At 46.3% G+C, this 60,948-nt stretch overlaps 1 protein-coding gene and 1 non-coding gene across 2 annotated transcripts; both read left to right on the top strand.

Moving 5' to 3' along the window:
* Window positions 1-9,540: 9,540 nt before the first annotated feature.
* Window positions 9,541-36,382, top strand: Ankrd26 (ankyrin repeat domain containing 26). Its single transcript, XM_060378807.1, has 10 exons — window positions 9,541-9,684; window positions 10,361-10,444; window positions 13,651-13,881; window positions 17,287-17,345; window positions 17,767-17,866; window positions 18,902-19,107; window positions 27,131-27,335; window positions 27,686-27,798; window positions 29,012-29,141; window positions 33,139-36,382. Exons 1-10 carry the CDS (start codon window positions 9,541-9,543, stop codon window positions 33,493-33,495), a joined length of 1,629 nt encoding a protein of 542 aa, XP_060234790.1. The 3' UTR covers window positions 33,496-36,382.
* An 8,918-nt stretch (window positions 36,383-45,300) lies between these two features.
* On the top strand, window positions 45,301-45,430 carry LOC132653351 (small nucleolar RNA SNORA17). Its single transcript, XR_009591117.1, has one exon. It is a non-coding gene; the product is annotated as a small nucleolar RNA SNORA17 (small nucleolar RNA).
* Window positions 45,431-60,948: the final 15,518 nt, after the last annotated feature.

Below are 60,948 nucleotides of genomic sequence, written 5' to 3'. Positions count from 1 at the left end.
GCGATCTCCTTCCTTGCAATCCTCCTGTGGGGAGCCATGTGAGGGTCGGAGGAGAGGCCTGGCCGGTGACTGCCTTGTCCACCCTCTTTCCCCAGCGCCCGCTGTACCTTCCTGGACACATGGACAGGCAGGAACCTGGAGGAGTCTTAGCAGGCCTCAGACCTGTCCACCGGGGGAGTGGAAGGCTTGATTGTGAAGGCACCTATTCAGACTCAGGGTTTGTGTCCCTATGCTCCTGATGGAGTTTCAGCAAGAAGAGGCCAGGAGGATGAGAAGGACTCAGGTAGGAGCATGAGACTGTGTGTGAGGGGGTTCAGTAGCTGGTGTTCTGGGGGAGGGGAGCTTAAGGGGCTCCCGTTTGCGGGAGCTGTCACGGACCCTGGTCTGGGCACATGTCCTTTCGTAGGTCGGGGTCTGGACCCATGGCAGATGCGGCTCTCTGTCTCTGGGAAGGTTGGGAAGAGGTCTCACCCTGGGATCTTGTCTCCTCCTGCACCCCGCTGCCACTTCCCCCTCTCCAGATGCCTGCCTCCGCAGCACATCTGTCTCCATCCTTAGGTCTGTAGAGCCACACACTGAAGATGCAGAGCTTGGAGTGTGGTAACGGCAGCGAAACCGGGCGCTCTGGGGCCAGAGCCAGCTTGTGCACCAGAGCCAGAGAGCAGAGAGCCACCAGAAAGAAGGCTCTGTGACCCTCTGCTGCAGCCCGCTGCGGCAGCAGGCTCCAGGCAGTGCACCGCTAGCAGCTGAGGCACCTGGGTCTCACCACGTCAGCAGACACAGCCCGCCTCTCACACATCCGACCTTGGTGCAGCGCGCCCACCTCTTCAGAGAATGGCCCCGCCACACCCTTTCAGCCCCCCTTCCCCTGGGAGATTACCTTTTCACTCTCTTGGTTCTTTTCACTGTTCTGGTTAGTTTTTAGCATTGGTTTTAGTAAACTGAGAGCATTTGTTTTTCACTCCCGTCGTTGTGATTATGATGTCCACTCAGCACGCCTTGTACAGGGCATTGCAGAGTCCCTGGGGAGAGCACACTATGTGGAGATGACCGTCCTGGAGGAAGGGAGCTGAAAGCCCCGGCTCTAACAGAGACTGAGCGAACGCCTGAGGCTTGCGTCGCTGAAGCTCAGGTCCTAATGGCTAAGGTCACGTGAGCACAAGGCCAAGCACACAACCACCATTGCTGCATTCAGGTCACAGCTGGAGGGGAGGAGTGGCCAGAGCTGTAGAGCTGTCCATGCTACCACAGTGTCTAAACCACTCTGATTTTCCTGAAGGAGTGCTTACTTCCGTGTTGGGGACAGTCTGTGAACTGCAATGCAAGATTTTATTTATGTGTCCTCCTCTGTCCGTGGATATGACCTGGGCACAACCCACATGCACTCACTATGTGCTTGTGGCTTTCCTTAAGGCAACTGCACTGGTGAGTACCAGCCGTTGGGGTCCAGCATATGTGACCTCGGGCAGCTGAGGTGAGTGTGTCCCCAGTGAGGACAGTCAGCTAGTGCAGGGCCTTTAGTCCTCACAAATGCACTCATTATAGTGTCCCAGGAATGAGTGGAACTCCACCCATCTGTCACATGACATTTTGCAACTCAGTTCTCTGAAGCAGTGCCCATATTTCAGAGTCCACATCAGAGCGTGGGAGTTTAGCTTAAGTAGGGAAAGTATAGGGTGGGATGGGGTTGCATGGGTGAGGTGGGGTGGGCAGGCCCGGGTTGGCTCTAAGTCAGCTGGGAGAGCCTTATCCGATGTGGGTAGCATCAGGCTTCCTGGTCAAACAGAGTGTGCCTGTCCCTCACAGTGGGGGCCAGGACCAGGAGCAGCCACGGACAGGCTGTGACAAGATCCCAGAGGAAGTGCATGGTGGTGAAGACAGTTTTATGCACATGTGTGAACACACTGGAAGCCGCTCTGGCTGGTCCTGCGTTAATTAGCTATGAAAACAGTGAGTCTCACATGGTCTCATTAGAGGTAGCGAGGCATGAGAAGTCATAAGCGAATTATGGAGAAACGCTGTCTCAGATTTTACACATAAACAAACCGAAAGTGAAATTAACCAAAACTGATGCCACCTAAATGTACAAAAGATTATACTTAAAATGTACACAGTGAAAATCAGAACATTTCCAAAATAAATTTAGGAGTATGTAAGCTATAGTAAAGAGATACGCTATTACTCTGTTTGCGGACTGAAAGGCTCAGCAGTCTCCCCAAACGGTCACTGTCCCTTCGGCTGACATCGTCATTGCCAGGTACTTGTCAGCAGCAATGGGTGAAAACTGGTCTTGGCTCTCAGCCTCAGAGGCCTCACTCCAACCGAGCAAAGAGGGCAAGGTGAAGCTGAGCAGGTCACGCCGCCCTGAGCCAGGGAGCAGGGGAGAATCAGGGCGCCTGGCCGGCTTTCTTCTGGGATTCTGTGGAGACGGCAGATAAAAAGGGGGCGGTGTACACCCAGTGTGTGCTTCCTCTTCAATGACTCCTCCTCAGAAATGCCACCGAAGGACTCAGGTGCTCTCACCAACCTCCCAGGCTCGCTCCTTCCTTCCTTCCTTCCTTCCTTCCTTCCTTCCTTCCTTCCTTCCCTCCCTTTCATTTTTTCTTTTTTTGTTTTTGTTTTTGGCGACAGGGTTTCTCTGTGTAGCCCTGGCTGTCCTGGACACACTCTGTAGACCAGGATGGCCTCGAACTCACAGAGCTCCACCTGCCTCCCTGAGCGCTGGGACTACAGGGGTGCTCCACTGAGCCCGACTTCCTCCAGTTTCCCAAATGCGCTCAAGTCTACAGTAAATACTGAACATGAAGCTTACAGAACAGTGAGTGTATTAGAAGAAAGCAACACAGGACAGAATGGTGTGTGTGTGTGTGGGGGGGGGGGTGTTTTTCCACATGCTTGTTTGCTATTTATTTGCTGCTTGATGTAAGTCAGCATGGAAAACGTTCCCCAGGGGGGATGAGACATGGAAATACACCTCTGGCAGCAAACACAGGCTTGCTGTGTTTTAGCAACAAAGTTGTCAGACTGAGGTTTCTACATATAGCAACTGTAAATGCAGTGACCCACTGAATGGAAGCAGAGGGTAGGGCCTACCTCAAAAGTCTGGAGTAGAAGTGGATCTTCTTACTTCAGATTGAAGGAAAGTACCTTACAGATGTGCCCTCCATTTTTAATTTCTAGTTGATTCCAGACGTAGTCCAGTTGACAGGCAGGAATAGTCACCAGAGCAAGCAAGCTTTTCTCAAAGAGGAGACTGCTGTTGTTGGCCCTTTTGGTACTTGGATGAAGGGGAATCCTGGGAAGGGTGATGGTGGGACAGTGTCCCAAGGGAGGGGCATCCCGACACAGCGGAGCTCAGGAGCCACACAGCTCTGAGGGGAGACAGTGTCACAAGGATATCCTGATACAGGAGCCCAGGAATCTTACAGCTCGGAGAGGAGGCTTCCTCAGCACAGATGTTGCAGCTCCCGGAGTCGGGGGTTTACCCCAACTCCTGATGAGCTGAGGAGCCTTGGAGCCTGAGCCCCCTTCCTGCTGTGCAGCCCTTAAGGAAGAGTTACCCTAACCCCTGAGATGCTGAGGAGCTGTGGAGCCTAAGTTCCCTCTTTCTTCACTTCTTCTTTCTTCCCTTCTTCATTGCTTCTTCCAGTGAGGGAGTCACACCAGGTGGTAAATGTATTAAAAGAGATTTACTGGCGGGAGGAATCCAGGAGAGGCGGAACGAATCCAGGAACGGCTGCCTCTACTCGCAGGAGAAAGCAGCAGGGAACGGCAGACACAGACTTTATATAGCAGTTCTTAGGGGGCGGAGCTTTCTAGGGCAGGGATTTCCAGAGTGGGGATTGGTGGGATATCAAGTCCTGTGCTTGGGAAGCTGAGGGATTGGTGGACTTTCCTGTGTGGGGATTGGTTGATTCTGCTGCTCAGGGATTGGTGGGCTTTAGTGGGAAGCAAAGGGACTGGTTGGTTCTCCTGCGCAGGGATTGGTGGGGTTTTGTCCGGATTTTTCACCTCAGATTAGCGTAGTCTGGGCTGAGGGCCACTGAGGGGCTGGAGATGGCAGTTACAGAGGTCTGGGCTGCCGGAGCACACGCAGGCGGGGGTCTGGCCGCTTCTCCCCCTTGAGGGGTTACACAGTTTACAAAGATTACAGAATTTACAAGGACTTCACGGCGGGGGAGCCCTTCCCTGCAGCACGAACGGAATAGCAGGCAGAGACTGAGGAGGACCGCGGTGGGCCGCTCCTGCGAGGGCCGGAGGCCGAGGCGGGAAAGGTTGTCAGCGCGGACAGCTCCCAAGGCGCCGGTGGGCATCCTGAGCACGGCAGCAGGCTGAGGCAGGGGGACCACCGCGGACAGCTCCCACTGAGCGGCTCTCCCTGCCTCCGCCCCGGGGCGGGGAGGAGGGCTGACCCACTGCTCAAGGGCTGGACACCGCTCATGGGGTGGGAGTGCCCTGGGCCGCTTGGCTCGTTGCTGCTGTGGCAGCAGATTCTGAATTTTTTTTATTTTTATTTTTAAATTGAAGTTGAGTCTGTCACATTGGTGGTACCATCCGCCTGGCATCTTTAGACACCAGAAACAGCAGAGAAAGCGGATACAGAACAGAGAAAGAGTTCCATTTACTAGTGTAAGACCTGGGGTCTCACAGCTCAGGAGTTCAAGATCACGCCCTTCCCAGAAACTCCCCCAGACCAAGACTCATTGCAAAAGCAAGAGGTTTATTAACCATTGCACAATGGGGTCACCCCTGCCGGTCAGCAAAGAGTGGCACTGGGAGACAAAGGCCTTTAGGTTTTTAAAAGAAAAATTGCGGGAGATTTGAAGTTGCAGTTTTGGCAACTTAGGATTGGATGAGGAAGTTATAAAGTAAGATAATTGGTTAGTCTTAGGTGCTCAAGCTTGGCCAGTCCTGCCAAGTGTGGATGCAGCTGCAATTGAAGGTGGGGGTGGTTAGCTCATCCTTGAAGATTAGGGGCTACAGACTTTTGGCTGGAGGTCAAAAGCTACTCAGAAGAAGTCTAGGTTCGTTGCTAAGAAACGCTATCTCAAGGACAAGGGTCTGGTCCTTCTTTTGCTGAGTGAAGGTCATTGCTTGCTTGCCCTTTTTTTTTTTTTTTTATATCTGTCCTCACAGATAGGGTCACATTCCTTCACTCTCTGGAAAGGTACTAAGAGGCTTTAGCTTAACCTGGACCTAAAACTCAAAACTATAGGCTTTAGAAGACATATAGGTTACAAAGTTAGCCTAACCCTTTCACTAGCTTAGTTTCAACGATTAGTGTCCACTGATTGTCCACTCCCTTAACATCGTGGGAAAATTCAAAGTAAATAAAAGGTAAATGAATCCTGGGGCGGGGGGAGGGTAGGCAAGGAAGACATTATGGCACTCTGACTCTTTCTGTTCCGTCCCAGAACCAGAGTTTTTGGTAAAGCATGATATTAAGGAAAGAAATGATTCCACATGCAAAGATTGTGACTTTGTACCTCGTCATCTGAAAAGATGATCACAGCAAAGAGTCACCCATGCGCACCGAGCTTCCTCCACGATTCGATTTTCCAAAATTTTAAAGCATTTTCTTTAATGTGGCTAACTATTCCTACTCCAGTTCGAATGCCTAGAGGCCTGCTGGGGCTAAGTGGAGTTTTATTGAGAGAGTTACGTTTCTAGCAAACAAAATTACATATTTCCCTTCAGCATTGTCTCTTAACAATGCAGGTGATTTAGTGGCTTCATTATGCTCAAATTAACATGTAAAAGTGTGTACTGGAACTTTTTGATGGTTCATTGTGCATTTGTTTCTTATATACTTCAGCTATAGTGAAAGATAACTTGGTGGTAACAGAAACAGAATGAACATTAGTTTGAAGCAGCGCATGTATGCTGGAGCCGTATGTTAGCATTCTGTGTGCAAATACAATTCTGATTGCAGCTTCTACAGAACTGCAATGTAAACTTTTCGTCTTTTGCAGGGGAAACTGGATGTGTCATTTAGTGAGAAGCTATCCTCTATAGGCCCTTAAGTTCATGGCCCATTCTCCTGGGGTCCCAGTCTGAACAGGAGTGGCTACCATTGGTATCCGGGCTCCTGATATCATCAATAGAAGAGACTCTCTTCAGAATCTGGAGGAGGCGCCCACATTCTTGGAACGTGCTCCATGTTGTATCCCTACAATGCTGCTGCTTTAAATGTGTTTGCCAACCCCTGCTCTGTTGGATAGGAACTGAACGAAGTTAAAATGATTCCTTCACACTGGGCCCTTTGCATCTGGTTTCCTCAAATTTATCAGACGTGCTCATGAAATCTTTCTGCTGCGGTGAGGTTTCTTTGGAAAAGTCAGCAGTGTTGCACAGGCGGAGAGACCTGCTAGGGAGATGAAGATAGCTAGGTCAGTCATGGGATGAAAAACTAAAAGCCTCTAGCACTGTGGTTAACTCTGAGGCAGGGAATGGAGGACACAGCTCAGGAAGGGCTGGGTGACTCCAGACGCACACGGAGAGAAGCGACGGCTCATGAGGCTAGTGCCCACCTGATGTGAGCTTGCAGAGGGCTAGGGTTCTGGGCAGCTCTAGGCTGGGAGTCTCACAAGGAAGGAACAGTGTGTGTGAAGCCACGGGGCTTCTGTTTTAAGGACTTTGCTGGAAGATGGTCTGTTTCAGTCTCAGAGGAAACTACTGTGCTGCTTATTTAAGTGGGCAGTCTCTGTGGCCTTTCTTTGCCTGAGTCTTTCTCTACAAAATGTGCACCAAATTATCTACCTCAGAACTGCTGCCAGCATCCAAATGAACTTCACACATAGCCTTAGAATAATGAAAAAGAGTCACACAGACAGTATTGAGAAAACTGAATCCCATTGTCCTCATATAAAAGGGTCTCCCTCACAAGAGGATTTTAGGATACATTTTTATTGTTTTATTGAAAATTATAAGTATAAATAACCAGTACATTTCATTCTACATTCTGTCAGAATCTTTGATGTAATCCAATTTTTGATATATTGTTATTAATAGACTGTTTCTTAATGTTACTTCTGTTTATAATTGAAAGCTGCTTGTATAAGAACATACTACTTAAAATAGAATGTAACTTATGGAAAGGAAAAAAAAGTCCAAATGAAGAGATTGCATATAAGGACTAATGTTCATGTGATTTTTGCATTTTAAATATTTAATGTTTGCCTGAAAACCTGTAATTTTTTGCAGGCTCAGAAAAAGAACAGCTAAGGGAAATATAAGGTATTGGAAAAAAGGAAAAATCAGTACTTTCCTAGGGAGATGGGTCAGTGAATAAAATGCTGTGTAAACATGACGACGTGAGTTTGACCCCAGAACTCATGTGAAAGTTGGGTGCATTGGTGTGCTCTTCCTATGTCAGTTGGAGGAGGCAGAGACAGGAGGGTTCTGGAGGCCTCCTGGCCAGCCAAATTATCGCAAACGAAGGAGGCTCCAGGTTCAGTGAGAGACGGTCTCCAAAAGGAAGATGAACAGCAACAGAGGAAAGTACCCATGGTGGACTTCTGGCCTCTGCATGTGCACACACGCACACACACTAATGGGGCACCCTCACAAAACATGCATGAACATGCGTACACCAGCCATGCATGAATGCACACATGATAATATTTTACCCAATGGTAATCTTAAGAGCCAAAATGTACATGTAAAAAGATAAATTTATTCTATTTAGATTAAAGTATAAAATGAAGACTTTTTTGCAGGAAAAAAAAATTAAAAATTGTTAAGAAAGGCTAGACTCTTTTGGGGGGGAATAAATTATAATAAATTATAAATTATAATAAATTATTTCCAGAAGTACTGTGCTTCTGCTTGCACAAAAGACAGGTTATAACGACTTCCACAGTACATTTTGAATATTAAATATCAGGAGGCATTGTAAACAGTGCTCATTTTATAGGTCACAGAGCAAGAACACACCAGGGTTGATCTTACTCAAGTCTCTTGGTCATCCAGCTCATATTCAGAGGGCTGTGAGTTCCTAATTCTGGAATCTTTTACTTCCAGTTGAACAACTTACAATGGAGGGTAGTCAGACGACAGCATGAGAATCAGGCTTTCGAACATGTACCGTGGCACATATATGTATTGCATATGAACTCCACATAGTTTATGCACAGTATATACGCGCACACACATTCAGCACTGCATCACAGGACGCTGAGGGTAGATGCTGCTCATGTTACTAACATGCTAAACATTATCACAGACAAGAACTTGTGTGCCTCAGCGTGGACCTGTGACATTGTACTGTGATGGTGTGTGTGAGCCTCTCCCAGACTTTTCGTTGATTTCTTCCTCTCTGAGGCTTCTGTCTAGGCCGTTAGCAGGTCAGGTTACGTATGCCTGGAGTACTGCTGTTGTGACCTCGGAACAGTTTTTCCTGCCACCCTCATTCTGAACCATAATACACTTCCTGTGCTACTTAATTATATAGTCTGGAACCCTCTTCTTCAATGCAGTTCCAATGAAAGCATCACTCCCTTTGTGAGGCCCTGAGTGCCCAGCCTCTGCCCGGGATGTTGGTTCTTACAGTTCTTTGATTTGCTGTGTGATAAACTGCCCATACATACAGCAAATAACCAATTTGATTTGTCCTGACAGGCAGTGCTGCCTAGTTTTAGGTCAACTTGACACATGCTGTAGTCATCTGAGAGGCGAGAACTTCAACTGAGAAAACGCCTCTGTGAGATCCGGCTGTAGGATCCTAATTAATGATTGATGTGGGAGGCCGCAGCCCACTGTAGATGGTGGGGTCTGGGCTGGGGTTCCTGGGTTCTGTAAGAAAGCAGACTAAGAATGCCGCAAAGAGCAGCCCAGCAAGCAGCGCTCCTTCACGGCCCATGTGTCAGCTCCTGCTTCCAGGTCCCCGCCCTGTTTGAGTTCCTGTCCTGACTTCCTTCAGTGATGGACTTCGATGTGGAAGTGTGAGCTGAATAAACCCTTTCCTCCAGGAACAGAACGTACATATATATACACAAGCGTGTGTGTATATATTTGATTTTTTAGAATGACTTAGAGCCTGTGGTCCAGCTAGTCCAGCAATGACATTTACCAATGGGAAGTCCAAGAATCCAGTAGTGGATCAGTCCCTGAGGCTGGATGGCTCCTGCCGGAATCCTGAAGAAGTGGGCTCTAACAGTGAAGGAATGGACTTGCCAGCCAAGCATATACCTACTGCCATCTGGAGAACCCTGCCACAGCCATAAGGCTGCTGCCACCTAGTTGGCGCTGTAACTGTGTCTTCCAAAGGTCATTCCATCTCTCTATCAGGCCAGCTGCTTCAGGATGGTGGGGAACACGGTAAGAGCAGTGGATTCCATGATCATGGTCCCACTGTCTCTCTTCTCCTGCTGTGACTTCCTTGGTCAGAAGCACTCCTGTGTGGACCACCATGACAGTGGATGAGGCATTATGCTGTAAGCCCACAGAGGGTGGTTTTGGCACAAGGATCAAGGGCAGGAAAGGCAAATCCATAACCAGAATAAGTATCTACTACAGTAAGGTCAAGGCCTTGTTCTTCCCATGGAGGATGTGAGCCACTGTAGTCAGCCTGCCACCAGGTCGCTGGCTGTCACCCTGGGGAATGGTGTCATATCTGAGGTTCAGCGCTCGTCTCTGCTGTTGGCAGATCTGGCACTCTGCAGCAGCTGTGGCCAGCTCAGCCTGGTGAGTGGCAGTCCATGTTGTTGACCCTGTGAATAACTTCTGCCTCTGCCATCATGGCCACTTTGTCCATCAGGACATCGGGCAATGACAGGGATGGCTGGGGAAAGAGGCCGAGTGTCCACAGAGCAGGCCATCTGTCCACTTGATTACTGAACCCCTCCTCTGCTGAAGTCGCCTTTTGATGAGCATTTACACGGGACACAAGAACCTTCGCATCCTTCGCCCCTTTGGAGAGCTCTGTCCACAGGCTTCTGGGCTGTCTTTCTCACCAGTTTTCCACCCTGTTCTTCCCAAGTCTGTCCAGCCAACCATCCAGCCAGTCCATTGGCTACAGCCCACGAGTCAGTGCACAACTGCATACCTGGCCATTTCTTCTTCTAAACAAAATGTGTGATCATATCCTGTCCCAAGATCTGCTCACTGACAAGATTTCCCTGCACCAGTGTCTTTCAGGGTTGTTCCAGAAAATGGTTGTGATTCTGCAGCTGTCTACTTGTGGGCCGTGCCTACTTAACACTCAGACACATGAGTGACACAGGCGCTAGTCATTTCTTCCTCAGCCAGTTGTGGGGGGCACTCCCTGAGGGGCATGCTTGGCGGCAGTCAGCATGTAACAGGAGGAGAAGCTGTAGGCATTTGGGCAGACTTCTCAGTGTGGCTCTCCTGCAACCTTCAGGGCCGCTCAGGCATGGCGCTATTCTTGCCGTTTCCATCAGACGATAGATTGCTGCTGGACATGTGCTGTTTAAGGGCCGCACAGGTCAGAAAACATCAGGTCGTGACTGGAAGCTCAGCTTGCGTGTTAACTTGATAGCCCACTGTCAGTTTCCGCTAATGCCCAGTAAACAGGTTGCTTCTTTCTTGGTGGTGGGAGGAGCCAGGAGCAGCAATGTATCCTTCAGCTTACAAGGAATGTCTGCGTGTCCCCACCCCACTGGACTCCTAAGAATTTCACTGAGGTAGAAGGCAACTCTAAAGGCTTCTATTTGCCCTCAGTAACCATTATAGCCCTCACTCCACAAGTCAGGCAAGTAATGTACGATTTCTGTCAACGCCTAAGTATTAATGGGGCTGGTGAAGCGAGCAAAGGATGAGCTTAGGGTCCTTGTGGACCTACTTTGAGTCAGATTTCAGTCCGGAGTTTATCAATGACGTGGCCTCCATAAGCCCCTACCTTAACTGGAACCCACAGTATTTCCTGGGGTCTCCCGGAAACAGTGTCAATTCAGAACCAGTATCCAGCAGACCCCGGAAAGTCTGTTTTCTTCGCCCAGTGTACAGGTACCCCTTTGAAAGGGTACAGCTCCCTCTGGGGGAGGGTTGGAGAAAGGTTCTGGAGTAACCCCACACCATCAGGTCATCCAGTACCACACTGTACGCTTCTGTTATAGCCACAGTCACATTCTACTTCCCAAGCAAACATGTAAGGATACGCAAAACTCAGTCCTGGAAAGTCAAAAACAAATCCGGCCCTACTCTCTATTTTGAGAGCAGGAGGAAAGATTTTAAACATGACTTTTCAGTTGTAATATTTTGAGATCTCATGTTGAGACCATTGGCTGTGAAGTGGTATGTCCCTGATATAAAATAAAATAAAACCCCACAGACTCAACAAGACTCCTGTGACAATCAAATCCAAATCGCATCCTTAGACAAAATGTCTTTAGGTGGCCCCTAAATAGGCCAACTCTTTCTCTTCAGGACTTAGGTGCTTGGTACACACTGACTCAGTTATGACTTGGTGACTATGAAAATGGACTTGGACTGCACACATGTATTTTTAAAATTACACTTTCTTCTTCATACAGATTTTGAAAGCCTGTTGGAAATGCAGGAGGAATGGAACTCAAAGAACGTCACCGTGATCCATTTACAGAAGTAAATAAAAACGTGGACTCTAAACTCACACAAGAGGAGCCGTCAGAAAGAAGACATGCGAGGCCAGGGTCACTGCAGGAGAGAGTGATGCGGAAAAATGATTCCCACAACTTCAAGTATGTCATGTACCGCAGTGCTAAGGAAATGAGCCAGGCCCACCGTACTGCTCAAATGGAGGGTCGTCTTGTCATCGCTGACTTGACTCTTCTGGGGGAACCTTGTTTGTTATAGTGTGAAAGTCTTAGGAATAAAATACAGCAGTTTGTCAATGAGTAATTATGATAATGTAAAAGGTGTTCTTCCAAATCACAGCTTAATGGCTGTATAGATACCAGTAGGTCTTTCTAATGAGCTAATGCAATGGTGCAGGTTTTGCATTTTAATTAATGCTGCCAGGAGCACCATCAACATTACTTGCTGTTTTCTTGTGGGTTTTATGTGCCTCCACATGGCAACAGTAGTCTAAAAACTATATTTAAATTAAATTAACTCCAAGGAGTCCTATTTTAGTCATCATTTTAAAGTTTTCTTTCTTCCTTTAAAATTTATTTTTAAAAATTAGCTCAGAAGGTAGCAGATTTCTGTGTGTAACTTATTTCATTTTGACTCACTTTCCTCTGTTCCTCTTGCCCCTGCTTTCCCTTCCTTGCTGCCTCTCTGGCCTTCAGTATTCTCTCTTCCGCTTTCTTGTATCATTTCCACCCCCCTTTTCTAAAGCCTCTTTTTCTTCCCTATTTCATGGACCCCATCCCATTTCCTGCCTGTCCATATATTCCTCCCAGCTAAATCTACATAACTAAAGTTAGAGGCTAGGATCTACGTAGAACATACAATATTTGTCTCCTTGACTCTAGGTTACCTCAGCATAATATTTTCAAGTCCCATTCATTTTCTTGCAAATTTCATTTTTCTTTAGGGCTGAATAATGTTTTATTGTATATATATATATATATACATACATATACATATCGCTCATTTTTATTACATATATAACATTTCTATTGTCAGTCATCTGTCAATGTACATCTGGTTTGATTCCATTTTTTAACTGTTGTGACTAGAGTGGCAGTGAACATGGATGGACAGACATCTTTGTGGTAGGCTCCCCTTGGGTCGATGCCTTGGACTGTGTTGTATTTTCAGTGTTTGAGAAGCTTCCACACTGATTTTCCTGTCTACTCTTCTACTGTTTTCTACAGCTTACATACCTGTTTTTGTGCTGACATCATTATAATTTGTCACTATGGCTCTACAGTATAGTTTGAGGGCAAAGCCGGCAGCTGTTCTTTCTGCTAGGAATTGCTCTGGCTATCTATGGTCTTTTGTGTTTCCTTATGAATTTTAGAAATTTCCCCCTTGGTCTGTGAAGAATGTTTCTGGATTTTTGATGAAGATGGCATTGATCTGTAGATTGCCTTTGGTAGAACAGCCATTCCCACAATGTTAATTCTGTCATTCTAGGAGTCTGGAAAAGCTTTCTATCATCTTGTCTCTTCTTCAGTTTCTGGATTCCGTATCTTAAAGATTTTTTTGTGGAAGTCTTTTACCTTCTTGGTTAGTTTTATTCTCATACTCTGTATAGGAACTTCTTATTTTTAAAACACTTTTATTAGTGATTTGAGAGATTCAAGTCTTATACAATGTGTTTTGATCAGATTAAACTCCCTGACCCTTTGCAGATCTTCTCCATCCCTCTCCACCTGTGGTATGGTTGCTACTGGTTGATGAAACACCGTGACCAAAAGCAAGTTGGGGAGGGAAGGGTTTATTTGGCTTATACTTCCACATCACTGTTCATCATCCAAGAGAGTCAGGACAGGGACTTGACAGGGCCAGAACCTGGAAGCAGGGGCTGGTGCAGAGGCCATGGGGATCCTACCACCAGGCAGAGAGCAGCAGGCAAGACACAGCATCAGGGAATTGGGTGGGAAGGGTCTCACCTGGTGGCTTGATAGCAGCAGGCCTCTGGGAATGGGGGTAGAGCCGTGGCCTGCCAAGCGGAGCTCACTATGGCTAGGCTTGCCCACGGGGACCCAGCAGGTGGGGGACTGGGCACATGGGGTCCCACGTGCCCCTCCTGGGTGGCAGCAGGCCTCCGGGGATGCAGACAGAGCTGTAGGCCAGGAATGGAGTGCCAATAAAAGCATCTTTAACTGCAGATTTGCCTCACAAGAAGAGAAGACTGTGACAAATGCTCAGCTGCCTCCTGGAAACATGGAAAACTCGAGAACTGAAAGACAGAGATGCTCTGAGAAACTCGATGTGCCACACCCCGGGACCTGTCCGTGGGCAGAAACGGAAGAAAAAACGTGGAGTGAGGTGGGCTAGTCTTTGGTAAAATCTCATATTTCTGACTTTAATTTGATCAACGTAGAGCATTCCCTTCGTTGACAGCAGTTCTGTGTTGCCTAGAGACAGGATTACAACCTGAGATAATGCGCTCGGCAATTTCACTGTGAAATGCTCACAGTCCTGTGTTTTGCACAGACCTTGTCCTCTACCACAGCTCCGTGTCCAGCTGTCTGTGTGACCATGGCATAGTGTGCTCCATGGCGGACCACAGCACTTTGTGTCATGTGACTTTTATTTAGACTTAAACAAAATGTCGTCCCATCCTACAAATGGCTGACAACGTTCATGGATCGGTTCTTGAGTTTTGTTTGTGGTAGATAGTGTCGTATGGTGGATGCTCGCACATATTTTCTGAATGACGGCAGGGACCGTAAGCCCAGGGCAGCCGCTAGGATGGGTGTGAGTTTAGTGTCTTTTAGGCTAACATACACGATTACTTGGCTCTGCAGTTTGCAGTGATGTTGGCTAAATGTTCTGCAATGTGTGTTAATTCCCAGTACTTAGTCTGCCTCCACTGAAGAACTTCCTTTGTTCTTTGATAAGTTCAGCTGTCATTCAAGTAATTAGACTCTGAATAATATATGTCCTGCAACCTTTCATAGTCTTTGAAAATCACCAATCCGTACATTGTGGATTTGATTGCCATGTTTTGAGCATTTCCTGTGGATAGTTATAAATTTTTCAGCCCTTTCAACTTGCTCCTTTTAGGCAGCATGATGCTTTTGGGACCCGTCTTCCTTTCCTTATGTGGCTGGGTAGCATCCCTCGGATGGCTAGGCATGGAGGCTCAGATCTCCGATCCCAGCACAGAGTCAAGAAAAGGAAGATGGGCCCAAGCTGAAAGCCAGCCTGCTGTACATATGAGTTCCTGTCTCAATACACAGAAGAGACACACACATACACACACAGACACACATGGAAACAGACACACAGACACACAAATACACAGACACAGATACATGGACACACACAGACACACAAACTCACACAGACACATACACAGATACATAGACACATACAGACACAGACGCACAAACTCATACAGACACACACACACACAGCACGTACCTGCTCCTCAGCTGACAGGCGTTGGCTAGTTTGCGGCACTGCTCAGCTCCTGCTGACGATTCTGCCACCTCTGCTCCAGCAGGCCTGTGGGCCTCCCTTGTCTCTGCCAGAGGGTTCTGCCCTCTGGTGAACTGAGCTCCTGGCTCTTCCTCATGCTGTTCTTTCTGGCTTTTCCGGATCTTCTAGTATGACCTCCTTTGTCTATGAGTGGCTCACCATTTTCTCTGCCACAAAAACTTCCCTACCTGGACTGATTGTCCGAAATCCATCCAGAGTTGTCTGTTCAGAACAGTTTATCCTTCAGCTTTACCCTGATTTAATCTGCATGGGAGAAAATATTATCTAAATATAAATTGGGAGGAATATCAGGTGAGATATGAAGCTTTTTCTTAACTTAAAAACACATTTGCTTAAGTTTTAGGATAAAATCTGTATTATACCAATACTTTTTCCTGAGGACAAACATATAGTGACATTTTTATTTTCAATATATACTATTTAATATATATTACTTTCAGTGTTGTGAGAAGGTTAATATACAATCAAATGCACTTAATGAATAGGGGACATCATTTAATTAAATGTTCCTGTTTGCCTCAAAATGAACGAATGTACCTTCCTCCCTTAAGTAGCCAGAACCGGAAACTGCAGCTATAATTGGTGGGAAGGCCCCTGCAGTAGCTGTTTAAACACACCTTTCCATATCACCCTAACCTACTCGTGGGATGTAGGGGTGGCAAAGCCGCCTCACTAACAGTTGCTGGGACAGACTGACAGACAACCCGGGACTGCGCTGTAGACTCCAGCAGAGGCTTTAGCCGTTTGCACTACAAGATCACAGCCTGCTGAGTCCCCCCAAGAGCTGGGGGGCAGGGCGTGGGCTAGTGTAAGCGGGCAGTGTCCAGGTGCTGTGTGGCCTTTTCTCTGGCGATGTGACTACCTGTCTATACACAGCAGGAGAGCAGCAATGACACAGCAAAGAGCAATGCTGCCCCAGTCAGGCTGAAGCCCACACTGAGTTTCGGGGCTCGCTGCAGAAGCACGGGGCACTTGGGCAGCCGAGTCACTGAAAAGCCCACCCCAGCGCAATGACAGCTCCAACGCTTCCTGCACAGGCACAGCAGCTCTGTGGGAGAGCTCCTCTCCCTCAGGTAGCATTTGTTCTCCCAGAGGGACTCCGGGGGTCCTGTAAGTTTTGCGGCCATCCGGAGCCTCGTAGTTTTCATGAGGTCTTGTGGTTCCATCTCCTCCAGGAAGAGAGGTTTCCACCCAGAGAAAACAGCTGCACGACACCGGCACTGTAGGCCCCATTCTAAGAACTATTAAGGCTGCATTAGGTGGCTCATTCCCCGTATGCTGCCGCTTTCACTAAGGACAAGGACTCCTCAGAAAGGGATCGCGCCTCATAGGAGACTATCAAATGTAATCTTGACACTGATGCCGGCAACAATATCCCTGGCAATCCGGTGTGGTGATTTCTGCCAATATCTCCACATCACACATAAAGAAACCAAGACAAAGCATTCACTTGCACACCTCTCAATGTCAGGGTGAGGCGGAGGCCCAGGCATTCTGGCATCCGTGTTGACACTGTCCCTGAAAATGATCCTGTGGGTCAGCGGGTGGTTTGAATGATAACGGCCCCATCGATTCACACCTTCCAAAGCTTCATCATTAGGGCGTACACTGTTCGAGAAGGATCAGGAGGTGTGTTTTTGCTGAAGGAAGTGTGTCACTGGGAGTGGGCTTGGAGGTTCCAAAGGCTCATTCTAGGCCCAGTGTCTCATGCCTGCCGCCATGTTCCCACCGTGATGACAGTGGATTCACCCTCTGAAAGGGAGCAAGGCCCCAACTAAATATTCCCTCTTATAAGAGTTGCCTTGGTCATGATGTCTCCTCACAGCAACCAAACAGTGACTAAGACACGATCTGAGGTGTTCATTTTTATCATCACTGCCATGGGTTCTCACGTTATAGCGTCAGTGAGTGATTGCCAGAGGTCAAAAACATGAATGCTTATTACCTCGTGGAATTTCCTCTTCCTGTTGTACTAATTGTGTCAACTTGAGTACCTGATAAAATATAATTTACAACTAATGATGTGTTTCAACATTAGTGGTGGGGTCATAAACATTTCTGGAGAAAGCCAGGCAGCGTCTGCCAGATCCTGTGGATAGGCCTGGCAGCTCTTGAGCTGAGCAGGCAGCGACTGCACACAGCATGCAGAAGAAGGGTCGGTCTGTGCTTCTGTGGACAAGCTCACACCCGGGTCTAACTGTAACTTTCCCCTGTTCTTTGTTCTAGTTGCAAGAAGCACTAGTGACGATGAAAGCTGCTGAGAAGATGTGCTGGAGGATTCAGAGGTATCACTGCCCGCAGCTTGAGAGCCTGCGGGCGTGTTTGTGCAGCAGGCAGGCTGAGCATTCGATTCCACGTGAGCCGAGGTGCACGCATGTGTGTAAGGCCACGGTGAAACTTCTGCTTCCAGCCACTTGGCTCGCGTTACATAATTGTGAAGGGCAGAATGTTTGCCTGTGTAAGGCCCTGGTTTCCTTCTCAAGCACCACAAAAAAAAAAAAAAAAAAAAAAAAAAAAAGACAAAGAATTTATTCACACTGTCCCTAAACTTCACAACTAGCCACAGAACACTGCTAGAAAAATAACACATCTATCAAATAGCTTGTTTTTCTAAGCATCTGCTAAATTATTTTAAGACAATTATTTGGAAATTGTGTAGTGTTCAAAAAGATTCATCTGTGAGAATAATTCCTTTAAAATATTTAGGATTGAACTTGAAAACTCCAACCTAATTGCCACTCTTGAAGAACAAGCGAGAGAAATGGAAGAACTCGGAGAAAAGCTAATTGGGGCAGGAATCCACGCGGTAAGTGGGTCTCATCATTTTCGTTATGTCACTAGTGTGGAAGAGGTGGTCTTTCTCCGGCAGTGTCCCACAGGGCTGTGTTATCCAGCACAGAGAGGCTCACTGATAAAAACATTTCCTTTAGTCACGTTGTTACTACTTATTAGTAGAGGCGACGGTCCCTTGGCTTTACAGAAACGGAGCACATTAGTTAATGAAGGTATACTATATCTCCCTTATTCTTCTTAATTTTCAAAATTGTTTTTATAGTTTCTCACTTGTGTATGCACACCAACTGCTGTCACACCCGTCACTCCCCACCCGTCCACTCTTCTTCCTCCCTGTAAGTCTTCTTCGCACATTGCTGTCTGTTCACTTGCTCTGTGAGCCCGAGAGAGTAACCAGGCCCATCCTTGTGAGCATGAAATGGAGCCTAGTGGGTTAATAACTAAAGACAGCGATTCCCTCTCTCCAGAAACTTTTTAGCTCCTTTTTAGTTACAGTGTTTGTGATTAAAATTTCTGAATTGATTTTATTATTTTTGGAATTATGAAATGACACCAGAGCAAACACAAGGTGATTTATGGCTGAGAACATGATGCAGTTTGACTAGCTTGTGCCAAGGTAGGCTTCCAAAGCACAGCACTCCAGACCCTCAGAAACCACACACACACACACACACACACACACACACACACACCATCATGCATGCGCAATGAATGAATCACAAATGTTTACTAGCTATATTTAATAGTTGATACTGAGGAAAAATATTTTGAACTCCAGTGTTTTTCTTTATTGAATTATTATTTTACTGGCATGCAAAGAAACAGTGTGACGTTTTCACGTACACACGTCATTATCCATTTTTCCTGTTTCTCCAAACATCAGTTCCCATCCGGCCTCCACTTAATACCTTTTGCTGGTCACCTCATTTACCCCAGAGTGTCCCTTTTCAAAATGCAGATTCCATTTCTGGCATACTTACAGCTGCTGAGTCATGGGTGTAAACTGAAGAAATTGAAGTTTGCAGTAGTCACTTGCGTTCCGACTTAGGAGGAGGCATCACAGGAAGATCCAGGGAAGCCGAGGGAGGATGCTGCCCCGTCGTGGAGTCCCCCGGAGCTGATGAAGTGCGCCTCCGAGCTCTCTAAAATGAGAATGCAAGACGACTTGTGCAAAATGGAAGTGAAAAAATACAAAGAACTCTATCTAAAAGAACTGAGAGACAACAACGCCTTACTCTCACTTCTTTCAAACAGGTAAGTGAGAGAGAAAGACTCTGAGACCAAACTCAGCTCAGCGCCTGTCATTAAAGCACAGTTGTCAGTGAGCTGGGTTCCCAGATTTGTAGATTATGACAGCTGGGTGGACGCTGTAGTTCTGGGAGCCATGCTGGCAGATGAACTTCCTTCCAAATGTTAGTTCAGGACGCATCTTACCCCCTTTTTTTTGCTCTACGTCTGTTTTCTACTTCAGTATTCTCCCGAGGTTCACTATTGGCTTTTAGGTAAGTGTTTGTCTTAGTTAACACAGTGGTTATAACTCGATTGTTTGTGTTTTCACAAACGTAAATATGAAAAGATTAGCTGCTTTGGGAAGATTGTAACTTAGAGCCAAGCTGTCCAGTGCTCCCAGGGCACTTCCTGAGATCTGAGCATCGCTGTGAGGGCACAGCAGGGTCACTGCCCTTCTGCGACCTCCCCCTCTCCCCCCCAGCAAGCGCTGCTGGATGGCATGACAGGACCAACCCTGAGCTGGAGGGAAGGGCCTGTTGGTTGCCATGACTCCCTGTCGGGTGCGGGACGGGCAGGCCGCCTGGCAGCCGGTTTAGAGCCCGCTGCCTGGGCTGCTTCTGTCTATCAGTCTCTCATCTCTGTCCATCCCGGCCTCGCGCAGACTCAGAATTCCTCCTCAGCGCCAAAAACAGTTTCTTCCTCGTCAAGGGAGCGATGTACAGAAGCGAGTACCTGCTGGTGTCTGTGAGGGATTTAAAACATTTAAACATTCCTATTGAGGCCCTGAGGCTTTCATTGGTGTGTACAGGGTATTTTGGTCACATTCACCTTCCGTTTCCAATCCTAGCTTCTCCCAACCCGTTTGCCAACCCGCCTTTGCCATCATCCCTGGATTCGGCTCTTTTTTTAATTTTTTTTCCTGTTTTTAACTATAGCCCACTGAGCTGTGCCCACGTCTGCTGGGTCCGGGGCCGTCCGCTGGAGGACTGGCCCACCTCCCGGGGACCACGGGCTTAGAGAGAACTGATGCTCTCTCAGAAGACGCAACTGTCAACGCTCCTGTTGGGGGGGGGAGGCTCTTGCGAGGCTCCCCCCAGCCAAGCCGGGGTGGTAACCGGCGTGTTCTGCGGACGCCTCTGTGCTCAGGACAGCTGCCATCCCGTCATGCCCAGAAGAGTTTGCCTTGGTCCTCCTGGGCCTTGTCTGTCTAATCTACACTACTGAACAGGAGAGGCAAAAGGAGAGACCACAGCCTCACCTCATTCTGCTCTAAGGGAAGCGCTTCAGGTTTTCCCCCCCCCGCTGTGACTACAGCTACTGGTTTTCCATACTTAATTAGCCTTTATCATTTCCCCATATGCTTTCTTCATCCCTAGTCTCTCCAGGATTTTATCATGAAGAGATGTTGGATTTTTATGAAAGACCTTTAATAGACCTAATAAGGTGGTCATGCAGCTTCTGTCCTTGGATATATCTATGTGCTAAATCGCATTTATTGATTTTCACATGCATCTCTGCATCCCTGGAGTGAGGCCTGCTTGATCATGATGAGACTGGCCTATCATTCTCCTCTTTCGTTGAGTCTTTATCTAGCTTGGCTGTCTGGCTTCCTAAGAAAGATTTGGGAGTGTTTCTTCCTTTATGAAAAAAAAAAAAAAAAAAAAAAGAGGGGTATTGGAGCTAGTTCTTTAAAGGTCTGGTAGAATTCTGTACTGAAATCCATCTGGCCCTGGGCTTTTGGCAGGGAGATAGTTTACAGTTTGTTTTCAGTTTCATGTGTCTGAGTGTTTTTCCAGCATGTATGTATGCACAGCCTATGTGTACCTGGTACCTACAGAGAGTGTGTCAGGAACTGGAGTGACAATTGTGAGTGCATGCTGGGAACTGAACCAAGGCCCTCTGTCAGAACAAGTGGCTTTAACCACAGAGCCATCTCTCCAGCTGTGCATGGGAGTCTTTAAAATTCTGCTTCTATCTCATTGGTGGTTTTGTATTTTTAACATTTATTTTATCTTGGTTTAACTGTGGTAGGTCAAATACATCTAGAAAATCATACAGTTCTTTCAGAACTTTCCAATTTAGTAGAATATAATTTTTTAAAACTAGGTCCTCATGATTCTCTGAGTTTCCTCTGTGTCTATTGCAATCATTTCCCTTCATCTCTAAAGATTTATTCTTTATTTCTTTTGGTTAACTTGATTAAATGTTTATTAATTCTGTTAATATTTTCATAGACCCAGGTCTTTGTTTAATTGATTCTTTTTACTGTTTTTGGCTTATTTCGACTTCACTGTTTTTTGTCTTGATCTTAGTTATTTCCCTTAGCCTGCTGCTCTAGGGGACTGATGTAATCTCTTTTCAATTCCTTAATGTTTGTCTTCCAGTTGTCTACTTAAGATCCCAGATTTTTAAATTGTAGTCACTTAGAGCTATAAACTTCCTTCCTAAGACTGCCTTCATTGTATCCCAAATTCGGGCACATTGTGCTGTCATTTTCATTTAATTCTAGGATCTTTAAGGTTTTCTTCTTGGCTTCTTCAATGACTCATTCATAATTCAATAGTGCATTGCTTAATCTACATGAGTTTGTGTATTTTCTATATTTTTCTGTAGTTTCCCATGATGTTGATTTATAGCTTTAGGTCATCATGATCAGGTAGAAAGTGAGACAGTGTTTCAGTCTTCTTACTTTTGTTGAGACTTGCTTTGTGTCCTAATGTGTGACTTATTTTTAGAGAAAGCTCCATGAGCTGCTGAGGAAAATGTCTATTTTTGGCGTTTGGGTGGAATGTGCTATAGATATCTTTTAGGTCGATTTTGCCTATGTTGTCATTTAATTCCTGTTTCTTTATTCACTTTTTGTACAGATGATCTGTGAACTGTAAGAATTGATGTCAATACTGTTACTCTGTTGGGGTAGTAGTTGGGAATGCTTGCTTTACAAAATGTGATCTGCCTCTTTCTGGCGTGTTTGTATTTATAAATATAATTTTCTCTTGGCTGAAAAATTTTATTCTCTGAATCAAATTGAAGTAACATTACCCCTCTATCTCTTCTGACCAGATGTGGTTTGAAGTCTGTTTTGTTCAATATTAGAATAGCAACACATGTTTCCTGGTTTCCTGTGTTTTGAATACAGAAAGAACCCTATGATAGTGTATATCTTTGATGGTAAAGCATGTTTCTCAGAGGCATTGAAAATGAGGATTGTGTTTTTTACCTGGTCATCTAGTTTGTGTCTGTTGGTGGGTGAATTGAGACCATTGATACTCAGAATTATTATTGAAAGGTGTCTATTGCTGTAACAAAACACCATAACCAAAAAACAAGTGGGAAAAGAAGAGTTTATTCAGCTTGCACTTCTATATTTCTCTTCACCATCAAAGGAAGTCAGGACAGGAACTCAAAGAGGGCAGGAACCTGGAGGCAGGAGCTGAAGCAGAGGCCATGGAGGGCGCTGCTTACTGGCTTGTTCCCCCTAGCCTGCTCAGCCTGCTTTCTTGTAGAACCCAGGACCACCAGCCCAGTGATGGCACCACCAGTAATGGGTGGAGCCCCCTTCATCAATTACTAATTAAGAAAATGCCTATTTTTAATGGCTGAATAGTATTCCATTGTGTAAATATACCACAATTTCTGTATCCATTCTTCAGTTGAAGGACATCTGGGTTGTTTCCAGATTCTGGCTATTATGAATAAAGCTGCTATGAACATAGATGAGCCAAGCGTCCTTGTTGAATGGTGGAGCATCTTTTGGGTATAGCTAGGTCTTGAGGTAGAGCTACACCCAATTTTCTGAGAATCTGCCAGACTGAATTCCAAAGTGGCTGTATAAATTTGTACTCCCACCAGCAATGGAGGAGTTCCCCTTTCTCCATATCCTCTCCAGCATGTGTTACCACTTGAGTTTTTTATCTTTGCACCCATTCTCATGGGTGTAAGGTGAAATCTTGTCTGTCATTTTTATTTGCATTTCTCTCATGACTGAGGATGTCCAGCATTTCCTTAAGTGCTTCTCGGCCATTTGAGATTTCTCTGTTGAGAATTCTCTGTTTAGCTCTGTATCCCATTTTCAATTGGGTCATGGAGACTGAAGAGGCCACCCTCTAACCAGACAGGACTTCTGCTGAAGAGAAGACAACCCACCTGCAAAAACTTCCACCCAGAATTTACCCTGATTAAGACAGAGCAGAGATCAAGGGACTATGCAACTGGTGCCTGGCCCAGCCTGAGGCCCACTCCAGGGGAGAGAGCCATCCCTTGACACTATTAATGACACTCTCCTGTGCCTGCAGATGGGAGCCTGGCTTGGCTGTTCTCTGAGAGGCCTAGCCCAGCTATGGCTCCAAATAGAAACAGAGGCTCATAGCCAAACATTGGTGGAGCAGAGGGAACCTTGTAGAAAAGTGGGAGGGACAGAATGACCTGGAAGGGACAGGAGCTTCACAAGAAGACCAACAGTCCAACTGCTGGCCGAGACTGAAGCACCAAACAAGAAGCAGGCATGGGCTGGACTTAAACCCTCGACACAGAAAGGGGATGGGGCTGTCTCTGACATGGTCTCTGTTGCATGCCTTTTGATCACTTCACCCTGGAGTGGCTGCCTTGCCAGGACACTGCGAAAGAGGAAGTACACAGTCCTGATGAGACTGGGTGTGCTGGGGTGGGTTTTCTGGAGGGGTCTCCCCTTTTCTGAGGGATCCGGGGGGAAAAAGAGGGATAAGGAATGGACAGAGGGAAGGGGCTGGGAGGAGAGGAGGTACGGGCTACAACTGAGATATAAAGTGAATAAGTAAAAAGAATACCAAAGAAGGAGAAGATGAAGAAAAGAAGAGGAGGAGGAGGAGCAGGAGGAGTACAGCTGGATCTTATGGAGACATTTTCTTAATTAAGGTTCTCAAGTAAGGTTCCCTAGCTCTCGTTTGTGTCAAGTTGACATAAGACGCACATAAGCAGCACAGGTCTGAATTGCTTCTTGTGATTTTGTACTTTTGGGGGCTTTCTCCACCCTCGTGCTTGCTTTGTCTCACCAGTTTTCTTCTTCACTTACAATCTCTTGAGTGTGCTTGTCTTCCTTTCCCACTGTAGGGCTTTCCTTTTCCTCTGTAGGGCTGGCTTGGTGGTCATAAGTTCTTTTAGCCTGCTTTTATCATGGAAAGTTTTTCTTTCACCTTCAGTCATGACAGACAGTTTTTCTGGACATATTAGCCTGACAATTGGGATCTTTCAGGGTTTGAAAGGTATCAGTTCAAGTCTTTCTCTCATGGTTTGAAATAAAAACTCAGCCGTTACTTTGGTGGTCCTGCCTTTGTATGTGACTCGGGTCTTCTCTTTTGCAGATTTCAGTTTATCTTTTTTGTTCTGTACATTTAGTGCTTTAACCATAATTTGATGTGTGAAATTTATTTTCTGATTATGTTTGGCATCCTGTGTGCCATTTGAATCTGGATATGTTTTGTGTCTGGATATCTGGATGTCTTGTGTGCCTTTTGTATCTCTTCTCTTAGATTTGAGATATTTTCTTCTATAATTTTTAAAAATGATTTTCTATGCTCTTTTCATAAAATTCTTCTCCTCCTTACCTGCAAATATGTCATGGGTGTTGCCTTTTCCTGGATCTTTCATATTCTTATACATTCAGTTTATACATAACAAATTATATCAAGACCTGGTCTGAATTATCATATCCTGGTACTTTATTTTCCACTGTTGGAAAATAGTCTGTGATCTATTGTGTCCTTCCCTTCCATTTCAGTTTGGTTTTTTTCCGCTGTTTATATATAATTATCTAATTATATTTTAGTATCATTCAACTGTCTATGTTCTCAGAAAATATCTGAGTCTACTTTAAGGGATTTTTTTTTGCCATATTTATAATCATTCTTTTGAATTCTGCTTTTGGAATTTTATCTACATCAATTTTAGTGGGGGGTGTCATTGCTATGAAATTAGTAATTTTTTAAATGTATTTTTACTGTTTATGCACATAAGGGTTTTGTCTGAGTGCATGTATGTACATCAGATGCAGGCCTGTTGCTCATGGAGGCCAGAGCATTGGATCCCTGGAACTGGAGTTACAAATTGCTGTAAACTGCCCTGTGGGTGCTGGGAACTGAACCCTGGGTCTCCTGGAAAAGCAAAAAGTACTTCTAATCTCTGGCCCTTCTTTGTAGCCCAGACTGGTAATTTTCAGAGGAAATGAGCCATCTTGGTTTCTCCTGTTGTGTTTTTGCCCTGGGATCTGCCCTTTTGGAGTTAGATGTCTTGTAAAGAGTTGTTTTTCCTGTTCTTTTAATTCAGGTTGCCCCTCTTCTTTCAGTGATTTTGTTTGCAGTGTCCAGGAGAATCTAGGTTGTGGTACAGTTGTGTTTGTGTGCTGGACTGGTGTTCCAGGCCCCAGCATTTGGCCTCCCCGTATGGTTGAATACTGTCGGCAGCAGTGGCTACCCAGTCATCAGCCCACTCTGCAGGGGCCTACAAAACAGGCACCTGTTAACAGATTTGCTTAGGGAGTCGAGGGACCCAGATAGCACTGTGTGTTAATATGCAAGAATCTGTGGAAAGGAGGGGGAAAGAAAAGGTGGGCAGTTACAGCAGGACCACATGACTAGTCTCACGTCAAGTTAGACAGGAAGTAGAGTAGATGGGAATGGGAGTAGTTAAGGCAAAGGGGAAAGTGGGCTGAATATACCGTTAACAGCAGGCTGTACTGAGAGGGTAGAGCCATGTGACCTCTCTGTATAATTTAATACAGTAATAAAGTAAGAAAATTAATAAACTAAATACACATTTGACATAATATAAACCAGGCCAGCCTCCAGGGTTTGGAAGAATGGAAAAAGAGAAAAGAAGAAAAAAATGAAAAAGAAGACACAGGCGCACAGGGGATTTCTTAGGTTGACTTACAGACTGCAGTCTGGGTAGTTCAGCAATGGCAGCCTCACATCGAAGAGCCTGAGAATCTGCATTCCGCTCAGTCCATGAGGCTGACGTTCAGCAGTCCCAGAAGCACTGTTCCTGGAGAGCTGCTGGTCTCCAGTCTCTGCTGGAAGCCCAGAGAAGTTAGTGCTAATATTGGTGAAAGGGAGCTGCAGCAGCAAGTTAGATGCACTTGCAGCAAAGGTGAGGGGAAGCAGGCAAAAAGAGAAGTCTGTCTTTCAGGTCCTTTGGTCATGGCTGCACCCACATTCAGAGCAGATCTTTGTGCATTACATGATATTTTCAAGAAAATCTCTCACAGGAGTTCCCGGAAACTTGAGTTGGAGTTAATTCCAGATCTCGTCAAGCTGAGACCCAGGATTAGCCGTCATCATAAATACTCCTTTCTGGTTTTTTGTTTTTGTTTTTTTTGAGTCAGGGTTTTTCTGTGTAGCCCTGGCTGTCTTGGAACTTGCATAGCAGACCAAGCTGGCTTAGAACTCAGAGATCCTCCCACTTGCCTCTGCCTCCCATGTGCTGGAATTAAAGGCCACCATGCCCAGCTCAGATATTCTTAGCTTTTACTGATTGAATGTATTTTAGTAGTACAGCACAATATTTTAATATGTTCATATGCAATAGAATTATTAGAATTATCAAGTATGCTATTGCCTTACAGAATTACCCTTTAAAAACATAAATCTTTAGAGACATGTTAAAAAAATCAAAGTAGATTTCTTCCATAGACCATAGTTTTAGCAGAGAAGCCACATATCATTAATCTGTCCCATATTGGTTGATTCACTAGTTGGTTTAAAATTTCCCTGGAAATAGACATACCATTTTTTCGTTTGCTTCTTGTGTCTTGAGACATAGCGCATAGCCCAGCCTGGCCTTGAACTCACAAAACTACTGTCTTAGCTCCCTAAGCATCAGGATTATAGAGATGTCCTTCCAAGCCTTGCTGTGTTTAGAACCTTCCTAATCCTATAGTTTACACGGCATCCTGTCACAGCTTCAGTGTTGGCACACGGCATCATTCTTTAAGGCTCACATCATGTTAGAACTTTGCAGCCATTTGGGGGAACATGGGACATACTCAGTGTTTACACTTTGTAAACCTGTGCAGGACTGGCAAGCATCTAGAGCAGTCATGTGCAAATCTGGAGTTGTGGCGGAGCACCTCCGCAGTGGTGGCTCTTGTGGAGCCCCACCCTGAGTGCCCTCAAGTGCCACCTCTCACAAGCAGCGTCGTGGAGCCACAGGGAAGTGTGTCTCAGCCCCACGGAGGCCCGGAGGCCAGCTGTGACTCCATGAAGAAGCCTCAGTCCTCGGTGAGTTGCATAATCGCACCTCTGGGTTTAACTTCCTGGAGTCCCTCAGTGCTGGGTGAACTACCGAGTTATCTAGTTTGAGTCTCCTTAGTAAGACAAGGTCGCGATAATGTGCGTGAGGGAAAGAGAAAGTTTACAACTAAAAAAACTACCCTGAGCTCTCATTTCCCATAGACACTGCACACCACTGTGTTAATACTTGTAAACAGATGGACACAGATGAGCTTTCTTACATTCCACACCCGCACTAGGTGTTAGAAACAGGCGTGAGTGGGGTTACAGGAGCCCTGAAGTGTTTTAAGGAAGAGGTCTTCTTACTTAAACAACTTTGTCCTAACTTCTTTCTGAAGTCCGAAAATAAGAAGACAGTGAGGAAAGAAGAGGGCAAGTCAGCACGGTCCCTGCTCTGTGCTTTGCATCGAGAGGCAAGGAGGACTAAGGAGCTACAGAGAGAGCTGACTGAGTAAGCCCGCTCAGATCTCTTCAGTTGTCGCTTGCCATGACTTTGATTTCATGAAAACCTGAACATAAATTCACAGGGAAAGTTCACATGCATTGTAATGTGGACTTCAGATATGCAGAATGCAGCCCCAACCCTCTGAATGTCAGAAAGTTGCATTTACACTGTAATAAGTTTTAAACCATGAGAGTAATGCCGACTGTACTCCGCTGCATGTACCTTGAATTTTTATTTCCATAGATTTTATCATTCGTCACCTTTGCTTTATCTTAATGATAACTTCATTCAAAATAAAAGCCAGACAAGTTTTAGCACGTGAATTTCATCACTGGTAACTAGTACAGAAAAGAGGAGGCATACTACAATTATATCACACAAAAGTGATTTTTATTATTTCATTAAATTTTTTGTTTAAGAATTTTGCATGTACACGTTGAGTGTTTTGGTGAGATCTCCCTACCCCTCTCCTCCCGTTCCGCCCACTTTCCTCCGAACTTTATGTGCTTGTTAAAAGCACAGGCCAAGTCTGTCAGTACTGCCTGGGTGGGAGGGGTGTAGACCCGTCTAACTGGGGTAAGCCGGCCTTTCCAGGGCCACATCCCCAAATAAGACCCATTCTTCCTTCCCCAGCAGCCACTGTTTCCAATAACTCCTCACTCCAGGTGGGAGTTCCTAAGCCCCTGGTCTGGATAAGTTTGTGTCAACTTGCCACAGGCTGAAGTCATCTGAGAGGGCAGAACCTCAATAGAGAAAATGCCTCCATCAGATCAGGCAGTAGGCAAGCCTGTGGGGCATTGTCTTAGTGATTGATGGGGGAGGAGCACCCTGGGCTGGTGGTCCTGGGCTCTCTAAGAAGGCAGGCTGAGCAAGCCAGGAAGCAACCCTCTCCATGGCCTCAGCATCAGCTCCTGCCTTGAGGTTCCTGCCCTGACTTCCCTTGATGGACTGCAATTTAAGATACACATGCAAAGAAACCTGTTTGCTTCCCGGGTTGCTTTTGTTCATGGTGCACTATCACGGCAGTAGTAACCCCAGCTAAGACATCAATGTGATTTAATGATTTAATCCAAATGGTTTCAAGTTAAGTCATTTTGAGACAGGACTGTGACCACAGATGTTTTCTACATATGATAGAGCATAAAGTTTATTTAAACAATTGCTAGGTATTTACTCTTTAAAATAATAGCCCTCTCTCTTGTCCTTTGCCTCCTTGCAGAATAAAGAAGATCTTTAATATGTATCCAAAGGAAGGACATGGGTGTGAAGGCAGAGGACATAGTTTTCGAGAAGTTCCAAAAGTCAATCAAACTGAAATGAGCGTTCCAGTTGTCACGCTAAACCCTGAGGTAAGCTGTAACCCATTTGGGGATCAAAATCACTTAACCCTGGAGGAAAAAATGTCTGAAAACCAACAGCCAACAAGATTGGACTATAGTATTACACACATCAGGGAAACACACGTTTTTTTCACTAGAAGGGCACAGGATTGCTTTTCTCACCTTGAAACCGGCTGTGGCTAGCTCTACCACACGGAGAGACCACTAACATTCAAAAGCAGGACATCATGAGGTTAGAGTTAAGGTTGTAGTGAAATGTAGGTGCTCAAACCACAGACTTCAGTAGCTGCTGGTGTGGTTAGGCAGCCTCATCTTCCCTCTTTCCCATAGCCCCCAGTTTGAGGGGGCGTTCTGAGACACACTGGGCACCATAAGAGTTTGCAGCAGGAGGGCGCCCTGCAGAACCTCCTGTGTGGTCCTACTGTGCTCTCCCAGGTGCTGTGTCTTCTCACCAGCATTGCCTGATGGGGTTTGCTCAGCGCCCTGTTTCCTAGGTTCCTCCTCAAGGAGCCATAACTTCCGTGCTTGTGTGGCTGTCTTACTGAGTCTCTTTCAAACCCATCTTCCCCCTTTCCTGTGAAATTTCCCGATTTGGTGGCTCCAGGGATGTGTTTCCTTCCTGAATCTGTGGGTTGGGAAAACTTTGGGGAGCAGTTTGTCTCTATGCTGAGATTGGGGCACAGCTTGAGGCCAACGGGGCTGAGGTGACGTCTAGTTGTTTGAGATGGTGTTGTTGTCCCTGGCTACCACTTTGGTGGGGAAGGCAGCTGGAACTCCCCTACTGGAATGTCACTTGGGTAGCAGTGTCCCCGGCCCACACTGGAACACCAGGGCTAGTTCTGTGGCTTAGAGTCCTCAAGGGTAAGAAAGAGTCCCAGGGCTGAATTCTGAGAGAGTTTTCTAATTTGGTGTTGAAAGTTGCTTGGAATCCCTTTGTCATGCTATTAGCCCTTCTCTGAATGACTGAAAGGATGGCCTGTCCAAAGACAATATATACTGCTCTTTTTCTGCAATGGCTTACATCTCCCATATTGACAATTTTAGTACCTGCTGTTGCAGAATATTTCATCTCATTGTGAACCCTGAGACTGTGAACTGTAAACCTGTTTCTTGTTTGGTGTGGTTGAGCCCTAGCACACACCTTTAATTTCATTGCTTAGCTATCTCTTCCTCCCCACTGTGGGTAACGACCCTGCACTCACCATGTTAGAGGCTTCTGGGATTGCAGGAGCTCAAATCACAGCATTCAGCAGCAGAGCTCAGAGCATATAATTTGGAACCAGTCAAGCCTGTTCAGCTAAATCTAGTTCTCATGGGCACAGAGGACTAGCCATCAGCTTTTTTTTACCAGAGAAACTGAAAAGCTGTTGGTGACCCTTTAGGAGCAAGCGTGCATGGATCAGGCAGCCCTGAGCTTGCTGCCAGCCTGACCCACGCAGGAGACTCCCAGCTGCAAGTGCCAGGCTCCAAGGAAAGAGACAGCTTATTTATTTTTGCTGTCCCAATTTAGCTGCTTTTGTCTGAAAATCTTTGTAATGAACTAAAACAAGTTAAGAAGTAAACATCTTCCTTCTCCGACTAGAAAGAGCATGGCTGTGTCCATGCTCTTCCTGAGTTACCAAGGTCTAGACCGTACCAAAACCAAACCAAGAAACACACACACAAACAAAAAAACATCAAGAAGCCAAGAAAAGAAAGCTTACTTCCTTATGGAGGAGCGCCTGCTTTGCCGGCATTCATCCATCAAACTGAGGGGTGGTCTAGAGTAGCAGGCAATCTCAGTGGGCTCTCTCTCCGTGTGTTACAGTACAAGAATGGCTGCCCCAAACGCTCAGATGCCAGTCTGTCAGATATGGATGGTTTATTGAACACAACACCCCCAACCTGAAGACTGGCCATGACCAGAGACACAGAAAGGAACTCAGGTGCTTAACTGTGACTTTGACATTTTCCACAGTCAGTTTATAAACGCAAAAACCACAATTAGCTCATACAGAGGGCAGATGGTGAAACAGGGTGGTCAGCTCTGACTCAAGTTACTTTGTTAACAAGCAGTTCTAGCTAATCTTGAAAGTGTGTCTGGCAGTTGTGGAGCTGTGCTTATGGTTGGGGAATTTCTAGTAACAACTAGGCCAAAGAGTATGCTGAACATAAGCACAGTTTTTGGTCAATCAGACCTTGTACAGAGATTTTTTTTTTTTTTATGTCAGCAACATGTTGAGATGATGTGGCTGGTGGGCCTGAAACAAATATGGCTATACTTATTCCAAAAAAAGACCAGGTCTCAACAACAGACAAAATATATAAATGTTTTTATTTCCTTGGATGAGGGGATGAGATGAGAGCCTTTCCTAAGCCTTTCTTGCTCTTTCTGAACATTCTTTGGTTGGTTCAACTAAGCTGATCTGGCTTAAACGCTGACTGATTCAAGCTGGCTTCTCTTGACTCCTGACTGAATTGCCCTGCTTGGCTTCAAACTAATTCTGGCAATATATTTAAATCTTCTGGCTCCTTCTCATTCTCTGGCTCACTTTTGCCTTCACCTGTTTCTATCTCATTCTCTCTGCAACCTGTCTCTGTAAAACTGTCCCAGTTTAAAAACAAAAACAAAACTCTTAGTAAAAAATTCTCTTCTCCATGCATAGTCCTTGGTTTGAGTATCAGTCTTCTCAGCCTCCAAGTGGGTTCCCTAGTAAGAGGTACAGGGACTGTCTCTGACATGAACTCATTGGCCAGCTCTTTGACCACCTCCCCCCGATGGGGGAGCAGCCTTACCAGCTACAGAAAAAGACAAGCAGCCAGTCCTGATGAGATCTGATAAGCTAGGGTCAGGGATAGGAAGGGGAGAAGGTCCTCCCCTATCAGTGGACGGGGAAGGGGCATAGGAGGAGAAGAGGGAGGGAGGGAGGGTGAGATTGAGAGCGGACAAGGGAGGGGCCACAGCTGGGATACATAGTGAATAAACTGTAATAATAAAAATTCTCTTCTCTCTCCTGTGCTGCTCTTAAGTAGCTTCTGTTTCTGTCCTGTTCTCATGAGAGTTGGACATATCCTATCTCTGACTCATTCTGTCAGATCTTTCTCTGATTCATCACTGTGTCTTCCTCTCAATTAGAGGTCACATTCAAGCATGGCTACTTCTTTCTAGAACTAACCCTACCTTCATTGTTTGAGATTAGACGTGTGTACTAAGGGTGTGTCTGTATTCCAGCCAGATCATATTGTAGTCCGGCGGAGTGTGTCTGCATTCTAGCCAGATCACAGAGACCTAGAAGGTTTTTGGACATGATCCCTTGCCAGAGCAGCCATGTTGCTGAATTAAAATTCCTCTATGGAAAATGGGAGACACAAAGGCGGCTTCTGAGACTTCCATGAGATATCAGCCTTGAGTCTGGGGATGATTCTCCAGAGCTCTTTGCTGAATCCTCTTGGTGCTTTCTTCTCCTTTCACCTCTTCTTCCTTCTTTTTTTCCCCCAGAGAGAAAATTTTCCTATTTGTATCTGAGTACTTCCACAGAGAACTTTTAAGGTCCAGTGGCCTCACTCACGTTTACCTCTCTCTTTCTCCCTGTCTCTCTTATATAAATATGCATATAATGTAACTATAAATATAAATATGCATATACACACATGTATAAAATATGTATAATGTCTACATACACATATGAAAACTGTTTTGGTTACTATTAATCCAAGCAAAAGAGAAGTATTTTGTTTCTTCATTTCTCTTGAGTCTGAGTCTCCTGTGTTTCACTGGGATTTGTGAGCTGCCTGACCACGTGCTGGGATCTAAATGGTCCTCAAGAACAGCAGAAAGTGCTCTCCAGCCCCTGTAAACACAAACCCTGTGATAGTTGTTATCGATTCCAAATACTCAGAACTACGGAATGCTTTTTCACGCATTTAAATTGTCCTCTGAGGTACTGGTGTGACACAAGAGTGCCCTACACAGAACGGGTGGTCGGATTCTGATTTTTAAGTAACACAGCGCTTCCGCTTGCTTTAGGGAGAGGCAGCAGCTGAAGAACACCGGGTGTGGGTCCAGGAGACTCCCAGGGCCTCCTCCCTCGCCGCGATGGAACTCGAAATGAGAAGGATCCAATCTGCCATCGCCGAAGCCAACATCCGGGAACGCTCGGTTAAGAAGGAGCTGGCGGTGATGAAGCAGCTCTACCGAGGAGAGTTAGAGCGCATAGACAGCATGTGGCTGGACGTCGTCAAGAGTGGAAGGGAGCCAGCGAGCCGCGCTCATGCCTCGCCGCTGAGGCCCGCTCCGAGGACCTGCCTCAGGCCGCGTGTTGGCTGTGGAGGCGCACTGCACCCTGGGAGGCTGGAAGACATGTTGAGCGAGCCCAGACGCTAGGCCAGGACAATTTCTCTCCCTTCATTTTTCATTACATATGGCATTTCCTGCCTTGCTGTCCTCACGCAGTCGATTCAGTTGATGTGATGTTTGTATTGTTATAAGTTGTGTAATTATAGTTTAAATTTCAGAGTTCGCATAAATGTAAACAAGCGTTTAACTGTTTTTGGAGGATTATAACCCAAACCCAAGCCTTCAACGCTGACACCACTGTGGGCACATTCTGACACTGGTAATTTCACTTTCCCGTGATTTTCATTGTTGCCGCTAGAGGAAACCTGGAGAGTGGCTTCGGTTTGGAGTCTCTTTCCCAGAATGCATAGCTGGAATACAGGGAAAGGACCAATTACACAGCGAGGACCAATAGCGGAGCTGGAGTAACAGAAATCCCAGCGTGGCTAGGATAATTCCTCATTCCGTGTGGCTGGGAGGGTGTGGTGGACAGAGAGGGCAGCCCGCCTTGGTAAGGATGTGCGAACAGGCCGGAACCTGTCCCGTACTGTCCCTCAACTCCGTGCTGCTGTTCTGCAGGATTCCTGAGACCAAACGCTTCCCGCCTATGCAGGGATGAACACGTGAAGAAACGTGATACTGATCATTTTCCTTGGGGAGTTTTAAAAAATCTACAGACCGGTTTAATAACTACAAACCTTCTTGCCCATCTTCCCGGTTTAGCTCTAGCCATTGTATGTATTTAAGAAGCGATGCTTGATAAATTGATGCCTCCTGAGCTGCAGTGCCTGCTCTAAGCAAACCCACACATTCACCCTCTACAGCTGCAAGTACAAGCAACAAGTGTTTCTTTTTTATCTCATCTCCCTCTCACCCCTGTCAACTTTCCTCGTTCCCTACTTTCCTCTCTCCTAGAATTCCTAACTTCTGGGTTTGTTTTGTGACCAATTTAGTTGAAGCAGGGCCATCTGTGTGGCCGCTGGATTGCGATCCACTGGAGCCTGGTGTTGTCACACGTGGGCACACAACCGAAGGAAGGCAAGGAATCCTCTTTCCCTAAATCGACCCTCAGCAACTCGTTCAGCGAGGGTGCGAGGCCCCTGAGCCACCCCGCTTCCCTTCCGGGCTGTCGCTGGCCCTGGCCCTGTGCAAACCCGGGGAAGGCCTGTGCAGGTGGGAGCCGGTGGCTACGGTGGCTGTGCCGGCCAGAAGACACATTTGGGAGTCTCTCTCCTGCCTTCTGTTCGCGCTGTTCCCAGAGCCCTGGAGGGGAGTGGGGTGGTAGCCGTGCTGAGGGCTGAGCGGTAACCCCCCTTACTCAGCACTGTGGGGACAGGGTTTCCAGGGACGCCCTGAAGGGTGGTCTCTGCAGTGCCTCCAAGGGCCACAGGGTTCCCGGACAGCTTCCACTTCCTGTCATTCTGGGCCCACCTCAGAAAGCATGTGTGTTATTATATAGTACATGTGTTAATTATAGTATTTATAATTATATATAGTATCATAATTATATAGTATGTAAAGATACATAGCTATCTCTTTGGAATGGGTACAGGAGAGGCTCATGGGCCCCACAACTTACTGCTCAACTACCTGCTCTTGATAGATCCAGGGAAAGAAGGAGTCCTTGCCTTCATTTGTGTGCCCGTGACAATACCAGGCTCTGAATATACATAATCATCTAAATATGTATCTTTTTATTAAGGCATTCAAAAGCTTTCGTTTCCTCCTCAGGAAAGGGGTGTGGTGGCTCTCATTAGACACCAAGCAGCCTTGGCTAATCAAGTTGCCATAAAACAAGGCATGTCTTCTACTGAGGCTAGACACAGCAGCCCAGTTGGGGGAAAGGGATCCAAAGGCAGGGAGTGTAGCCAGAGCCCTGCTCCTGCTTTAGCGTCCCACAAGAAGCCCCAGCTGCACAGTCCATCCCCTGCAAGCTCTCTGCTTGGTGGTTCAGTCTCTGTGAGCCCCCACGGGCCCAGGATAGTTGATTTTGAAGGTTTCCTTGTGGTGTCCTTGACCCCTCTGCCCTTTCACTCCTTCATCCCCCTCTTCCACGGAGCTCCCAAGCTCCACTTAATGTTTGGCTGTGTGTCTCTGCCTCAGTTTTCATCAGCTGCTGGGTAAAGCCTCTGTAATGACAGTTCTGTCAGACTCCTGTCTGCAAGCAGAGAATATCATTAATACTGTCAGGGCTGGGCTCCCTCTCTTGGTACGGGACTCAAGCTGGGCCACTCATTGGCTGGCCCTTCCCTCAAATTCTGCTCCACCTCTACCCCTGCACATCTTGCAGGCAGAACCAGTTGTGGGTGTTAGGTCTTGTGTCTGGATTGGTGCTCCAATCCTCCACTGAAAGTCTTGCCTGGTTACAGGAGATGGCCAGTTGGCTCCATAGTCACCATTGCTTAAAGTCTTAGCTAGCGAGGGTCACCCTAATAGAGTCCTGGGAGTTTCCATTGTCATAGGTTTCTAGGCTGTCCAGATGTGGAACCCAAATCCAGTTGTCTGTCTCAGTCCTCTCTCCTCCACCCCCACCTCATTCCTCCTTGCTCCCATCTCCACCCCTTTCCCCACCCAGTCCCCTCCCTCCTCCCATTCCCTAATGTCTAATCTATTTCCATTTCTCAGTGACATTCAAGCATCCTCCCTCCTCCTCCTTGACTTCACTGGGTCCATAGATTGCAGCATGGTTATCCTGTACGTTATGGCTAACATCCACTTATAAGTGATATAAGTTTTATCTTTCTGGGTCTGGGTTACCTCACTCAGGATGACCTTTTCTAGTTCCATCCATTTGCCTGCAAATTTCATGACATCATTGTTTTTAATAGCTGAGTAGTATTCTGTTGTGTAAATGTGTCACATTTTCTGTATTCATTCTTCGGTTGAGGGACATCTAAGTTATTTTCAGATTCTGGCTATTATGAATAAAGCTGTTATTAACAAACAAGTGTCCTTGTATGGTTGAGTGTCTTTTGAATATATACCCAGGAGTGGTATAGTTGGGTCTTGAGGTAGCACTATTCCCAATTTTCTGAGAAAGTGCCAGATTGATTTCCAAAGTGGTTGTATAAGTTTGCATTCCCACCAGCAATGGAGGAGGGTTCCCCTTTCTCCACATCCTCTCCAGCATGTGCTGTCACTTCAGATTTTGATGTTAGCCATTCTGACAGATGTAAGATGGAATCTCAGAGTCAATTTGATTTGCATATCCCTGATGACTAAGGATGTTGAACATTTCTTTAAGTGCTTCTCAGCCATTAGAGATTCCTCTGTTGAGAATTCTGTTTAGCTCTGTACCTCATTTTTAATTGAGTTATTTTTTGATGTCTAATTTCTTGGGTTGTATATATTTTGGTGAAAATCATTTCCCATTCTAGGCTGCCTTTTTGTTGTTGTTGTTCTATTGATGATGTCCTTTGCTTTACAGAAGCTTTTCAGTTTCATAAGGTCCCATTTATTGATTGTTGCTCTTAGAGCCTGTGCTGTTGGTGTTCTGTTCAGAAAGTTGTCTCCTGTTCAAGGCTCTTCCCCAGTTTCTCTTCTATCACATTTAGTGTATCTAGTTTTATGTTGAGGTCTTTGATTCACTTGAAGGTAAGGTTTTTTTTCCATAGGGTGATAAATATGGGGCTATTTACATTTTTCTACATGTAGACATCCAGTTAGACCAGGACCATTTGTTGAAGATGCTATCTTTTTTCTATTATATGGTTTTGGCTTCTTTGTAAAAAATCAAGTGTCTGTAGGTGTGTGGTTTTATTTCTTGGTCTTCAATTTGATTGCATTGATCAATCAATCTATTTCTATGCCGGTACCATGCAGTTTTTGTTACTATTGCTCTGTAGTACAGCTTGAAGTTGGGGATGGAGATACCTCCAGAAGATCTGTTATTGTACAGTATTGTTTTAGCTATCCTGTGCCAGGTTGGTATCCGGCAGGTAGTGCTGAGAGGAGGGTGGCCAGTCCAGCTGGACGCCCTCTGTGGCTGAGTGGGACAGCGAGTGTCAACGCCCCAGACTTCCCCAGATGCCCCAGGGAATGAAACACCACTGAGCCGGGAAATCTGTCAAAGCGGGAACCCGGTTTATTGAATTAAGCAGCCCTTTTTATAGGTTTGGGTCAAGGGGCGGGGTTAAGGAAGTGAGGTAAGATGACGTAGAGAGCAAGGCGAGGTGGGCCAGTGACAAAACTCCACGTAACAGTTATCAGGCAAGGTTAACCTTTAAGGTGAATATGCTGAGTCACTTTTGCCCGGAAGCAGCGCCTCTTAAATCAGAAGCCAAAGACGGGTCTCCAAACTCGAGCCAGGCTCAGGTAGATGCAGCAGGCCTTATCAGGCCCAACAATCCTGGTTTTTTTTGTTTTTCCATATGAAGTTGATTTAAGTTTGAGAAGTGTATCCACCAAGAAAATCATCCATTTCTTTTAGATTTTCCAATTTTGTGGGATACAGGTTTTTTAATTAAGACCTAATGATTCTTTTGATTTCCCTGGTAACTGCTGTTATGTCCCTCTTTTTCATTTCTGTTAATTTGGATACTCTTTCTCTGACTTTTATTTAATTTGGCCTAAGGGGTTTTCTCAAAGAACCAATACTTTGTTTCATTGATTCTTTATATTGTTTTCTTTATTTCTATTTTATTGATTTCAGCACTGATTTTGATTATTTCCTGCCATCTACTCCTCTTGGGTGTGTTTATTTCTTTGTACTCTAGAACCTTCAGGTCTGCTCTTAATTTGCTAGCACGAGATCTCTCCAATTTCTTTATGAAGGCACTCAGCACTATGAACTTTCCCCTTTAGCACTGCTTTCATTGTGTTCCATAAGTTTGGATATTTTGTACTTTCATTTTCACTGAATTTTAGGAAGTCTTTAATTTCTTTATTTCCTCCCTGACCCAGTGGTCATTGAGTAGAGAGTTGTTCAGTTTCTATGAGTTTGTAGGCTTCCTGATGTTTCTGTTGTTGAGGTCCAGCTTTAATCCACGGTGGTCTGATAAGCTATAAGGTGTTATTTCAATTTTCTTGTATCTGTTTAGACTTGTTTTATAAGGTGATGAGAAGAAGGTATATTCTTTTGTGTTTGGGTTAAATATTCTGTAGATACCTGTTAGGTCCACTTTAGTAATAGAATCTGTTAGTTCCATTATTTCTCTGTTTAGTTTCTATTTGAATGACCTGTCCACTGGTGAGAGAGGTATGTTGAAGTCTCCCACTATCAATGTGTGGGGTTCAACATATGATTTAAGCTTTAGTGATGTTTCATTTACAAGTGTGGGTGCCCTTGCATTTGGGGCATAGATGTTCAGAACTGAGATGTCATCTTGGTTGATTTTTCCTTTGATGTGTTTGAAGTGTCCTTCACTGTGTCAGTCTATTTTGTTAGGTATTAGGATGGCTGTTCCCACTTGCTTCTTGGGTCTGTTTGCTTGGAAAATCTTTTTCCAGCCTTTTACTCTGAGGTAATGTTTATCTCTGATAGTGAGGTGTGTTTCTTGTATGCAGCAGAATGATGGATCCTCCTTTTGTATCCATTCTGATACTCTGATACTTTTTATTGGGGAGTTGAGTTCATTGGTGTTGAGAGATACTAAAGACCAATGATTGTTAGTTTCAGTTACTTTGATGTTGGTGGTAGTAGTGTGTGAGTGTGTGTGTGCTTGTGCGTGCACATGTGCACTTTCCTTCTTTGGGTTTTGCTGTTGTGAAATTATTTATTTCCTGTGTTTTCTTGGGTGTAGTTAGCCTCCTTGAGAGTTTTCCTTCTAGTATCTTCTGTAGGGCTAGATTTGTGATAGATATTATTTATATTTGGTTTTGTCATGGAAAATCTTGTTTTCTTCATCTACGGTGATTGAAAGTTTTGCTGGGTATAGTAGTCTGGGCTGACATCTGTGGTTTGTTAGAGACTGCAAGGCATCTGCCCAGGCTCTTCTGGCTTTTAGAGTCTCTGTTGAGAAGCTGCCTGTAATTCTGCTAGGTTTGCCTTTACTGTTTCTTGGCCTTTTTCTCCCTTGCAGCTTTTAATATTCTTTTTGTTTGTTTGTTTTATTCTGCACATTTAGAGTTTTGACTATTATATGACAGGAGGATTTTCCTTTTTGGTCCAATCTGTTTGGTGTTCTGTAAGAGTCTTATACATAAAGAAAGGCATCTCTTTCTTTAGGTTAGGGAAATTTTCTTCTCTGATTTTATTGAAAATATTTTCTGTGCCTTTGAGCTGGAAATCTTCTCCATTTCTATTTTTATTATTTTTAGCTTTGGTCTTTTCATGGTGTCTTAAATTTTCTGGATGTTTTGTGTCAGAAACTTCTTAGATTTAATATTTTCTTTGACAGTTGTATAAATTTCTTCTACCATATCTTCTGCACTTGAGATTCTTTCTTCCATCTTTTGTATTCTGTTGGTGATGCTTTTTCCAACTCAGGATTCTCTTAATTTGTGTTTTCTTTAGTGCTTCTATTTCCATTTTTGGGTCTGGACCATTTTATTCATTTCTTTTACCTGTTTGATTGTATTTTCCTGTATTTCTTTAAGGAATGTTCTCATTTCCTCTTTTAAGCCCTCTACCATCTTCATAAAGTTGAATTTAATGTCTTTTTGTGTGTGTGTGTGTGTGTGTGTGCTTCAGCTGTTAGGGTATTTTGGGCTTGCTGTAGAAATATATCTGGACTCTGGTGGTGCCACATTGTTCTCCCTGTTGTTTATTGTGTTATCTGGCTGACTTTTAGCCATCTGGGTTTTGAAGTTTTTAGAGGTTTAGATGCTGATTTCTGAGTTTATCTTTGTTGGATGTTTTTTGGGTTTTTTGTTTGTTTGTTTGTTTGTTTGTTTTCTTCGGTTGATCTTTCTTCTCTATCTACTGGCCTGGGTTGTCTGGGATTTGGAAGACTAGCAAGTCTTCAGGTCCAGTGGGATATCTCCCCTGGAGTCTTTTGTAGCCTGTGTGGCCTCTGGGGTTTTGGTTGCTAACCTCGCCCCTGGGGTCCCTAACACTAGTGTGGCCTGGGTGGGGTCACTGGTGCCAGAGTGGCCTTCAGCAAAGCAGGCAGAGCTGTGGGCTGGAAGTGGAGCTCAGGGGACAGGGTCGTATGTATATATGTGTGTATGTATGTATACATATGTATGCATGTATGTGTACATATACACACACATGTGTATAATCTTTAGAATAATTTAAACCTACAGTTGTTTACAGTATGTTCTGATAGGTTTTTGGTGTTGAAACATTACTCAGTGGGAAGCTTCACTTACAACAATAAAAAAAAAAACAAATGTTCCTTTAGGGAAAATTAGACACTTAGCTTTTGCCCTTTGCATCTTCCCAGCTCTATTCAAAGCAGAATGGAAGGCAATGCAAACCTCACAATATTTTATTGCTTCACACTTTCTCTTAAATACTTTGTAAGTACTTGAAATGTTAATTTTAGTTATAAAATTTATAAATGCTTTTCAAATGCTTTAGGCAAATATTTGAAGTTTCAAAATGAAGTGTGTGTGTGTGTCCATCTTCGCTTGAATGAGTGATGGCTCAGGGAGCGGTGACACTGCTAGGGTGAGGAGTCGCCACTGCTCTTCACTCAGAAAGTGAAGCCCCAGAGCCTGCACACAGTTCTTATTGTCCCCGGACCACACTGGAACCTCCCTGCCTAACCTTCCTTTCATTGTATGGCATTCATAATAAGCATCCATTCTAGGAACCTAAACAACGGTTCCAATAATGACCATGGAAAAGAAATTTTACTATGCTTGATTTATTTGAATATTGCTGTAGTGTTTGACTAATATTTTTTTTTTTTTTTACCTAGAGAACAATTTTATAAAATATGTCAGTAAAGTACAAAAAAATGCAGCAGATGCTTTCTCATCCTCTGTGGTTGTTACGTTGCCATCTGTGTCTGTGCACACTGGCTCAGCTTTGGTAGCGTTTTCTCCTAATTCCCAGAACACTTGCGTGGACAGACCTATGTTAAGCGAGGCCTTCTTTCCTAGCTCATGTCCTAGCAAATCTGCAGACTTTAGAAACGAAGTTTCCTTAGATGGCTCTACCTTCAAATAGCTGAAGTTAGAAACAGACAAATGCTGTTTTCACACATACACCATCAGAGCCCAGGGAACCTGTTTAACTACTGGTTTATGACATTAATAATGAGATCCTAGCTAGCAGGCAATTTTCATGATTTTGTTAACATAATTTCATATTTTCTGGTGTATAAAAGAGGATGAGGGTTTATGTGTTTCAACATTATAAACCTGGGCTGCTCTGTGCAAAAAGAGGAGGAAAAAACCCGATAACAACAGAAACCATCAGTTGATCATGCAGGGAAGTGAGTTAGGCAAAAATGTATAAAATGCCCTCCCTGGCTCATACCAGAGCAACCACAGACTGTTGGTTCTAACAATGCTCTCTTTATCATAAGCACAGCAAGATCCCCACCATAATCTGGACAGAGTCTAGAGGCAGAATGGGGAATCGAGGGAAAATGAATTCTGTAGTCAGAGGGTCTGCGTTCGGAGCCAGACACGCCCATTCTGGATGAGGAGGACAATGGGCCACACCTGTTCAGTTACTGTTACCATCCTGCACCAGCCAAGAGAACTGCAGGTGCAACTGTGAAAAACAAGTCTTCCCTTACAGAGGCTTGGCATGCTTGACATTTCCCACTGATTGAGAAAGGGTTACATGCTGTATCTAATTTGTGAATTTAAAGATGACCTAGAGAGTAGTAGGGCTGTAGAGATGGCTTATCAATGAAGAGCACTAGCTGCTCTTCCAGAGGATCCAGGTTGGACTCCAAGAAGAATGACAGCTCACAACCACCTGTAACTCCAGCCCCATGGGATCAGATACCCTCTTTCAGCCTCCTTGGGCTCTGCACACATGTGGTGTGCAGACATACAAGCAGAGAAATACCCATAAACATAATAATAGTACAAATTTGGAAAACAAAAATGTTTGTTGTGATCATTTGTTTCAAGCATTTTTCAATCCATGAATTTAAGCCTTTGTTCTTAAATGAAGCCAGTTTTTAAAATGTTCTGTTTACACTTTTGACAGAATATTCTTTTTTTTCTTTTAAGATTTTTTTTTTATTTAGTCCATGTATGAGTACTTTAGCTACATGTATGTCTGCATGCCAGATGAGGGCATCAGATTTCAATATGGGTGGTTGTGAGCCACCAAGTGGTTGCTGGGAATTGAACTCGGGAAGAGCAGACAGTGCTCTTATCCCCTGAGCCGTCTCTCCAGCCAGTGCTGTCCCTTTTTCTTGCTGATAATCTTTTTTAATTTTTTATTGTTTTTGTTTGTTTTTAACTTTTATTAGGTACACTTTATTCACTTTGTATCCCCCCATAACCCCCTCCCCCCTCCCCTCCTAATCTCACCTTCTCTCCCCCTTCTTCATGCATGCCCCTCCCCAAGTCCACTGTTAGGGGAGGTCCCCCTCTCCTTCCTTCTGATCTTAGTCTATCAGATCACATCAGGAGTGGCTGCATTGTCATCTTCTGTGGCCTGGTAAGGCTGCTCCTCCTTCAGGGGGAGGTGATCAAAGAGCAGCCAATCAGATTATGTCAGAGGCAGTCCCTCTTCCTATTACTATGGAACCCTCTTGGACACTGAACTGCCATGGGCTACATCTATGCCAGGGTTCTAGGTTATCTCCATGCATGGTACTTGGTTGGAGTATGAGTCTCTGGGAAGACCCCTGTGTTCAAATTTTCTGGTTCTGTTGCTCTCCTTGTGGAGCTCCTTGACAGAATATTCTTTATTCTCTCCTTCAGCCACCTATCATGCAAACACTAAAACAACTGCTGTCACTGGAAATATTTTTAGATGTAATACTCTTTTATAAGTGTACTTACATGAGCTTGCGCAAATGCTAAGTTTTTAAAGAGACAAGAGTTAGGCAAATGCAGCTGACGACACTCAAGCACCATGTTCTCGAATTTCCAAAGAACGAGCTCGGGAAAGTTGTGAAGCAAGCATTTGGAGAGGTGGTCGTTCAGTGGCAGCACAGAGAAACTTTAGGAAGCAGAACTGGTGGGATCACTTCCAGTCCCTCCTAGAGGAATCAGCAGAGGTGGAAGCTCCCTTCTCCCAGGGAGAGGGAGCCCTGAACCCAACGCAGGGCCTCAGGTAAGCAGTCACCTCCATTTCCACCTCGCTCCCGACAGCTGGGATGACAGAGCTTATCTTACTGCCTCTTTTTCTTTCTTTCTTTGTTTCTTTCTTCCCTTTTGTTTTGTTTTGTTCGTTTGTTTGGGGATAGGGTTTCTCTGTGTAGCCTTGACTCTCCTGGACTCAATTTGTAGACCAGACTGGCCTCGAACTCACAGAGCTCCACCTGCCTGTGAGTGCTGGGATCACAGGTGTGTGGCGTCATGCCCAGCTCGGATTTCATTATTCCTCAATTCTCTCTACATGTAACCCAGACTGACTCGTGCCCTCAGCACCATTACTACTTATTTTTCCTTTAGATTCAGTTTTTTTTCCTTTGCTTTTTTTCTATATCAACACAAAACCCATCACCAGCTTTACTGAGCTCCTTTCCGTCCACAGTAAATGCACAGCTACATATAGCGCAGTCGGTGTTCCTTTGCTTCTTGAGTGACTGGCATTTGAGAGATGATTTTTTTATTGACTATTACCACATTTTTATATTGCCCCCCCACAGTGATTGTTTTTACATGCTGTGTTCTCTGGAGGAGCCCTTAGAATCCAGCCTCCTGTCCCAAACAGCAGAGAGAACAAGGACAGCTCAACCCCACTGCAAACCAGTATCTCTTGAACAAGCACTTTAAAGAAAAGCCAACCTAACCCTAGGTGTATGAGTCCCATTGCACAAAACAAGAAAAGCCAAGACAACATTCCTCTAAAAGTTGTTAATCCACAAAAATGGACTTCATCAACAATAAATTATATGAAAGCCCAGAAAAAGAACTCAAAAGAATGACAGTAAGTACATTCAAAGAAATCAAAGAAAGTTCTGAATGATTCCAAGAACGTACTAACCAACAAGAAGGCCAAGCTAGGATATGTAAGTAAAGTCCACTAAGAGATAGAAATAGTGGAAAAAATTCTCTGAAATGCTAGAAATGAGAGTTTCTATGTTAAACAAAAAGTTCCTGGGAAGCCTTACCCAAAACCTGTATCAACAGGAAATTAGAATCTCAGGGCTTGAAGACAAGGTGGAGGAGCTGGAACACTCAGATAATGGCAAACATAAAATTAATAAAAACAACATCCTGGGTCTGCAGAGCACCGAAAACATGAATCTTAGAACCGTGGACATAGTGAAAAGACAAAGAGTTTCAAGTTATCATATTCAATTAATGTCACAGCAGAAAATTCCCCATACTTACAGAAGAGCCTGTCCGCATTCAGAAGGCATTTAGAACATTCATAACACAGAAGAAACATACAAAAAGAAAGTGTAATGAAAGTGCAAGACAGAACAAGTCATATGTAAAAGCAGAACCATCAGAATAACAACTAATTTTTAACATGTATCTCAAACCCTGAAAAACAGCAAATGCCAACCGAGAATATTATACCCAGAAAAACTATCTATCATAACTGAAGGACGAAAAAAGTCTGCTGTGATAGACATAGGTTAAGCTAGTGTTCCTTAGGCCTATGCTACAGATGCCGTTTAAATGAATCTTTAATATCCAAAATACTACAGAAAATAAGCCATATCTGAACTGTATTAAGCAAATGAGTAACAGGGAAAACACCAAACTGTACAAAAGCAAATGCCAAAAGTCAGTACATACCTTTCAGCACTAATATTGATGGCCGAAAGCCCTTAAGCAAAAGAAACAAGCAGCTTGGGTTAAAGACAGTGTCCACCTGCCCCTGGAGGCCTTGCGGGTGCGGCTTGTGTCATGTGTGTGGCAGTAGGTGGCAGAGTGGAGGGAGGCTGCGTCTACACCCAGCGTTCTGACCTGTGAACATCTGAATGATTAGTAGCCTAACACTCCCTGAAGACAGTGCAGACCACGCCCAAGATGACCCCTGCTGGCGCCATAATGCATGAGCAGGGCATAGCGCTCCTGAGATGACCCCAGGCACTCAGAGACCCTGGGCACCTCCAAGAGGAGCAGGTAAGTGGTGGAGAAAGAGAAGAGGAAGAGAAAACAGAAGGATGTGGGCACAATGAAGAGAGGCAGGCCTGGAGACCCAAGGGTGCCGAGGAACAGCGTGATGTGAGCTGATACCACTGGGAGCCACGCCCGGGACCGTGGCCCTGCAGCCGTGGGGTCTCTTGCCACCAAGAGCCAGGCAAACATTCCTGGCCTGGGCTGCCGCCTGGGCACACGCTGATGTTTGAGGGCTGTGCAGAACTGGCCCCACTCCTCCCCTGGGTACAGTGGGAGAGCGGGCCCTGGGAGCAGAGATGACTCTGCACTGACCAGCCGAAGCACTCAGGAGAGGGGCTCCCGAACATTGTGTGAGCTGTGGGTGAGCCAGCCTCAAGGGCGTGAGCATGGGAGACCTGGCCCCACCTTCGTCTTCACCCCTTGTCCCTCAGCATCTGTGGCAGGCAGGAGACCTGGCCCTGGGGTCGTGAGAGCGGGAGAGCTGGCCTTGTCCCTTACCTGTTGCAGCACTGGGGAGAGCAGGCCCTGCCCCTCACCAGGGCAGCAGGGTAGAGCTAGCCCTGGTACCGTGGGTTTCTGGTGAGCAGACACTGAGGGTGTGAGAGCAGGAAAGCTGGTTGGGTTGACCACCTCAGACACGTCTCATCCAGGGCCTGAGTTGGCCAAACCCAACTTCTACCCGATCCTGGAACTTCTGGAATGCGCAAATGGAGTCCTACAGATCAAAACTACAGGGTCTCCATGACACAGGGCAACAGCAGGGCCTCCGAGAGGAGTCCCAGTGAGGACCCAGGACGGAGAGTGCAGCACAAGCCAGAGGCCTCGCGCCAGACCAAGGAGTCACTGCAGTGCACATTTGCAAGGAAAGAAGTGTGGACAAAAGGGTATGCTATGGACACACTGTGACACTCTGCAGCTTCCACAACTCATTTTTTTCTCTGTTGGGGAGGAGGGTGCGAGAGTGCAGGGTGGGTCGGAGGGGAAGGTGAGGGGACTGGGGTGCATGACGTGACATTCACAACCAATGAAAAGTTGTTTGTTTGTTTTTAAGACACAGTATCCAGATACCTGTCGCCCTCATGAACTGCATCTTCCATGGGAGATGGCCCTGACCACTGAGGGGCAGCCTCAGGAGACCATCAAGTGTGAACCCTTTGCAAGGACAGGTTTAATGAATGGCACTACCTGTGCCTTGGGGGCACGCAAAACCGAGGTAGCATCTGGAGCCAGACACTTGGTGACAGAAGACAAGACGCTGTGTGTGTGCCCGCGCACGTGTGTCTGTGTTTGTGTGTGTGTGTTTTAAGTGAAACTCATCTGTGCCCTTGTGAATGTTCTTCGTCTTAAGGCGATGATGCCTCAGACACAACAGGAAGCTTCCATGTAAATGTTAGGGTGGAGAACATTCCGAGGCACGAGAATAGAAGCTGTGGTCCGAGTGTGGACACGTCAGGAGGGCTCCCCTAGAGCCGCGCCGAGACACGGGGGAAAAACAGCTCTTTAGTGAGATACTGCATTGTGCCAGAAGCACCCCTCCCCCATTGCCCATGGGCCTGTGTGTCGTGAGTGTGCCCTCTCCTCTGACCCACTTAGAGCACCTTTCCTTAACTGCTGGGGCTTGCTCGCCTTCATTTCCGGTTTCCTTGTTACGTCTCTGGTTCCATGCCCACCCCGCTGTCACACGCGCGTGTGACCCCCCAGGCTTCCTCCATCCTCCTCTGGGCAGCTGCTGGTGTTCACAGCTTGCTCGCCCTTTGCTTGGTTTTCTAGAGTTGTAACACAACTGTCCTTGAGTCCGTTTTTACATTCTTGTATTAATGGGACTGAGACTCCCAAAGGGAGACCCCGACTTCCCCGTGTGGTGAGACCGAAGGATTGGGCCCCCCCAGGACCTGCACACACCTTGCCCATCCCCCCTCAGCAAGTGCTGCCCCGGGGCCTGCAGCACCTCGGCCCTCCAGCCTTTCTGTTTCACGCCTGCTGGCTACACGGGGCCGAACTGTGGGGTGGGGGGTGCGCCCGGCTGTGAAGACACACCGGGAGCTGTGGGTGTGCCTGGTGGGTGCCGAGAGCAGCCGCGTGTGACACCTCACTCGCCGTGCTCTCCGTGCTTGGTGATTTGGGTGGGCAATTCGCCGGCGAGTGCACAGCGGCCGCGACCCGGAGGACCAGCTGCGGGAGGATGCTGGGAACCCGGGGGCGAGCCTCTCCCTGCTCACCACCAGAGGGCGCCGGCTTCCCGTTTGAAACACTGCATTTCCATTTCCCACAAGGTGATAATCCGCTGGGTGCTGGGCCCAGTCGCCCCTGGAGGACAGATGTGTGAATTACAGATTACGTAATGTCTATAGATCACAGCGAGTTTGTTCACAAATAAGAGCGTGACACCCGAAGCCAGAGACACACAGTGTCCGAGCCTTTTCCCGGTCAGGTTAGATTGATTTTCACGCCTGATGGCGGTTCCCGGCCAGAGAGCAAGCCCTCCTCCCAGGTTGTCGCCTGGGTGGTTCTGTTCATTCTGTGGCACTTCTGGATTATTCCGTGAACAGAATCCGGGGTTCTCAGAGTGTCTGCTGACCTCCCCCCTCCTCCCCCCTGCCCATCACACTGTGATGTCGGTTTTAAATCTCCAAGCCTGCTGCTTGCACCCTCGAACCCTTGCTGGGTTGTGATGGGGAACGGGGAGACGGCTTCCGATTGGCCACATCTGCTCCCCACCCCCATGTTAATTTACAAGCCTGAGGACGTCTGCTCACACCGCTTGGGCCCGAAAACGGGTGTGTCTTTTTCACCCCACTGCAAAGGTCCAGGCGTACCCCGCAAGGTGGGGCTCCCCGCGTCTCCTCACGGGCCTGGCCCTGTGCTCACCTTCCAGGACTTCAAAGCTCTTTCCTGGACTCTCCTGGGGACCAACCCCAAGCCCAGGCAGGAGGACGGCCACGCTTGTGCGGCTCCCACCGGCCTTTCAGTTCTGAAGTGGTTTGGGCTGGACATCCCCTGCTTAAGGGCAGAGGTGTGAGTTGGCTGAGCCGGTAGACGAGGAGCCCAGGAAGCCCAGAGCTGGGCAACAGCTGAGGTGAGGGAGGGAAGAGGTGAGCTGCGGGTCTCAGATGCTCAGGTGGGCGCTGAACACTTTCTGCCAGCTCAGCTCAGGGCTGGCTGGGTTTCCAGATTCTGGCTGGGCCGCTCTCTGGGGCCTTGAGGACAAGAGCAGAGATGGGGCAGGCTGTGGCTGCTGCCATGCCGTCCTGTGCTAACGGCGGGTGTCACGAGTCGTGCAAGCAAGCGTTCATCGTTCATGGTGCTGGTGCGCTCAACGGGTGTCCAGAGGAGTAAGAGGGAAGCTTTGAACCCTTCAACAAGGGCGTCTGCTGCCAAGCCTGAAGGGCCTTGAGTTCCATCCCTGAGACCTACATGGTAGGAGAGAACCAACTCCTGAGGGTTGACCTCTGACCTCCACAGGTACAACACACACAGACACACACACATGCCACATAAACGCTGTTCTAAAAACGTTTAAAAGAAAAAGAAAAAGGATGGAGTAGGATGTGCCGCTCAGCTTTTAAAGCCAAGATTCACAAAGAGAAACATGCAAAAAATGTGAAACATGAGGCATTCTGCGCCACTCCAGAAGCCGGCGTCATGGTCACATGACATGGTCACATGACATGGTTACTTAATGGTTACACACTTAGTTTTCGGTGACGGAACTCCTATTGACAGGAGTCCACATCTCTGTGAGAGTGCTTGAGAAAGACACCAGTGATTGACTTTCTTTCTCCGAGAACCGTTTCAGCAAAGATAGCGAACATCTGCATTTTTAAAGTTTATTTTATTAGTTCTCAGAGAAATCCACCCTCGGCTCACCCCGTCCCTACCTGCTCAAGTTTGTGTCCTTCATTTCTTTTCTTTTAATTTAACATTTTCTTGGTATAAGTCTGCAGAAAGGAAAGACTCTAATTGGTTGTTTGTTTTCTTGATGTTTAGTTTTGAGTTCTTGAATATTCAAGATGCTAACCCTTTGCCAAAAGGTGAAACACAAATGTTTGAGAAACTCTTAAAAAAGTTCAACATCCTTAGCCATCAGAGAAATGCAAATGAAAACTCCTTTGAGATTTCAACTTCCTCCTATCAGGGTGGGTAAGAATAAAAATAAGCCAAAACCCACAACCAAAACCAGTTCTAACAAATGCTGTCATGGTGGTGGCAGAGGGTGAAGGCTTATTCATAGCTGTAGGACCAGAGCATAAACAGGTGCCAGGGAGGGGAGGGGCACTAGAGAGGGGGAAGAAGGATAGGCATGGTGTGATGAGACAGATGGGGAAAGGGGCAGTGCGTCAACTGGGTAGAGGCAGGTAAAGGGGGAGGGAGAAGGAGGAAGGTGTTCAAAAAAGTGTGAAAAAGACATAAAAACATCACATTTTTATCTACCAAAAATTACATCACACACACACACACACACACACACATGAAGTTATGGCACTTAGGCTAACAGAGCTCCCTTTAGGAGCTAACAAAACCCCAGTACCAGGCGTAAACCCCTTTGAATTGTTGGCTGGGGGCCTCCAAAAGAATCTCAAAACAATGGCTGGTCCCTTCGTAGCCTCTCGGAGGCTGAACATCAGTCCCTGTTGCTGCAGACACCACAGTTAAACACCCAAGAGTTGGAGAATCCGAGAAGCATCTGTCCCCCGGACTAACCTTCGCAGCGCTGGAAGGAGCGAAGCGAGCTGCCCATGGAGAAGAGCAGCCAGCCATCTTCCCCCGCTCTGATGTCATGAACCACAACAGTGTAGGACAAGTCACTCTCGGGAGCGCAGCAGGGGCGCTTATATCTGGTGCTAACCAACAGCTGTCTAACTGAATGTACAGCTCTGTGCTGGTTACTTGAATGAGAACGGCTCCCGTAGGCTCATAGATTTGAATGTGCAGTCTCCAGTGTCATGCCTGCCGCTTTGCATGGTGGGGCTGTTCGGGAGGATGAGGGGGCATGGCCTTGCTCAAGGAGGTATCTGTCACTGGGGAGGAGCCCGGAGGTTTCAAATGCCCTCATCATTTCAAGTCGTCTCCGTGCCTCATGTTCTTGTGTGGCCATCCAAGCTCTCAGCCATGGCTCCAGGGCCAAACCCAGCCATGACAGTCACGGCTATGGACCCCCAAACCAGCATCCTTCCTGACGTCATTCTAAACACTTATCCTTATATCCAGCTCTCCCTTCCCATCAAAAGAGCCTCTCCTTGCACGAGATGGAGACAGCTGGAGAAAACCACAAGTAGTAAGAATGCAGGGAACCACTGGCCATGGTGTGCCCAGGCCAAAGTGATACACCTGTAATTCTCCTTTCCCTAATGCCCAGCCAACACTGAGAAAGAGGGCGTGGAAGATTGTCCAAAGAGCAGGAGATCTGCTGTGAGGTTGTGTCACCTAGAAATGACGGGGACGCTTCACCCATGATCCCTCAACAACATGGCTGCTTACACAAGACCTGGATAAGGACAGTATCAGCAGGAGGGGAACGCCACCAGGCTGTGTCCTAGACCAAGCACTGCGGGCAGCTGAGGTGGAGGGCAGTCTCCCCAAGGGTGATCCCCCTAGCTGGGAACCCAAACCAAGTGGGCACTCCTGAGGTAATACATGTACAAAAATGGCCCCAAGACTTCCCGATGTGTACCTTGGGACTTTTCTGAGTGGCTCATGGGGTTGGGCAGCTTTACTGGGTGGCTCGGGTTTCTAGGGGGATTTAAAGGGTAGCCAGCCCAACTTCCTTTAAAAGATGGACCCCTGGCATCTCTGTCACCATCCCTTCTCCCTGCTGTCGCTCATAGATTGTAGAGCCAAAGAAATCCAAGGCCGTGGAAACCGGGCAAGCACCGACAGGCCTTTCCTTGGTCCTGGGGGTTCTTTGCTTGTGCTTGCATCCTGGTACGCCTCATCATCTCATTCCCTTTTCCCTAGTGATCGAGAGAATCATTCTGCAGCTCACTGACCAGCTCTGATTTTGTTTCTTTTGTTTTCTCTAGCTGTGGATCAGTCCCAGGGCGTGGCAGATGTCAGGCTAGGGCTCTTCCGCTGAGCCTCATTCTAGTTCAGCCGGGACCCGGCATCATTTCCACACTCTTACAGACAATCTTCTAGATGTGGCTCTTTCATGTACTTTCTAGGCTAGTTTTATGTCAACTTAAAAAGTACCCACTGGATTAGTCCGTGGGACATTTTCTTGATTGATGTGACAGGGCCCAGCTCACTGTGGGGAGTGTCACCCCTGGACTGGTGGTCCTGGGTGCCCTAAGAAAGCAGGTTGAGCAAGCCATGCGGAGCGAGCCAGTCATCAATGCTCCTCCATGGCCTGTGTTTCAGTCCTGTCTCCAGGTTCCCACCCTGACTTTCCTCCATAACGGGCTGAGAAGGGAAATAAATCCTTTGCCCCCCCCCCCCCCCAGCTGCGTGAGTGGTTTTTACCTCAGCCTGGGAACCATAACGGAGACATGGACTCAGCGCTGTACCAGACATCCTGTCAGAAGCTTAGAGCAGCAGCAGTTTGCTGTCTTTCACTTGAGGACTCTGAAATCAGCCTCACCAGGAAAAAAAAATGAAGATTTTGGCTAGACCACATTCCTCCCATACCCTCCCTGGAATACAGGTTGGCTTAGCTTTTCCAGCTCCCAAAGGCTGGCTGCACTCAGGGGCTTTGGGCCCTTTTTTTTTTTTTTTTTTTTTTTTGTTCTCAAAGGCAGAGAATCTTCCCTAGGCCCATTTCTTTGGTACATCTCCCCTTCCTCCCTTCCCTGTTTGCACGGGACACTTCTGCCAAGACAAATAACTTCTCAGAAAGTAACATGAGAGAGAAAAGACTTTATCTTACAACTCCAGGTTATTATTGCATTAGTTCAGGGAAGGCAGAAATTTAAAACATCATTTCTGTCTTAGTCGCGGCTCTGCCACGGTGAGGAAACACCACGACCACAGCAACCCTTATAAAGGAAAGCACTGAACTGGGGCTGACAGTTTCAGAATTTAGTTCATCGTCAGCTTGGCGGCAAGATTGGTGGCACGCAGGCAGATGGTGATGGAGAAGAAGTTGAGAGTTCTTCATTGTGAACCTCAGGCAGCAGGACTATTTGGGGCTTTTGAAAGTCAAAAGCCAACAACCCCCCACCCCACCCCCAGGTGACACACTTCCTCATCCTGTCAGGCAGGGTCCACTCCCTAGCAACCCAGCATTCAGACCAAGTCTATGGCGGCCTTCCTATTCAAACCGCCTATTCCAACATCAGCAGTCAAGGGCAGGGAGAGAATGAACTCATGGATTCTTCTCGCTTGCTGCTCATGCTCAGAAGGTCTGATTCGCTCTGACAGAGATCAGGGCCAGCCTGTGGAAGGAATGGTGCCCATTCACGGAGAGGAGGAGTCTTCTCATGTCAATCAACTGTTGAGACAGTCCCGGAGAGACCCCCCACAGCCAACCTGTGGTAATTCCTCAGCAAGACTCTCTCTCCAGGTGGTTCCAGGTTTCCTCAGGTTGACAGTTAAATTGGCCAGCAGCCAATTTAACTTCTAGGAGGTCAGCTGATAATTAGCCTTATTTTATCTGCAGCTTTAGTTCTCCTGGATCGTGTACCGTAAGCCACAGGTGCCAGGAATGAAGCTGTGAACGTTACCATCACTCTGCCTTTTGCAGATATTCTCATGGTCTTCATGCTTTTTTGTTGACTTGCTTGTTTTGTTTGTTTGTTTTCTTTGAGACAGAGTTTCTCTGTGTAGCTTGACTGTCTTGGAACTCATTCTGTAGACCAGGCTGTCCTTGAACTTAGAAACCCACAGCCTCTGCCTCCCAAACATGGGGATAAGAGGTGAGCACCACCACCATCCAGCTGCTCTTCGTGCTTCTACTATACAACTTCATCTGAAATTTATTCAAGGATTTACCTACCCAGTAAATCTGAGGACTTGCCATGGAAATATAAGATGTGGCCTGCAATAAACTGATAATTCAAAAACACTTTTCATGGAATGCCGTAATTGCGGTGCTTAGCTCTAAGCCGTGAGCTAGTTCTGTACCTCAAGTGGAAATGCAGGGTTTCCAAGTCAGCTTCTCTATGTGGCTATGTGCATGCTCCACGCTGGTCCTGCTTTCATGTCTGTTGCTGTGATAAAGCACACTCACAGGAGAAGAGCTTGCATGGCTTACACATCCAAGTGACAGTCTATCAAAGGGGAGTCAGGACTTGCAGCAGCTGCCACATTCACAGCAGAGAGAAACCACGGATGCTGGCTGGTGGTCAGCCCCTATAGCTCAGGATCCCCTGCCTAGGGAACAGAGCCACCAACGACAGGGGAACCTTTCCAGATCAGTTAATGTGGTCAAGACAATCTCTCACAGGCTAACCTGATCTATGCAGTCCCTCACTGACACCTTCTCTCCGGGTGATTCTAGACTGTGACAAGTGACACAATTAAAAATGGCCACTACACTATCCAACTCCGTATCAAAGACAGACCTAACCGCTCAGACTATGGGAAAACCAGGCTATGTATGGCAAAGTCCGTGCAGGATAGAGACATTCCCACCAGCGTGGGTCTGACACACAATCACCCCAACCTGAAGATTTCTTTCTTTGGCTAGTTGAAGATGACTTGGCCAAATGAAAGCAAATATCCATTGTTGACAGGTACCTTTCAGAATTCACTCTTTTCCTCTAGCCAGTAACAACAAGGACAGAGTGAGAAAAACACATGTGAAGGCTGGGGCTTTGCCCAGGAAATGAGCTGCAAGAAAGGCTTTACTCTTAGCCATCACCCTGAGGATGACTTCATTGGAATTAGGACTTGGATACAGAAATCATGCAGCTCTTTCTGAAGAGAGGCAGGGTGCCTTTGGATGTTTCTTAAGCTCACCCGAAACTCTAATCCTGTTACCACATCACACCAAGAAAACAAGACAGAGGTGCTGAGCTGCAGCATGCTTCAAAATTACTTATATGTGGGGGTCTGTGAGGTGGAGGGACAGTAAAGGCCCTTGTCACCAGGCCTGATGAGCTGAGTTCAGTCCCTGGGACCCACATTGGGTGGAAGGAACCGACACCCAAAGTGGTCTTCTGGCCTCCATGTGTGCACCATGGCTTTGCACTATGCATGCACACTAAAGAGAGAAAGAGAGAGAGAAAAAGAGAGAAAGAAAGAAAGAAAGAAAGAAAAGAAAGAGGAGGAGAAAGAGAAAAAGAAATAAAAGAAAGAAAGAGAGAAAGAGAGGAGGAGAGAGAGAGAAAGAAAGAAAGAAAGAAAGAAAGAAAGAAAGAAAGAAAGAAAGAAAGGTAACAATCATACTTGCATGTAGAAGAAATAAGTCAACAATTAGGCAGAAAACTTGCAAAGATCATTGAACAGATTACTGAACTTATAGATGATACTTGTTACACCAGCAAAGAAATTATGTACTTCATTAGCGTTCTTGCTATCATTAGAAAAATTTTGGCAAGGGCCTCAATTGTGTGTTCCCCTTTAACTGTGCTGCAACAGGGTATGAAATAAGCCGTCATTTCTTATTTAAGCTGTTGTAATCCTATTTCAGAAATATGGTGACGTTCATCTCAAACGACATTGATAAAGAAGGAAAAGAACTATGTTTCTGGGTCAGTAATCTGAGAAATTCATGTAGCCTGTCCCCGCCTTGACTTTTTGAGCTGCACTTGGGGAGATGGCTCACACGTCATTCCAGTCAGCGCTGATGAAAGCTGCAGGTGTGCCTGTCCGGGGAGGGCCATTCGGAGCTCAGCATCTGAATAACAAACCTCCAGCAAGAGGCTTTGTAGACACAGCCAGTGTTGGCCGAGGACACGAGTGAGGGAAGAGAGTGCCGTGTGTGCTGATGTGGGCGTGTGTTTGGATTCCATTAGTTATCTGGCTCAGAGAAATAAAACACTGATAGATCACCATGTGAAAAAGCAACCAGTGGGAAGAGCAAGGTGGGGGAGATGTGTAAGTGAAATCTTACAGTGCTGGTAAATCTGGGGTCCCCAGGTTGGCAGGGCAGTGCCACTGGCTGTCACCTCTTGTGGTAATAGTTCATTGAAAATTATGCACACCTACTAAGAGCTTCCCAAGCTCATTCAATTTTACTCAAAAAGTCTGTTTCTTCCATAAACGATTTCAAACAACAACAAACCCGTCTCAATACCTTCATCAGAACAATTGATTCTTGGCTCGGCCTTTCTCTGGCTTTGGGTTTTTATTGACTCGCTGTGTTTTTCCTATTAACGTTTCTTTTACGGTTTCCATAGCAGTTTAACACCTGGCCTTCGGTCCTGGCTGTGGTGGAGGAAGGCTTGCTCATTATCTCATCTCTGGATGTCTTAAGATGGGGCCTTCCTCCTCCTCGCGTCCTGAGTGATTTGACAGTCTCGCTGGCTTCCTCCTGAAGCTGTGTGCAAGCGTTGCTCTGCTAGGCCAACACCACTGAGGAGGAATGAGTTGCACTCTCGGAATCCATAAGGGACATCTCAGCAAATCCGGCATTCCAGCACCGGACGTGGTCACCTGCTTTCCCTCAAATAGAATCCCAAGCTTTTTACTACAGTTCCCTGTTGCTAGATATTGCATTTTGCATATCCCCAAAGCCAGTCTATCTGCCAGTGACATGAAGCGTCTGGTATAATAATTCCTCAGGAGGGGACCAACGGTCGACCGAAGTTAAGAAAAATGTGCCTCTGGGTGGACTGTGGTGTCACAAAGCAGAATTCTTTCATTTTCCTCCTCTTTTTTTCTTTACAGAAAGAAAAAAAAACTTCCCTATAAAACAAGTTTAATGATGCCATATAAAAGCACCCTCCACCCTGCCCAGCGCTCCTGAGGCCTGGAGGGCTGGAGTGTCTGCCCGGGGAAGACTTGTCACCACACCTTAACGAGTGAGGGCTTCGTAGAAAGCTTCCCTCGGGATATCAGCTAGCTTGTATTATTTTGTACTTCCTAAAATAAAATAAAAAAAAAAATTAAAAATGCCCACAGTAAGCCCTTGGATGTAATAAATTCTGTTAAAGTAACTCAGTTTATAACTTTTCATTCAAAATCCATTTTGTTAACAAAGCTGAGGCTGGCCCCAACAGGTTTCAGAAAAGAGAATAAAATCCTAACGGAGGGCATTCCTAGGACAGTCTCTAGGCTGAAACACACTGCTATGATGTAGGAGTGAGTTTCCCTTCTCCCAGCTTGCTTGTACCATCATGATGGCAATGCCAACTTGCCATCAAGTTGTCTTCTGCCAACTTGCCCGATGCAGAGTACAGATGCCCGAGTTCTCATGCTTCTTTCCAGGACAGAGGTGCGCTGCTCTGTCCTGCTGGCTCCACGGTAATTGCTGCCGTATCCCACTAAGACTGTTATCACCCTGCAGCACTCTGGGTCTTTGCTTGCTTATCTTGGGCGTTTTCTTTACCGCTCTGCCACTACGCTGAAGCCTGGGAAATATCCATCAGATGTATAACCAGCACACTTCTAATGCTAGCCATTGAACGTCCCAATTTAGCCCCAGGACGGTCATACTACTGAGTCTAAAGAGAAAGGGTGGCTCCATGGTTAAGGGCGTGTACCGTTCCTGCAGGGGACCTGAGTTTGGTTCCTGGAACTCACATTGGAAGGCTCACAACCCACCTGTGACTCCAGCTCCAGGGGGACCCAGGGTCTCTGGCTAGTGTGGACACCTACGCGCACATACACATAATTATAAATAATAAATACAAGGAACAAAGAGCAGCATGTGTGAGCCACTTCCTCCTGATCCTCCTCTCCCATGTCCTGGCTGGAACGGAGTGCCTGGCAAGAGACGCAGCCTCCGCGACCCTTCCTGGACAGTCCCCGCCCTGCCCCTTGCAGATGGCCTCAGCAGAGGGTCATGCACACAGGCAAAGGATGCCACCTGTTGCACTGCCTGCTGGCGACGAGAGTTTTGTTCCTCCTCAGTTTGGTCATATCTGTGCTGGCAACATCCCCCCACAGTGTACAAGTGCTGAGAAAATCCTGAAATTCTGAGGCTTTTTATTTCCAGAGAAAAGAGGATAGTCTTTCAAATTAGCTGCTGAAGAGAAAATGGGCTCTGTTACTGTCTAGAAAAATAATAAGCAAAGTTGCTGTAAATCAACAAATGCCAGAAACATCAGCTTCCCTTCTGCACAGCAGCGGATGATAAGTCTACTTTTTATCCATAACATTTATAGAAACAACCAGGCATGTCAGCACGACAATTCCTGAATGCTGTGCTGTAAAGACAGCTAAGTCACCACCTGGGGCTCAAATGGCAGCAAAGGCTGACAGCTGGGAACGCATAACTGTGCTTTGACAAACATCATCCAACAAATGTAAGCTTACCTCATCCACCTGAAAGTGCTTCTCCAGAAGAAGGAAAAATAAACTGGTGTATGAGAGAGCGAGAGCGAGAGAGAGAGAGAGGAGAGAGAGAGATGGAGAAGACTCGCCATCCTCGCTTGCTTTCTCTGTTGAGATGACTACCATTATCAAAAACAACTCAGCAGAGAAGGCTTTGGCTGGCTTGTAGGCTATGGCCCGTCATCCAGGAAAGGCAGGGCAGGAACTCCAGGCAGGCACGGAAGCAGAGCCATGGAGTACACTGTCACTGATTTGTCCCCAAGACTTTCTCAGCCTGCATTGTTGTTAACTCAGGACCATCTCTCCAGGGTGACATCACTCACAGGGGACAGGGCCTTCTCATGTCAGTCAAGAAAACATCCCCACAGACTTCCCACAGGCCAATCTGATGGAGGCATTTTCTTAGCTGAGTTTCCCTCTCCCTGATGACTCTAGATTGAGCCAAGTTGACAAAACAAACAAACAAACAAACAAACAAATGAAAAGCCAGCACAGTCACCTTACCTTTCAGGCTCACAGCATGAAAGGACGTTACAGTGGTGGCTTTCTGTGAACATTTGAACAAAATGTTATTTAGAAAACTTTTTAAGACAATTGGTCCAGTAAATTCCAGCATATTCTGAAGTCGTTAACTGAGACTATTTACTGAAAAAATAAAAGTAAAGAAAAATTTTTAAAAGGCCTTTAAAAAAATCTAAAATGACTTCAGCCATTAAGCTCACATCAACAATAACTGGAGTACTAGCTAGACTAGTCTCCTAGCAGAGGGAGGGGAACACCAACCCACCCACAAAATCCTTACCCTGCCTACAAGATGTGCAGGGATAAAGATAGAGCAGATAGAGGAGAGATTGAGGGAATGCCCAGCTAATACCTGGCCCAACAAAAACCCACCCTACTGGAGAGTGCCAACCCTGACACTATAAATGATACTCTGCTAAGCCTGCGGACAGCAGCCTGTTAGAGTTGTCCTCTGAGAGGCCCTACCCAGCAGCCGAGACTCACAGCCAAACATCGGGTGATGTGTAAGGAGTCTTGTGGAAAAGCGGAGGGAAGGATAAAAGGACCTGGAGGTGACAGCAGCTCCACAAGAAGTCCAACAGAGCCAACTAACCAGGGTCCAGAGGGGTTTGCTGAGACTGAAGCCTCAACCAAGGACCATGCATGGCTGGACCTAGGCCCCCTACACAGATGTAGCCGATCGGCAGCTTCAAGTGGGTCCTCTAGTGAGGGAAGTGGGGACTGTTCCGGACATGGACTCATTTGCCAGCTTTCTAATCACTTCGCCCTGGCTGGGCTGCCTTGCCAAGCCACAGAGAAAGAGGATAAGCTCAGTATTGAGGAAACTTGATGAGCTGGGCTGGATGGGAAAGGGAGCACCTCTTTTTCTGAGGAAAGGGGGAGGGGGATGAAAGAAGGGTAGGACTGGGAGGGGAAGAGGGATAGGACTACAACAAGGATGTAAAATGAATAAAAAAAAATTAAGAAAGAATGACTGGATTATTATATTTGCTGAGTTATGAAGAGAAAAGAAAATTCACACACACACTTGGAGTCTGATATTTATTTTAAATCTTATTTTAAGGGGCTGGAGAGAGAGACACAGTTACAAACAAGAGCAATGGGTGTGGAAGTGGCTTCACTGCAGTTGTTAGTGAATTCACCTACAACCCGCAACTTAGATTGAATGGACTTTCCCCACAGTGGTAGGGATAGCATGTAGGGCCTTCCTTTGTAAGCCCGCACTGTGCCAGAGAGCTGCTCGTCCAGGCTGACAATAAAACAAACAAACAAACAAAAAACAAAACAAAAACAAAAAACCTGCTAAAGTTTCCTCAAGAAAGAACAGATAGCTAGGTATTAATAAATAGCTGGATAATTCAGTGGGTGTTAAAGAAATGGAAACATGACCAAAAGTGCTGTTTTAAGTATAGTTTTAAGGAGAAAAATAGTGTCAGTTCTCCACAGGTATTTCAGAGTCTAAAAGAAGAAAATCTCTCAGTTCAGCCTATGAGGCCAGAACCACTCTGACACTGAAAACATAGAGTGCAAGAAAGGAGTGGCCAGACTATCATCCCACAAGGACGCAGATACGGTACCTGAGGCAAAACAGTACAAGCTTTAAAAAGTGACAAGACTCCAACCACGGCCCACTGGCGGGACCTAGGAATGCCGCTTAATGCACCAGCATCCACCAGTGCAGTTCAGAAATACAGAATAACCCCGACCGAATCTGGTTTACAAGTAATATTAAAAAAACTCAACAGTCAGGGAAAGAAAGGAGTTTACAGAAATAAGAAGCAACAGCTCCACAAAACTGAAGAGCAACAGTGAGGGACTGAAGCCTCCTTGAGACCTCCGGAGAAGTCAGCACCACGCTAGAAATCCTGTCTGCAAGGATGCGTGCCTGGACAGTGAGAAGAAGACTCTCTGGGAAAGCAAGGGTTAACAGGCAGATTCAGTGGCCTTACAGGCTGTAAAGGTCAGCTGTCAGCACAGGGAGTCTTATGGAAGAAGGGAGTGGGGTTAGAGAGACATGGAGGGGACAGGAGCCCCACAGGATACAAACAAAGCTAACCGATCTGAGCCCAGGAGCTCTTGCAGAAACTGATGCACCAATGGAGGACCATGCATGGAGAGGACCTAGAGCGCCTGCTCAGATGTGGCTGCTTGGCAGCTCAGTCTCCATGTGGATCTCTGAGGGAGGGGAGCAGGGGCTGCCTCTACCATGAACTCAGCTGACTGCTCTCTGATCACTCACCCCTGATGATGCGGCCTTGCCAGGCCACAGAGGAAGAGGATCCAAGCAGTCCTGATGAGACTTAACAGGCTATGGACAGATGGCAATAGTGGAGAACTCCCCCTTTCAGTGGATTAGGGGAAGGAGATGAGGGGAAGAGGGAGGGAGGGGGGACCGGGAGGAGTTGAGGGAGGGGGCTTCATCAGGATTTATAATGAATAAATTGTGAAAAAATGCAAAAAGTCAGCTCTGTCCACTCATGATTAGTGATGACCAGTTAA

This window comes from Meriones unguiculatus, chromosome 3 (genome assembly GCF_030254825.1).
Source record: "Meriones unguiculatus strain TT.TT164.6M chromosome 3, Bangor_MerUng_6.1, whole genome shotgun sequence".
NCBI classification, from domain to species: Eukaryota; Metazoa; Chordata; class Mammalia; order Rodentia; family Muridae; genus Meriones; species Meriones unguiculatus.
This window is presented reverse-complemented; position numbering and strand designations above follow the sequence as displayed.

Bases quoted from the DNA above. Each gene is read 5' to 3' on its own strand.
- Ankrd26 (XM_060378807.1), top strand. From the start codon at position 9,541: ATGGAGGATGTGAGCCACTGTAGTCAGCCTGCCACCAGGTCGCTGGCT. The intron at 17,346-17,766 runs GTATCACTGCCC...TAAAATATTTAG, and splicing joins ATGTGCTGGAGGATTCAGAG to GATTGAACTTGAAAACTCCA. The intron at 17,867-18,901 runs GTAAGTGGGTCT...GTTCCGACTTAG, and splicing joins TTGGGGCAGGAATCCACGCG to GAGGAGGCATCACAGGAAGA.